This window comes from Scomber japonicus, chromosome 16, assembly GCF_027409825.1.
Source record: "Scomber japonicus isolate fScoJap1 chromosome 16, fScoJap1.pri, whole genome shotgun sequence".
NCBI classification, from domain to species: Eukaryota; Metazoa; Chordata; class Actinopteri; order Scombriformes; family Scombridae; genus Scomber; species Scomber japonicus.
In genome coordinates, this window is record NC_070593.1 from 10,984,304 (window position 1) to 11,051,803 (window position 67,500).

A 67,500-nucleotide genomic window follows, 5' to 3' on the forward strand; every position below is an offset into this window, starting at 1 on the left:
AATGATCCGCTACTATCTGCGCGTCCAATCTCCAAACTTCCTTTGACACAACAGGAGATCCCCCCCCACCCACCTACCTCCCTCCCTCCTTAATGCTACGGAAAGAGCACGCACACGCGCACACACAAACACGCACGCACGCACCAAATACACGCGCGCAAACAGAAATACTTCAATAAACACGCCCTGGTTATCAGACAACACTGCATCTGACGATACAGTCCATATCCTTCCAATGCACTGGAGAGAAGAGGAGACGGTAAACACACGGTAAAGTTTCTAAACAGAGAGGGGAAGAAAACACTGGTTCTGACACCATCTCCTACCTTTTTCTCTGCCCCTCCTCTTTAACAGCTCCTTCAGCTTCGTTTCCAAACTCTGTCACGACGAGGCTCGCCGCAGACTGCGAAATGAAACAGCCGCTTTTCGGTAACCTGGGAACAGCAGAGAGAGTGTGGACGGTTTTGCTCTTACATGCAGCGACTCCCCGTGTGTATGTGTGGGAATATGTGTAGTATGTGTGTGTGTGTGTGTGTGTGTGTGTGTGTGACAGTTCATAGGGAGAATGAGCACAGAGAGGAGAACCGGGGAACTTAGGGGGAGTTCCCGTTAACAAACCGGCTGGGCGGGGGCTCCATTAGAGTGACAGGTCGGCCAGTTTTTTAGGTTCACGGCTTATTACTGTTGTATATATAACAACTAGAGGAGAAAAGTAACAAGTACGTTGACTTTAATGTTGTATTTATACCCGAGGCTTTTTTTTTTGTTATGTCATTATGAGGTAGTCTGACACGACCCAGTATTTCAATTTGTCCAACTTTATACCTCCACTACAGCCCCTAAACACAACATGGACCCCCATCTGATAAGACTTTTGCTTTTAGATGTTTTATTACAGAAAGTGTATAAAGTCCATGTCCAAAATAGTCATTTTTTTTTGTGTGTTACTTGTGGATGGAGTCATAGTGGAAGGAAGGAGGGGCGATTCTAGGATCAGACCTTCAGAGACTAGAGGCTCAGCTCCTAATGAGAATTTGATATGCAATGACCTGCAAGTGTTCAAACCCTTAGAATAAGAAATATTGATACATAGAGTGGTCTACTATAGCGTATGATAATAATGGTTCAGAATAAACAATCACATATTTATACAGATAGGAGCCTAAGATAGTTAATGAACCCTGAGAGAAAGGCAGTATTAATGACAGAGCTATCCAAAGTACATTAAACCTGTTAAAATAAAACCTGTAGCATATGTGTTTGCCCCATCTCTAACAGACAGGCTTGCAAAATAATTAAAGTTGTATAAAATAATATTTAAGGGGAATTAAACAATATTTTGATCTATTTTTAGGGGTGCTGAGATCAAATTTAGGGGTGCTTGAGCACTTCTAAAAAGGGTCTAAAATCACCACTGAGTGGAAGTAATCAAATTCCCTTTTTTGTCAGGGACCCCCCAGAACCTCTCCAAGGACCCCTAGGTGCCCCCAGACCCCACTTTGAGAACCACTGCTCTACATGGTTCTTTCTTGGTTTTGTCTGATGGGTAGCCTATACCACGAGATTTTCGCCTACATACAAAACATGTAAGTTAGTAAAATATGATTTTTACATAATTAAGGATGCAACTCACCATTATATTCATTATTGATTTGAATAATTTCCTGAGTGATTGATTCATAAAAAATATATATAGAGAGAGAATAGCAAAAAAAAAAAAGAAAGAAAATACCTAGGCTGATGTTTTCAAATTGTTTGTTTAGTCTTAGTCTGAACAGTCCAAACCTCAAACATAATCAATTTACTATCAGACTAAGAAAGCCAGTAAACACTCTCATTTGAGATGCTGAAGGAGTTTATTTGTATATTTTGCTTTAAAAAGTACTGTTGCACAATATGTTTTTGTCTTTTTCCTATTTAGGCCAAACTTCTCAGATGTATTCAATGTAAAGCAGCCTTACAGGAACTTGCTTGAATTAAATAAAATTAGAAAAAAATATTGAAATCAGGATATATCAAAGAATCAGTGAACAAGGCACTTAAAATTAGAAGCAGCATCTGATGCCAGTTTTCAGTACAGCATAAGATGTGACTGAAAAGTTGGGGAATTTTTTATTAGGAGGAGCTTGTGCTAAGAATGTTAGCTGTCTGATGACCCATTTTTCTGTCAGTAAGGAGAGATGATATTGCAGTTTACGTTGTGCTGCTCAGGTGAAGGCCAAGCTTCTACAGTAGGCTACACAATCACTGACTGTGACCATAGATGTAGCTGCATTGCCTTACTGTGGGTGAACCAGGGTTGAATCTGTAGCACTACAAATGGCTGTACTATGTGTGGCTACTCTTTACTGCTTCTATTAACATCAGGCATGTTCAGGACCATCTTCAGCTCAGGCAGCACAGCCACTGTCACTCCACTGTGCGCACACAATCCCAACACATAGTTACATCCACTTAAAACATATGTGTCACAGCCTTGGTCATCATTACAATCAATGCCACAGCCGTAGCTACAGCCATAATCACAGCAACAGCAGCAGTGTAATCTGTAACCATCCTGTGGCTATAATCATAATCCCAGTTAGAGCCTGATAGAATCACAGCCATGGCAGCAGCCGCTCATTCACTGAAACAATTAGAGCACTAGTCTCCACAAGTTGTCTTAATATTAGCTACCATGACAAACACTTTCAGCTGAATCAGACACAGCTGAGGGTGCGCCTATGATCACTACAACAGCAGCTGTAACTGATACATATGATATGCGTAATATTGTGTCATAATACAGCATCAGTCTTCCTCTTTGAATCAAAGGGAATTAAAAATGTATTGCGATGTAACATGAAACTTATTGCAAAAGAACTCAAAAGTAGTTCAGAGAAAATTCCCACAGAGACTTTTTGGGGACTCTGTAGGGGATTTCCTCCATGACTTGCATTGTGACACAGCACCTGTATATGATAAGCAAATTATTCATGGTTAAGTAAAGAGATATTTTAATGTCCTTGTGCGCCAAATGTCCCTAAATCCAAATAACACATTTAACAAAGGAAAAGTGAATGGTACATTTCAATGTATTTTTGTCAAATATAGTAGATACCATACGTTTTTCTTATTCATTTAGATTTTTTTAAAATAAGATAAATATATGTTTATGTGGTTATATACAGCACTGAATAATAATGACTAATGACAGCTGTATAGGACAGACTGTACCACTTTTTCTCACAGTGGAGTGGGTTCCAGGGAATTTTATGGGGTCTTTTCGGATATTACTGTGACCTTTATTAAGTAAGCATGACTGTGCGAGTATTTTAGTTTCACTATCTTTAGAAATGAGATATTATATAAGGATGACTTTACTCACAAGCATCAATAGGACTTTCACAGTGTTGTTTCTTAATGTACAATGACAGACTTTTATCATTATTCAAACATCATCTCAGTTTAAAGGCCTGAACTCTAGTGTGTGGCTTTTATGGTCCATGACTTCAGTGATGTTGATAAGCAATGGTTTTTCCTATGGTGCAAATAGTCATCCCTGAAGGTTGTAATAATCTTGAAGGTTGTAATAATCCTGTTACCTCAGTCTGACTGTGTAAAATTTAAGCCTTGAGCCTCTTTCAATAATCGATGAATCATGAATTATAAAATTGTGCAGTACAGTGTTCATATCAGGCAGCAGATAGCACACAACACATTTGGTGAAGTGCAAGACTTCTGTGTTCAAAATGTGTGTTTCTGTGGAGACCGGGTAGTTGATCACAACACATAGGCTACTGCAGATCATGAAACACTTCAAGTTGATGAATGTAGACAACAGGAATTTTTTTTGTTAGACAATTGACTCCACCTGAAATGACTCAACCCACATAATGATTTCAGGTGGAGAACACTACCCACGGCCTCTTTTTTGATGTTATTCTTTCATGTTATTGAAAGTGATAGAAATCTGTTCAGTAGAGACATGATTGCTCCCCTGCTGCAATGCCAAGCTAAATAAAAAAATAGTTTTTAATGATTATCACAGGCAAAAACAGACCTACTTGCAAGCAATGCTAGCTATCGGCAACCAATTTTGACTAGCATAGGTAAACTAACGATAAGCATTTAGTAGGTTCAGATTCTTACTGTTCATGTTGTTCATTTTATTTGTCTCCATGGTGTTGGATTTAGTGGCAAATATCTCAAAACCTGTGTAAATACTGTAAAACCAAAATCTGTGCTAGACACCACTGTGGCTTTTTTTTTTGTCATCTGGGTAAATCAACCTTTGAAGATGTTTTTTCCTCACTAGACACATGTTTCATTGAGAGAAAATGCAAGACTTCTCTGCTCAAAATCTATGTTTCTATGGAGACCTACCTCAACTACAGTACAGCACGGACTGCAGATCATGATACAGTTCGAGTTTATAAATGTAGACAACAGGAATTTTTTAGTGAGACAGGTGGCTGACAGTATCACCCACACAATAGCTTCAGGTGGAGAACACTATCTACAGCCTTTTCTTTTTTTCTTGTTATCTCTCCGTGTTATCGAAAGTGATGGAAATCTGTTCAGTAGAGACACGGTTGCTCCCCTGCTTCACATGTATGGCCTCTGTTATTAGATCCACATGGTTAAAGGGGTTAATGGGACTCCTGTGTCGTCTATCGGTGATACAAGAGCCGGTGTGAGGACACTGGCGCCGTTTAATCGTGGACATGAAACCGTGGTTTTAGCAGATGACCCAGGAGGGGTAAAAACCAGCTAAAAGGGGATATGGTCTGTGGTTGCATCGCTGGTGGTGTGAAGTTACCATGCCGATGAGTGAGAGTAAGACCTGCTGATGGACGATGTGTGGTGGATTCGATTTAAAGCACCCCAGCTCTTTGCACACACACATACACACTCCAAGATACACACACACACACTCACACCTAAAATCCCTCTCAAAATCCTGCTGGAATGTGTCTCCTATAACAACATCAACTATCACAAGGCGCACATCACATGACAAGAAGGGCCTGTTTGTGTGCGTGTGTGTGTGTCTGTGTGTATGTGTCTATATATCTCAGAGAGAGTGAGAGAGAGTGTGTGTGTGTGTGTGTGTGTGTGTGTGTGTGTGTGTGTGTGTGTGTGTGTGTGTGTGTATGCTCATGCAGGACAGTACCTTGGTCTGTCCAGATGGTAAAAATAACGCTCAATTAGGGGAGGAGCCAGTCCAGCGTTATAGGAAGGGGACCTGAGAGCAGAGAGGGAAAACAAGAAGATGCCTAAACACTTAAGACCACTTACATAACGAGTCCCTGATGGCAGCAGAGAGCAAAATACAATTTTATCCTGCATCTAATTTTGTTTGCCATGCCTGGGAACACTGCCGAGATATTTTACCACATGTATTGCCCTTAATATAGAGAACAGCAATAAAAGGTCAGTCCACACAAATTACACAAAAAACACTTTTCATCTTAAAGATATCCATCTTTAAGATGTTGCCACAGCAGTATAATGGATGTTAATTGAAATACAGTTTGTTTGTAGTGCTCAAAGTAGAAGAGAAAAGACAGACCACTGCTAGCGGGCATACTTCCTATTAAAATGGTTGACAGAGAGATCTAAGGGGTGCTAACATCAACTTGGTTCACCACATCTTTTGATGTCAACAGTTAGGCAAATAATTAGCTCACTGAAGTGTTTAGGCAAATTGGGAAATTGTGGAAACTGAATGTCAAACAAAATTAAAAATTGTTTTTACTGGTTATATATTCCAGTTATCACTGACAAAAACAGACATACTTGCAAGTGATGCTGGCTATTGGCTTTTGACTATCATAGGAAAGCAAATAGCAAGCGTTTGGTATATTCAGAGCATGTTGTAAATGTTGCATTGTATTACTTTGTGGCAGGAAGAATCTAAGAGACAGATATCTCAAAAGTTGTGTGAATCATGTAAATATCTGTGTGGCTAGATACCACTTGGGCTCGTTGAGATTTTTTAATTTAGGTAAATCAACCTTTTAAGTCCTTTTTTTCTCAACAGACACTGAGAAAGATGTACCCTTTTAACTTAAGTCAATAATCCAAAGACTTAAAAGTTATAAATTAGTTCCATAAAATGAATAGTTAGCACTGCTCATTGAAACATCACGTAGCTAGAAGCTAGCTTTTGTGTCCTAATGAGTACTGCTACTGCTGCTTCTGCTGACAAAGCCTTTGTGAGGGAAACCTGAGGAGAAGAGTAGCGGCTTCATCCCAGAAAGAAGCAAGCACCTATACTAAAATTCAAAGAAGGCCACGCCAGCCTGAACTGGTGGGAGTTGCAGCACGGAGATGAAAAAAGAGATGGAGGAGAGAGCTGGAGGGATAAAGAGAAGAAGAGATGAGGGTGCTGACACATACTGACAAAATGGAACAGGGAGTGTCACTCAGCACCTCATACACTAACACGCATAGGCTGCACACATGCACGTATTACATGAGAGCTGCTTGCCTTAAGGACAGGACACCTGGATCTGGGCTTCTGCTAAAAGCAACAGATGCCAGACATATAGAGCCAAGGACAACAAGGTCACATAATCACACACATACACAGACAGTCCAACGATCCAGGACTGATTCAGGTAGACAGCGGTGAGCTTATTATAAAGTCAAAGTTAATAAAACCCCTGGCTGTATATACATTTTTATAAGGCCTGCAGATGTGTGTGCTGCCTCTCTGTAGACTTTCCAAATGGTGTATCTGTATTTGTGTGTGCCTTTGTGACTTTTGGTTTTGTCTCCACAGGGAAATGTTGGTAAGAGGGGAAGAGTTTTATTAGAGCGTTACATGGTACCAGCTGTCTAAACTGGCTCCCTTCTCTAGACCAAGATGCTCTCTTTTCCTGTCCTCTAGCCTGGCTTTTCAGCGGGTGTGCAGACATTGCTTCTGTCTTGTTGACAACATCTCAAGGTCCTCCTTCTCTTCAGTTTCACTACAAAAGTCCACATCCTTGCATCAATGAGATACTACAAATTTGCTAAAAGAAAACCCACAAGCCACAACCACACACGCATCACTCACATATTTATTATGTGAATGTGCATTCTGGAGGTGACCCTCACCATATGTCTGGGTATCTGCCTATTTATCTATGTATCTTCTCTGGTCGCTGCCTACTGCATCACTCACACCCTCTAGCCACCGCAACAGCTGCCTCTCGTCAACGTTGCTGTGCAGCAGCTGAGGACGAGGGGAGGAGTGCGAAACCGCGTTTAACAGCCTCAATCCTGGCCGAAGGCAACGCTGGGCGGGGGGTGGGGGTCTGGTTAACAGAACATCAGGATCCCATTTAAACCAGAGAGAGATAGGCTCATGGGAGTGGGAATGGGGCGTCGGCTGAGTATGCCGGAGAGGAAGTGGAAGGTCATGTGTGTGAGTGTGCGCATGTTCATCTGCATGTTTTCTAATGCATGTTTAATCATAGCTTCTATGTTAATCCTTGCTGCCTTATTGTGCTCTGTTCTGTATTGTCTTTAATGTGGCTGTTTGTTTGCCTCTGTTTCTTTTGAAGAGTTATTGCTGAAGTTGTGTGTGTGAGTATGTCAATGTGGTAAAAAGGCCGCATTCCTCCTTGGTAGAACAGTGCAGTATTGTCCGCATGTACCCCCAGGTTAAAAGGTCAGGGCTGAGGCATGCGGCTGTCCACATCAGTCCCTATCTGACACTTGACCTTTGACCTCTATCTCTGCCCAGGCTGGCTGCCAGGCTGCTGTTTTTTTCCAAATTGTGGGATGCACAAACTTAGGAAACTGATGTGCTGCCTGCTACATTGGCTACAGTCAATGGACTGTACCACCCTTCCTCTGAAGTCCAGGATCCCCTGGAGACAAGTGGAAAACTTGAGTCTGACAGTAACTAGATACGAGCTGGCTCTGAGTTTGGTGGGGGAAAGATCTGGTGCAGAGGGGAGGAATTTGAAATTGTGAAACTGATGATGAAGAGCATATGAAACCTTTTCTCACCTCCTCAATTTAATGAATTTGTTCTTATGTCTTTCTGGCAGTGAACAAATCCATTTTGAATAGAATATATTAGGTTGTTGTAGTTTTATATCTCCTTTACTCATTTACAGTAAGGCAATACTTTAATTCATTCCTGATGATACCATTACTCAGAGCTGGATTTTGCTCCTGGCTATTTTGTGTGGGCATTTAAAATGAAATGAGATAAATGAGATCCGGAAAGTCTCCCTAACATAATGTTGTTAGCTGACTGCTGCATTATGACTCAGGCTAAATATTAGACAACTTTATTTCTACATGTATGTTTTATAATGTATGACACAAAAGTAAAAAAAACTAAGTAAAATGTACAGCATGTGTTCTGGATAAGAAAAACCTTCCTGTAATAAATATAGTTAGAAAAGCACAGATAGTGTTATCATCCACCGGAGTTTATCTTAGCATCTTCTTATTAGAAAATATCCTTGTTCTCATTTGCTATACCCATAATAAAATACAAATTACACACATGTTCATGGTTGTCTATAGCACAGAGGATGAAATCCGCAAATTAAATGTTTGGTTTCATCATTATCAGTTCTGCTTTTTTTCTAAATTCCCACTTCCTTGCATGGAGAACAAAGCCTCTTCTTGTGTTGGAGCCAGTTCAATTCAACTGTTAATTTATAAGTAATATGCACGTCACAGAACAATCAATATGTCAGTTCAAAGACGCTCTCTGTTCTTTTTTATGTTGCTTGCAACCAAATCCTCACTGAGCCATTAGACAAGTTAAGATAATGTAAATAATCTTTTCATAAATATTTAAACCATGCTGAAATATATTAACAACATCCCACCATAATGCTGTCTTTAGCTGGTTTCTTGGAGTACAGAAGATAAAGCCAAGTGTTGTCTAAGACCAGGAAGGGAAAAAAAAGAAGCTGCGTTAGATAAGAAGAATTAAAATTGAAAGGATTCCACCCCACTAAGATGATGACTGTTTCTTCAACAGCAGAGCATTGCTTTCAGCCAATTAAGAACACTGTGTACTTGAACGCCTCGCACCAACAACAGCATGCCATTCAGCACAAAACTGTGCCTGCTTCTGTTCCTGTTCTTTCAGATGTGACACCTTGCTTTCAGAGGGCAGAATAACAACAGGTTGTTGTCTGTCATTTCAGAAATAGAGTCTGTGTTGCAGCTGAAGCATACCAACTGGCCTGCTGTCCATGACATTCCTGAATACCACAATACATTATTGTCACTGTGTGTAAAAGTGTGTTTGTGTCTAGTCACACAATGCATGTGTCCTTATGTGAAGTGGATTAAAACAATCATTTTGAAAAATGAGCAAATGTATTATTTAATTCATCACACAGATTCTTCCCTCTATCATGACTCAACAGATATTTTGGCTTTCCACTGCACAGAAAATTGCAGCTATGTACTCATTCAAGCAGGATGAGCCTTTTGAATGGTAGCTTTCTATAAAAGAGTAGCAGAAATACCACCTTTCAACCACTTTTCTAAATTCTATAATCATAACATAGTCAAGAATGAGATGTGCCTGGTTCTTAAACTTTGAATCACTGTCAGGATTTGCCATTTTCAGTGATAAAAAAAAGCAAACCAAATTCATATAATCAGGCTATAGATTATGTTCTGTTGTCGTCACCAAAGCCACTTCATATTAACTGAGAATCAAACACTTCCTCAGTTGTAGACTCCCCCTTAAATATATCCTTTTTCATTATCAAAGACTGACTTTCTAAAGACTTGATGTGGTTTGTAGTTTCCTCCTTTAACAGAAAGAGCAGGTGAGGTTAGCTTAAATACATGTCAGTTAGAGTTTGAAATATCACTTTTATTACTCAACTGAAAAAGTCACTACAAATCTTAACACTGGTGGCAGAATACCTAAATTCAGAGTTTCACTTGCAGAGACAAGTACAATGTATCCTGCTTGCATACATTTTGATTTGTAATATAGAGGAAAGCACAGGTGTTACTTGTAACGATGACTCTGTTGTATTCAAGCATCTCAGTGAACCATGACGGTGTGACGATGAGCCAGCATTCCCAAACTGAAGCAGCTAAATGGAATTCAGCTATTATTTATTTAATCATTTCCATCTGGACTTTCCTGCTGTGACATGTTAAAATGTCTTCCATGAAATAGGCCTATAAGTTCAAGAGTAGCTCAGAATTCAACATGAAAAGAAGTCTAATTAGACAGACTAATTGAAAACACATGTGTGGGTCTGCTGGACCTTTTTAGAAGGGTAATACTTTAACACAATCAATCAAAATTGAACTTGAAACATTTTACCTGGGTCCAGTTGGGATAATGATAGGGTCTTTGTTTCTCCCTGATGTACACTGACAGAGACACAGGCCTGAGCCAACATATGCACTGGCATGCATTCATCCCTCCCTCAGCAGGCATAGTCATCCAGACCCCCCATCTGTGTCTCTCCTTCTCAGAGATATACAGGGACAAACATTCCTGATTTTACATGCACATTAGCCACATCAAGATAATGTAAATTGTCTGCGCAGAAATTATTTAGTGTCTGTTCAAATTAATGGAGCTAACAGTGCTTGTGACTGACCCAAATGACAAAAATAGATTGTCAGTGCTGTCACATAGCTAATCATTTTTCATTTCTGGTTTGTAAATGCAACAGGTTGATGCAAAACATCTTTTGTGTATTTTCAGCCTCGCCCTGTTTAGATCCTGTAAGTGCAGGACCTTGAAAATCAGAATACCAGATGCAGAGCAGTTAGTTCAAGGCAAAGTGGATGGGTAAAAATATCTTACAAACTGATCCTCAAACACATGACATAAAACACTGTGTCGAGAAAGAGGCTGAACTCCGAGACAGGGACTGCCTGAAACTGAAAACCTACATTTCTGCCTCATGCGTTTAGTCATGTTAAATAGCTATAAGTGTAATTCCAGTCAGCAACACAAGAGAGGCCCTCTCTCTGCCCTCCATACCACAGACTGGAGGGAGACGCAAGACCAACACACAGGAGGAGGAGGGGGAGGCCTAGAAAGAAGGGATTTTAATGCACACTCTTTACACCACACGCACACACATACACAGACGAAAGCACATATATCATATTAACGTTTACATGTCAGGCATTCTGCTGACGCTCACATTTAGAGGGATTTTTGGAGAGTGAGCAAGTATGGCATCTGACTGGTGTCTGGCTTAAAGTGATCTTTTGGGTGTGAAACACTTACACCCTGTTGGATTTAGGTTTTTAAGATGACTGCAAAAGGGTTATAGTTACATGCGTCATGTGGAACAGCAGCTGTGACCAAACTTAAGTGTGCTGGTTGTAATGGTGGAAAGTATTACAGCAGGAAATTAATCAAAACTTCTCACTTATGCAGCATAATCCAACTTCTGTAGCCTTTTGGCTAGTATTGCATTTTGTTAAATATGCTAAAGCCACTGTGATTATACTGAACCCTGGTGTTCTCAACATATTGGCTTTAATTTACTCGGTTGTTTGGGGTCCCACACACCCCACTACTGTATGTGTAGAAATATGATAATAATTGCAGAATCAACCTTTTTTTTCTTGTCTTCTGAATGAATTAATATCCAGTGGGTATTAACCATTCCCTTTGTGACAATTGAGCTTGAAAATAAGGAAATATTTCAGATTTTATATGATATGGGTTCTTTAGAGGGGGGGGGGGGGAGTCAATTCACAAACAAAGCAGCATATTATTTTAAATAGTGACATTTGGGGTCAATTAGCACCTCTTATAAAGAAACTATTGCAAAACTCCAATTTTATGTGTGATTTGTGAGGGGTAGTACTACATAAAAGTACAGTCAGGACCAGCCACAGACAAGGGACATATGATGATATCTCTCTCTTTTGTATTTTGCTATGTTTTAAAGGCATCATAGAACTGAAGTAATGTGCCATTTTCTGTAGCATACCGCACACATTATCAGTTCAAAATCATATTTATAATAAATCCTCTCAAAATCTGGAAAGGACATGAAGGTATCCCTGTAATAAAGAATGTTTCTAAGCTGTTGAAGAGGATGAGTGTTCAAACATCAGGGTTAAGCTCTGCTGAGGATTACGAGACAAGAATGTAGAATGAAAATGCCAGAAAAAGATCAAACACAGCAGACAAAATGACAGTTTAAAGTCTTGACATCCATCTAGAGTTTGTGTGGGATATCACCATCAACAACACAAACAACTCACACAGTGACATTTACCGTCAGAATTGCTTTAATTTTTGGTATGTTTCTGACTCAAATATTACTTACCCTGTTTTATTTCTAATAGACATCATCATCATAAGACCTTTTTCATCCCCCATTGCCATGTCTTCTCCTGCCTAAGAAGCTAATCTGACATGGTCTGGTGGACTAGCTGCTGTGTTTTGGAAAACCATGGCCAGTTCAGGGGTCAGATCCTCATCAGCCCTGATGTTTGTTTACATTCTTACACAGAGCCACCAGGGACAGACAGTCCATTTAAAAGTTAAACCATGGGAAAAAAACAGGCAATAAATAGCATGGGGAGAGCGATATAGTGCCTCTCCCTACCCTGTCTACACAGTCTGTTATAGCACTGTTGAATGTCTTGTGCCTTTTTTTTGACTGTGACACAGATTCAGGCACGTCTTGAGAATCAGTCATCAAGCCAAATCATATTGAACACAGACGATTTTATCTGGATACTTGGGCCTCAAAAGAAAAGACTTATCTTTTATCTAAAAAGAGATGGCAAGACACAAAAGTGAAGAAAGTAGAGGAATCAATAACCTGTGAACAGTGATGAGTCTGATCTCTTGCCAGAAACCTGCACCACTGATGCATTCCAGTGAGACTTTAGTCCAGTGTTGATGTCTGCACATGAAAAGGCATCAATAGTGACTGAAAAAAAGCATTTTTGATTTGACCAGATGCACAGGGCTGTGACTTCTCTCCAGATCTTTTCCCTTCTTGCTCAAAGCTTTGGACCAAATATAGCTACATGTGTTAAATACTTTTTTTTTTCTTTTATTGCTTTGTTGTAAATCAGCCTTTACAACATTAACAGAAATGACTGACTTTTACCATTCAGGTTTAACAACTGAATTGATAAGTTATTAACCACTTAACGCACGCTGTTCCGTCTACGGGACGGGACGGATGTTAGGAGGTAGCCACAAGTTCTTCTGAATGTTTTAAACACCAACCCTTAAACATATATATTCATGCCGTACATTGTTAGAAAGCTTAGATTGTCCTGATTCATTCAAGACCACTCACGACTTATATGGTTGCTCACAGCCGTAATAGTATTAGCGATTAGCTCGGCTAGCCCCTGAGCTAAGTAAGAAAAGCTATAATGCTACATACCTTCAAAGTCTTCCCTTTATCCACAACGTTCATCTTATGACTCAGCACTTTCTGTACAGCTTGCCAAGTATCCATTCTTGTGAAATATGAAATCCGTTTCCATAAAACCGGAATACTTTCCTCAATATGTCCATGTATTTAGTCCAACACGTAACGTAATAACACAAATAACAAACCATATACGGTCCGTTTACGTCATTTCCTGACCTGCGCGTCCATCTCAGACTACACGTGACTAGATGTTTACGACCGTGAGCCTCTTCTGCTTCTGACGACACCACACACAAGCCAATCGGTGTTTAGGATTAGGCAGTACATGTCTCCAAAGCCAGTGAGGACATGTGACCGACGACAATGACGACATGGCTTTGATTGACAGCTGTTCCAGCCTCTGGAAATATTCGGTGAAATGTAGTTGCTAACCTTTTAGCCAATAGTCTGAGGTTTCCGGCGCGCCCCCTGTGCTTAAAAGAGTTGAACCATATATCATCACGCACTCAGCATTTTGGTACACGGTTGGTTTATGGTTGGTTCTTCTTCGACTCATAGCAAAAATAAACAGATAGATAGATAGATAGATAGATAGATAGATAGATAGATAGATGGACAGTTAGTTAGTTAGATAGTCAGATAGTTAGTCAATCAATCAGTCAGGTAGATAGATAGATAGATGGATGGATAGATGGATGGATAAATAGATGAATAGATAAATAGATAGATAGATATGGCTAAACAAAAATATGGTTATATATAATAATATAATATATAATAATAATAATAATAATAATAATAATATGGCGTCAGCTTTCATTAGAGACCAAGATTTTGATTGTAGGCAAAGGGGATGTGAAGTTATAGGTGTTTGATTGTGGTTATACAGCTTTGGTAACCAAGTGTCCATTTGGAGTCTCCAAAAAGGACCTGAGGAAAACGCATGGACATACCTGTTGAAAAATAATTCTGAAAAATTCATCTTTTGGTCTTTTGACTCCAAATTTGGACTGCATGAAGCCAAGACCTGTGGCTGTGGCCTCATTGTGTCTATATCCCGCTGAGAGGTCCCTGAATGTCTGTACACATGTCATTGTAAAGGCAAACCTATGGGCGAGTAAACAACCCCCAGAATCACACAAACACTTTTACAAGAATCCTGAGAGTGTTTCCTTTCCAATGATACACACAGAGACACATCTCTGAGTCTCAAACTATGTGGGATCTGTGCTCCTCACAACTTGAGCATGTCGTTTAGGCTAACAACATAAAAAATAGGGGCGTGTTTTAAGAGGTTAACCCAGAACCCTCTATGTGCAAAAATATATATGAGCTGCACAAATATATATTATCTGGGTCACTTTTTTCAATGTGGTTTTTACTGCTCTGACCTGAACATTAAGTAAGGGTTAAGTTATTAGGTAAGTTTCATAATATCCAAGTTACCATGACTTATGTTCAGCAGACTGACTTTAATATCACAATTATTCTCTGCCCTGCACTTTGACAAGTTATGCATTTAGAAGGCTGACAGCATTTCCTTTGATTCCTTCACCAGACTTGCTCTCATCAAGGGAATATGTACATCAAGCTCTGGCTGGAGGTGTAATCAAAGTTTAATTACATTTGATAATAGTTTGAGGAGATCTAATTTTTTTCCACAGTAGGCATTTTACATTGTGATAGCAGAAAACACACAGTTGTTATTAACAGTGTCTCCAACCTGAGCAGCTGAATGAATTTCAACCACCATTCATTTTCCACCTTACAGCTGCGCTTGTGCTACAAAATGATATTACATCACATAAGATAAACTGATGCAGGCCTATATGTTTCATGAAAGATTAAATCATAAAAAAGCAAGTAAAACTACATTTAACTGTCTTTCCTCTCCTATTAATCGTCTCCCTTCAGATTTATCTGCTGACCCTTTGGAGGGCCCGACCCCTAGGTTGGGAACCACTGGATTAAACTAGCTAAATGTTTAAAAAGTAGTTCAAACTAGCTCCACCTCCAGCAGCTACAACAGTAACAAGCTGCTTTAACACTGATGCTTCAGGACTGAAAATCTAATGATGTCATATATAATAACATATTAGAGGGACCAAACCACTACTTTTACTCCGTACGTACATCTAGCTCATAATACTACTACTACTAATAATAACAATAATAATAATAATAATAATGATACTTATGTACTGACACTTCAGTAAGGTTTTTCATTCAGGAGTTTTACATGCAATGGTGTATTTTTACATTGCTGTGTTGGTACTTTTACTTCAGTAAAGGATCTGAATACTTCTTCCACTATAGAAAATAATACATGTATAGAACAAAGATTTCATGCTTGGAGTTCTGCCTGTAGTCTGCAGCTCTATTGCGCCTCTCCGTGGTCACATATATGTAATACAACTTTGTGCTAAACTACAGTTGTCACAAAAAACTCAATTTCCCAGATGTCCATTGGTTCACTTTCTACATCCGACATTTTTCCTTCAAAACAAAAGTGTGTTTCTAAAGAAGAACAATTTAAATGTTGGGATGAGCAAGAGGGAGGTAAAAATCTATCTTTAAAACAGATTAAATAACAGTAGACAGTAGCGTACCAACAGCATTTCAAATAATTATAAAATAATTAAAAGGGGACACTTTTAATCAGTAGGTGTATCCAACTATTTTTCAAATTAAAAGTGTCAGTTAACCTACGTTTTGACAATAATAATAATGATAATAACTTTATATATATAGCACTCCAAACAAAGTTATAAAGAGTTTAACAGTAACAACAAGAAGACATCAGCCACAGCAGAAAACAGTAAGGGGTAGATGTGCTGAAAACATGAGACAGCAGCACAAATCAGAATGAAACACTGAAAACTAAATAAAAACAATAGTATAATTTAAGAAAAGGCTTTTTAATAAAAGTGAGTTTTAAGAAACATCAAAACATGTTTTCCCTCTTAAAAGTAACCTAAATTAAGTTTGTCCAAAATGTACAATGTTGTGGTCGCAATTAATCAAATTTTAACCATAACCGACTACCCACTACACACAGATCCCAGAGGTTTACTTTCTGTCATAAAATAATAATAATAATCATCATCATCATCATCATCATCATCATCATCTTTTTTTTTCTTTCCAGATGACATCGATTAGCTTATTGACTAATAATGTTTTGAGAAGAAATAAGTTAACATTTTGCTATATGATGGTTGTTTCTTACAGTAGTTTATTCTTGGGGTCCCCAGAGACCCCAGTTCTATGTTAAATATGTTGGAAAGATGAGGTTAAAATCAAACAATTGAATAATCAAATAATTAACTTTTCCATATGACAGGTTTTATTCTGGAGATTTTTGAACGGAAGTTATTAATGCTTATCGGTCGAATAAAGTAATTTTCTAGTGTGCTAACTCTGGAGCCTGTTTGGCCCTCCCAGTCCCACTCAGTGACAAATCAGAGTGTCATTGCTGCAGTTTCTGGAACCTCGACTGTCTGTCTGTCAGCTGATCTGTCAGAGACTCAGAAGCTGTCAGAGACAAGATGAGGCTACTGCCGGTTGTCGTTACAGTGTCACTAACAGTGGCCATTGCGTATTATGTTTACATCCCGCTGCCCGATGGCATCCAGGAGCCGTGGAAGTTGATGCTGCTGGATGCTGGATTCCGTACAACGCTGCACCTGGTAAGACCTGGTTTCAGTGGGGGGGTTCAGTGCGGTGCGTGATTTCCTAAAGCACAGACAGATGTGCGTGGGATGCTTTGCAGCAGGTGTGCAGCTGCAGCTGCAGCTGTGTTGATCCATGCTGCTTAAATCTTTTTATGCATCTGTTCATTATTTGATCTTTGATATTATTTATGGCCGTTATGTTTTCTCAGATACAATAGCTTTTTTTTTGCAATCATTGTGTGTTTAAATACCTGCTGATAGTGGCATTGATAGCAGTCACACCTCTGAACATACACATTAACACACCCAGTGCACATTTGGACTTTGACCCTACCTACATAAGCCATGTGTTGAATTGTGTAAACCCTAAAATGCCCAAATTGTACATTCCTGCGCCTTAATCGATTTTGCCCAGTAGGGTAGTTATTGCATCATCAATCTTACAATGTGTATTTATTTGTAGATTCAATTTAGATCAGATTATATGACCTGCTTATCTGAAGTACCTCATGTCTGGAAATACCTTAACATCATGCACAGATATGGATTTAAGTGATATGTAGTTCACAGTGCTTCTCTTTACATGATACAACGATGTCTTTTCATTCTTGATTAGGACTCATTAGTGATGGCAGGATGAAATGTACAAATGTTGTGAAAGAGCTTCTGTCATGATCTGGAAATGGTCACACTGTGACTGCAGAAGTCATGGAGTGCTTTTTATTCTGGGCCTGTGTGAGGAGAACAAACTTCACCTTCACCTTTGTTCTACATTTTGAACATGGCACTGTGGGGCAAACACAACAGCAGTGGTTTCAGTTACTTATTAATTGTGTAATGGTGTCATGGTGATAGCAGTGGGAATGGTGTCTTCACGGGTCTTTGCAAAACATCTTAGGTCTTAGCAAATGGGTCTTAGCAAATAGTAATAGTGCCTTCACAGGTCTTAGCAAAAAATCAATCAGACAGCTGCAGCTAATCCAGAATGCTGCTGCCAGAGTCCTCACTAACACCAAGAGAATAGAGCACATTACCCTTAAATTACTGCCCTGGCTTCCTGTGTGTCAAAGGATAGATTTTAAAATTCTATTACTTGTCTACAGAGCACTAAATGGTCTCAGGCTCAAATACTTTTCTGATTTACTTATGTACATTATGAAGCATCCAGAACCCTCGGGTCATCTGGGACAGGTTTACTAAGTGCTTCATGGATCAAAACCAAACCATGGGAAGCTGCTCTTAGTTTCTATGCTCCCTGCATGTGGAACAAGCTTCCTGAATACCTGATGTTATACCTGAGGGTAATCAGTGCTTAAAATATAATGGTTTACTGCAGCTTTCCAACAAATTAAATATGCAACTTCTTAACTACTTGTTTTTGCCTTTTGTTTTTATTGTGTTGTAGAAACAATATCTATACCGTGTCTAGCTCATGCCGAAGATGACAATTCACAGCCTTGAGACTTATGGAAAAGGATTTGTTTATTCTGAACAGAAGAAAAAAAGACTGACTCTCACACACCCAAGTGAATATTATATCTTAAGATAAGCAGAGCTACATAAGTCACAACACACAGCAGTGTCTCCTGTTATTTTCCACAACCCCAGCTTGCTCGTCACATCATTCTCCCTTATCATACATACTCTGCTCCCAAAACTTGTCATTGATCTCCTGCATTCTCACACCACATTCCTGCTCTTTAGTTCAATCTCTGCACATACACTCTGCCTTTAACTCGTTCACAGAAAATGACCTTTGCTAATTGACATCTGCAATACCATATTTACTTTTAATGTCTTTTAAATGCAATCTCAATGTCTTCTAAATGTCTTAGTTTCATATGTTTCTATCTCATTGCAAAGCACTTTGAATATAGTGTTATATAAATAAACTTGCCTTATTGCTACACTGGTGTAGGGAGGTTTCTGATTAATGTGTTACTTATGTAGGGGAGTATAATACTGTCACTCTGTTAATGTATCTTAGTTTAACAAAAGACCATTTCAATTGTTTATAAAGGTGGTGATTCAGTCTGCCACCATTCTTTAGATATTTTATTTAACTGCATTCATAACATTTAAAAGTGTTCATATCATTAGTGTGATGTAAAGGAAGATGCTTAAAGGTTTTCAATTGCACTGAAATGCTTTTTGCAGCTGACATTATGTGCGAGAAGTATATTTTTGAGTCCAACTTCATTCTCCACCAGAGTGTAAAATTGTCTTTTGTTCACGAAAAGGAAGCACAGGTGTAGGAAATAGAAATAGATAGAATAGAAAAAGAATAAATAGAATAGAAAAAGTTGGATCGACTTAAGGAAATAAAACTATTTTAAAGAGCTTTTGTTTTAAAGGCCATTGTGTCTTGGTTTAGTATCTGGCTGTTTTTTTAACCCTGCCGTGCCAAGCAGCTGTGTCCTCTGACCTTAGCTTAACCTTAGTGTTGGGACAGTCTGAAATGTTTCTGGGGAGAAGGGCAGACACACTCAGCAAGATATGGTGTAGGAGGACAGAGGTAACTGGGTGAGACTGTGCTTCTGTGTCATAAGTCCCTGCCAATACATAAATGTGTTCTCTCTTTCACTCTTTGCCTAAATAAGTCCTGTGTCTTATTCACCTCTGTCCTCAGGCTACTCTGAAAGATTGGCTGGGCTGTGACCATTATATCACGTCAATCAGACAATCCACAGAGGGCTTCGAGGGTGTCATGAAGGGGTTTTTCAGCTCTGAGTCTAGCGGAGGGGTTATGCCCGGAGTGAAAGTAAGCGACATAACTTTTGCTGGCGTCCCAGTGCGTGTTTACGAGCCTCCGGCTGGAGGAGAGGGCCATCTGAGAAGAGGGGTGATGTTCTTCCATGGAGGGGGCTGGGCCCTCGGCAGTACCAGTGAGTACAGGTGTCATAGCAGATTTAAGAAGATACACTAGATGTCAGAAAAAAGTGAAGTAAATGATCAATTTGCTGTTATTTTTGCCTTTACACTTGTTTTCAGTTGGCAAAAGCTCGGTTCTGTGAGCTTTTGTCTCTTAAAAGTACAAAAATACAACATTAACATATAAGACTTCTACAATCTTTATATTTTGGTAATTTAACTTTTTCACTCTCCTTTATTTTTCACTCTCTCTCTTCCTCAGAGAAAGGGACATATGATACCATCAACCGGATGGTGTCAGACGAGCTCAACACAGTTGTCGTCTCTGTTGAGTAAGTGGGTCACAGCTTGCAACAGTCTCTCTCTGTCTCAACAAGTTAACAAGAGATTATGTCAAACACTCCAAAGATTTCTAAACATCAGTTGCGACCCGTAGGTACCGTCTGTATCCTGAGGTGCACTTTCCAGAGCCGTATTTAGACTGCCTCGCTGCTGCCAAGCACTTCCTATCACCAGAGGTTCTGGCCAGGTATGCCATCGACCCAGAGCGCGTGGCCGTGTCAGGTGACAGCGCAGGAGGAAACCTGGCTGCAGCAGTTGCTCAGGAGGTACACACATAAGCCAGGGATGTAACAATGTGAATATATTAAATGTACTGCAAAGCAAGAGATAAAGATAAAAAGACTTCATGTGTGTCTTTGCTTTCCCAGATTTCCATCGATGAAAGTATGAGTGTGAAATTCAGCGTCCAGGCTTTGATCTATCCAGTGCTCCAGGCTCTGGACTTCAACACGCCTTCCTATTTGCAGAACCAAAACATACCCATCCTCCACCGGCCCCTCATGGTCCAGTTTTGGCTGCAATACCTTGCTGCTGACCTCTCCCTGCAGTCCCAGTTTCTGGTGAACAACCACAGCTCCTTACACCAGTCGGCCATCACCCCAGAGCTGAGGGCACGGTTAGATTGGTCTGTCCTCCTGCTCCCGAAATACAAGAAGAACAACAACAAGCCTCTCATCGTGGAAAAGGGGTCACGGGGGTTCGTGAAGGAGGTGCCGGGGCTGCTGGATGTGCGGGCGGCGCCACTGCTGGCAGAGTCAGAGGTTTTGGCTAAAGGCCCGCGGGCGTACATCCTGACGTGCGAGTATGACGTATTGAGGGATGATGGTCTGATGTATGCACGACGCTTACAGGACGCAGGTGTGACAGTCACCAGCGATCACTATGAGAACGGGTTCCACGGGTGTTTCAGCTTTATACAGTGGCCACTGGAATTTGACGTGGGGAAGCGGGCACTCAGGAGTTACATCAACTGGCTGCAGAACAACTTGTAGGAATGTCTGTGTGTGTGTGTGTGTGTGTGTTTGTGTGTGTGTGTGTGTGTGAATGTGTGTGTGTGTGTGTGTGCCTCTGATACAAATGCACTATCTCTTGCTTTGTGAATCATCGACTTGCTAAGGGCTTGTACATCTGCTCTGTACATAAACATATAAGATCTAAGCTCAGGGCTCTCATGTTCCTGTAGATACATCAATTCCTAATGGAAACGTGTGAAGTTTACATGATTATTAGAAGTATCTCTACATTTTATTAGCAGTTATATTTCTGCTGGCAGTGGAGGGAGAAGGGCAAATACTGTATGTTAACATTAACATAGCTATCACTGTGATCCGCTTACAAAAATACTTGACGCAAGTTTAACATTGCTTGCTTTGGGAGGCATCACATCTACCGATTCCTCTCCACACCACAAACACACAAGTATACTGTATGTCACAAGGATTGTAATTGGTTTTATACGTAACTTTTAGAATAAAAGTATTCTAAGTTATAAACTTATGAACTCATTAAATAGTTTGCAGCACAATTATTTATAGACTCAACTAGTCATGTTTTTTCCAGAACACCCCACAAATAAACAACGCCTTACCAGTGTCAAAGTATTTAATTTACTTAACTTAAAACTTAAGTAAATCAAATTAAGTAAAATTAGTTGCGATGCAGTGGAGGCAATTTCAGCAGTTTTAAGAATGTAAAATATTTCATTACTCTTGTAAGGAAGAACAGTGTTTGTGCTACTTTTTTCTTTTGGGTACTCAGGCTAGATGTGTGCTTGTGTGTTTGTAATAAATGATGTAATGGATGCCATAGATTTAATCTGAGGAGCGCCAATCAAGCAATCAAAGCTATTTTTTGTGTAAAAAAACAGTCAAAATATTAAATATTATAAATATTATACCAAAAAAAGAAGAAATCACGGCATACTGCTACGTTGAGATACAAACAAACTGATTCCTGTTCTTGTAGACAGTATTTAACTTTTTTTGTGTTTCACGAGTCATTCAGTTGTAGTGAAACATGTTTTCCGTCACAAATGATGCTGCCACCTGACAATTAGTAACAAAGTACAATATTTCCTTAAGGTTCGTTCCATTTATTATTCCCATTGTTGGTACATTTAATATAAATGATTATGCCCTTTTTTCAGATGTCTACATATATATAGAAAGTGTAATTAATCATCTGCAGAGGATCAAATGATTTCGCCTTCAGTTCTTTTTGAACTGTGTCTCTGTGCTGCCACATGTTGTGATTTATAAAGGAACAAATGAAGGATGTGAATAAAAGAAAACATGATGTCAAACTCTTAAAGCACAGTTTGTTTTTATTAGCTGCTAAATAAAAAGGAGGTCCACCCACAGATACTTTTAGGGTTGTACATCATCAGCCTATTCAAGAGATTCAAGAGCTCACATGCAGAGCAACACAGTGGGTGGCAACATTGCAGGCAGTGAAATTTGTCCTCTGTGTGCTCAGGTTCAAATAAGAGTATATAATAAAATGAGAACATTTTTTTCTTTTTCTTTTTTTGTTAACAGGATAAGAGAAAGATAAGAGAGAGAGTATACAGATACTCCAGATACATAAAGTATACAGATATGTGGTCTATGGTCTTTGTCATGCACTAAATCTCATTTTGTAATTTTTAAAATTGATTTCAGTTTCCAGCAGCAATGTGAATCATTAGTGAGCTTCCTGCTGATGCCTTGCGACAACTGTCATAATAAAAGTGTGAAACTGGAGATTTTGTGACTGAAATGACACTCATTTCATATTGTATGTCCAATATTCTTAATCACATTTATGAAAAAATATATATGAATGTATCAGAAAGACATGAATAACAGAGAGGTTTGCAGCTGCTGTGTAAATCATTTATGCTACGTTGCTACTACTATAAAATGTATAGACCCCCTGAAGGCTCTCATGTGACCTGCACCAGCTTTAAGTAATTTTCAAGATCAAACATGCTTTTGTGAGAGATAGAATTCATTTCTGGGTCAAGAAACTCCAGTACTACCAGTTATCAATGCAACACTCCCCTCTAGTGGTATAAAATAAGCACTCAACTTCTTTAATCTCAATCTAACACACGCTTGCAAATCATGTAATGCAATATTTGTAAAGACCATGTGTTCTTTCTTAATACCTAAAGCTGATTTTAAACTCAAGTCTTAACCCCATGACTGTATGCCTAACCGTGATCCTGACCACATCTTAATTCTAACCCTAATTTCACTTTAAAGTGGAATTAAGATGAGTTCACAAATGGAAAAAAGGCCAAAATGCTAGAAAGAAATGATGGTTTGTCAGATAAAGGTTAACATGTGTATATTGCATCATACTATTTCAGTGCTCCCGCATTCAGATACAGTAGTTTCCTATCAGGGAAACACCCTTCCACTGACACTCAGGCTTAAGTCATTGGCAACTGTCTGCATGCATTGTACTGCCGTAGCACCAGTCTTTGTTTTATAAGTGGGACAATGAGCAGCTGTAGTGCTCAGCCGGGAATTTAGGGAGATTCCATGACTTTACCAGGAGGAACGTTGGGAGGAGAAGCCTCAGGGGAGTGGAGAAGGGGGGAGTGCATGGAGCGGGATCTGTCCTTTAAATCCATTACATGTCTTCTGGGTATCATTCAAGCTCTGTGCTTCAGGGGAAACGTCTTTCATTTCCAGAGAAGCAGCAGCTCTCTTTGCTTTCCTGTTTCCAATTGTTTTTCTAACTGATTTCAGGTTTGGGGTTTGGAAAATACTTTGTCTTGAGTCACTGTGTCTAATAGTTTCACAAGTCTTTCTTACAAAGAGACAAAAGTTTTCAATGATCTCTGTGTTAAACAAAGGATTCAAAGGGATGTTGTGACGTTTAGGGAAATGTGATTATTGGATTTCTTGCTGAGAGTTAGAAGATGAATAGCTCTGTTACTTCCATATGAACCCAGAGCCATCAACCAGTTAGCTTAGCTTAGCATAAAGACTGGAGACAGGGGGAAACAGCTAGCTTGGCTCTATCCAAATGTTTTAAAAAAAAATCCACTTACCACTAGGTTGTGGAGCAGAATTTGAACTAACCCTAATTCTAACCCTAAAAATCACAAATAGTTTTTTGGGGTTTTTTACAATTATTTATTTTGTACAAATATTCTAAAATTATTTGGTCAACTTGTCAAGTAACAGCGCACAGGCTCATAGCTTAGTGAGGTCTGTCTCCATCTCTCTCCTCTGCTCCACTGTCTGTCTTCGTGTCATGGATGTACAAATAGCTGCAGGTCTGAGCGTTTGGCAGAGCTGAGCTTTGGCTGAGTGATTGGCACAGTAATCCATGGCCTGGGAAATCAGGGTTTGAGAGCCAATATGGGAAACCTACCTTTCAAAATGGTTTATTGAAGAAGACTTATTTTAACACTATAATATCCAAAAATTAGAAGTGTAATAAAAAAACAAGAAGTGGATTGTTACGTTTTTTTCCACTTTTTCTACTACAACTTGCAGTTTCTCCCTGTTTTCAGTCTTATTCATTCTTATATGTTATCAATCTATCCATCGTTTTTTACATCCCGTTAACTGTAATTTCACTACCTGGTTTATTCTGTACACACAACATCTGTTGCCCATCTGCCAGTCCTGGAGGATGCAGATCCTCTTCCTGAGGAATCTTCACATTTTTCTCTATTAAGGGTTTTTTTCCCCCAGAATTTTTCAACTGAATTGAGGGTTTAAGGACATAAGTCAGAAACCACTTTACTGTCGATGTATGCAATACAATGACATTTTGTGTGGCAACCCTCAGAAAAGAGCAGACGAATAGAGCATATTCTATTGTTGTACAATAGCTCTCAAGGGCAAATTGGTGATTTGTAATATTGGGCTACAGAAATAAAAATGTACTTGACTTTAAACAACAAAGCTTAGAAGTGTATTTCCTATCTATTCAGGCAAGCTTTGAAGCACCAGATGATTTGCTGCATGTGGACTGCCCAGCAGAGGTCAAAGGTCACCGGTGTGAGTGGAAAGAGGCAGAAAAAAATGTTCAAGCATTCTTTTAGATTAGCTGTCACTGCATTTCCACACACACACACACACACACACACACACACGCACACACACATTTCCACAAACACTCTCTGTTTGCCATGGGACTGTAGACAGGCATGTCTCTCAGGGTGTTATCTTCCCTGCCCGAGGCCAGACAGTCTTCAGATATCACTCACCTTCTCCCCTCCTTCTTCTCTGACAAGCCTGGGAATTGACTCACTCAAGGTAACACAGGAACTAACCACTTATCACTTTCTCTTCCGCATGTTTGAATTTTAATCAGTGAAGGAAACAAATAAAATACAAATTTTCCTTTGCTATTGTGCAAAACATTTACACTCCCAACTTCATTTTCAGATTTATTCAGCTCTACTTCCGTACTGTGAAATGTAAACTGCATGGGCATAACTGTGTGAACATTATCGCTACATGTGTGCCAGTGTGAATGTGTTATACATGAAGGTCCTGAGCTGTGAACGCCTTCAGCTCCCCTCTCTCTTCCTCACGCTGACAATGGAGCGATGGTTAGAGGTGAAGGAATGAAAGCACAGGAACAACTCAAGGTTAAGTTCTGCAGATTTAATAACTCCCCTGTGACAATACTACTCAGGGCTACACCGAAGCCCTAACAATGGCAGGTCATTTTGGCACTAATCGACTAGCTTTCACTCAGATCACCGCACAATAGCAGGAAAGAGAAGGAAAAAGAGACCCTTTCTTCATATTACTTTCAAGTGCTGATAATCTGTTATCATCATTGCGCTGATATCCAAACTGTCATGCAATGATGCTGCCTTCATGTGCTCCACTCAATTAGATTTTGACAACTCATCGCACATTCAAATTCTTTTGGTCTTAACCTCTTGGGAGGTACTTTGATCTGCAATCTAAGAATCAAGAGGAGAAAATGCACTTCAGGTGTTTGACTTACAGTAAAGTATTAGACAGTGTAGTTAATTAAATGAATCTGCAGCTGCTATCCATTAAGCACCAAGAGAAGAATTTTTAACTCTGTACAACAATTTTCAACAGAATTAAGTAACAGATAAAACACCAAATATGTTAACGAACAGCATATCCCTTTGCCACTGATTGTTTCCAGCCAGTGCCTCCATGTTCTCTCTAAAAACCTTCATCTAACAAGCAAATAAAGTGGAAGTCGTTAAAAACAATTTGTAATGCATTGAAGTGCTTTTGGCCAGACATAAAAACTAAATGAACCCTGTAAGAAATTATGGCTTATGTTTGAACACTGATGACTCAAGTGCCATGAAGCAACGGTGAGCTACAACAGGGAGTAAACAATTTCAAATAAAAGGATTTTTGCATCTACATCTGCTGTACATAATAACACCACCCTACTTAAAAAGAAGTTATAAAACAAATGTTGTGCTTCTGATGCAAAGACTCTGCTTGCTCAAAACACACTAATGACTGTTTCAGTGTTCTTTTTGTTTTTCTTTGAGTTTTGTATATTTATATTCCATATTTCCATTTAAACTCTGTTATGTCCATTGGACCATTTTGGTAATTAGTGTTTTCACTTGGGATAACGTATGACTACCATAGCTTATCATGTCCTTATTAAAGTTTCACAAAATGCATCACATCTTAGTGATATCTAATATCATCTAATGTCATATCTCTGCAGCCTAAGTGCTCAACACAACTTCTTTATTAATATTGGTCACTTGCTTTGGACGCTCAACTCGTAGTTTCCACATTTCCGACCGCATTTGAAGGCGGCCTAAAGTTGCATGTGCAGCAAAGAGTGACATCTTGAGGCTGTTGTAACCCTCCATACTGTGCTCCACCTACCTGCAAACTGTTGCTCTCTCTCTCTCTCTCTCTCTCTCTCTCTCTCTCTCTCTCTCTTCTACTCCTCAGCAGAAATGCAGCAGAGCTTGATCTGACTTGTCCCGCCTGCAGCTGGAAGTGCCTTCTTGCTCTCCGGGATTTTGTTTTTGGGTGCTTTTTCACACACTGCGATATGGCCATTTCTATTTCTCTCCAGGGTTTGGGGCTCATCATACTCGCAGCAGTCCTCCTCCAGACTATCGCGGTTGCCGTCAGTTTTATGTACTTCAACAAAGTCCTGAATACGGTGAGATAAATGTTTGTTTTGCCTTTAATCTAACAGATCTTACAGATAGTGGGTGCATCAAATGAACTGGGGAAAGAGGAACTTTGACTCATATTGTCATATTAACTTTACTTATAGTTACAGCACAGAGCTTTAATAATGATCCACCATTAATTTTTAGAGGGATACCACACCAGTGACACAATTTTAAGAGCCTCAATATGATTATAGGCATGGGACATCAGATAGTACTGTCCTGAACTGACAATTTACAACCATAGATAATATGAAGGCCTATTAATAATCAAACCTTCTGGCACAATTCACACAAAAGCATGTGTCTATTGCATGCAACTATGGGAACAGTGAAGATGGATCTAGTAAAGCCACATATCAGTTAAAATATGTAATGAAAAAGACAAACTTGAACTGCTATATAATCTATATTTCTACTGATTATCATTTCTGGAGAAATATTCTTTTAAATGCTAAATATATATCATGAGATGTGATGTGAAAGTCCCACTTCACCATGCAGGAATTTTCTCCCCCTCACTGGACAATGAGAGAGGTGAAAGTTGGCAAAGTAGATAACAGAAAACAATCGGAGGAAATGAGACTAGTTAGGAGACATGGAGTTGTGACACCCAAAAGCAACATATTTCAGACTTGAGCAGCTATTATGACAAGCAGGGAAAGTTGCTAAAACTCCTTAATAATGTTGACAGAGCTGGTCCTGACATCTGATTGGCTGATAGTCTCAATTGAATGTCCAGCTACACACCTGTGACCACCATCCACCTCTACTATTGTATTTTAGCTTGCAATAATCAAGAGACTATATTTTTTCAATGAGGAATGTTTGATTTGGTTTTCATTAAAATGATGTTACACACATTACAATATGCTTTACATTGAGTATTGCACACTGCTGCTCCACTGCTGTACTAATATCATTCAAGAGCTTGGCCTACTGTTTCATACGGAGTGTATGTGTTGATTGATCCATCGCTTACTCGAGAAAATAGTTATCAGATTAAATAAATAATGAAAATAATTGTTAGTTTCAGTCGTTTTTTAACTTCTTTGATATTGACAGATGCAGGAGAGCTTCTCTAGGAGCAGCGTGTCCTGTCTGATGAACGCAAATATGCGCTTTGGGTATGAAGATTCATCAGCTGAGGACAAGAAGAGCGACCCCTGCTGGCAAGTCGCTCAGCAGCTGCACTACCACATTGAGAAGGTTTTTGATTTATTTTGTTTTTTAATCTAACATCAGTTTGTGTTTCCTAATAGGCTTTTTTTCACAACATAATAGGAAAACCACAGGTGTAGTAAGTCATGTGACAGTGAGTCAGTGTTCACATTAACAGGACCCTGAAATTGAAGCAGCTAAATAGAATTCAGCCATCATTCATTTTATTATTTACTCCTGTAACATGCCAAAATATCTTCTGTATTATAAGGCCTATTGCAAAATGCTATGTTAGAGAAAATCAAACTGGTCTGATATTTTTGGGGGAGGGGTTTGTTTATAAGCCGCTGCCAATTTTTTACAGCACTAGTCATTTTTTCCTACAGTGTTGCTGCATTTTTTCCAGAAAAATGCACTTATACCTTTTATTTATTTTTACATTACATACAGTCACTCAGAAGCCACCAGGGAAAAACTGTGCATCTTGGCCCATTATTCTCCATCAGCTCTAAATAACACTGACTCACGCAAAGGGGAATAGTGCAATTACAGGTCAACGGATGACATATTGATAGTCCCAGAGTGAGGATAAGATGATTCCCCAGTGACCTATAAATGTTGTTAATTTAGATTTAAAGATGTTATAACTCCCTAAAAGGCACAAAAAATGAAGTGGAGAGGATACATTATCTCTTTTCTGTCTCTCTCTCTCTCTCTCTCTGGCTGTTTTTCTTTCAGGCCATGGCAGACAGATTCCAGAAGGAGATATCCACTGCTATGAGAAGTAAGAACAAAGCCCACATTGACTATCAATTACTACTAATTGGTATAAGTATGACTTTTCCCACTAAAAATGTCTTATTTGTGTTTCTTATCCATCTGCCTACATTGCCGCAGATAAGCTGACAGGAGTGTTGCCTATCCTGAACCCTGGGGTCCGAGGGGTCCCTCTTCCCAAAGTTGCAGCCCATGTGACCGGTGTCATCTCCTCCACAGATCCTCCAACAGCGGAGGGTGAGGGTGATATTTTTATGTGGTGCAGAAGTAAATGTGGATGCCAGATACACAGCAAGGTGTTTTTCTAAGCATAATTGAGAGCCGTGAAAAAATGTTACTCTCCTGACACCTAACCACAACACTCATCGACCCTGTAAGCAGCCACCTTTCCAGGGCCAGAGGTGAGGAATGTGCTTCGAGGCTTCCCAGGCTGCTCTTAGATTCAGTAATGTCTTCATACCTACCTGTCTGTCAGGACCTGCAGATGTGCAGCTGCTTTACTCTTCTCACTACCTGGAGTGTCCCACAGTTATCTTTTTGTGCCTGTCAATGTCTCAATTATTCTTGTACAGCAAATAAGCAGATACAGGAGTATGGCAGTCCATACATAGTATAGTGCTCATGAATTATTTTTTAAAGATTGTATTAATAGAATAGTTATTTGACAGTTGAGAGTATAGAGAAGCAGGAGAAAAGGGGGAAGAGACGGGCATTGTAAGTGGAAGACATCCCAGCTATAATGTATTCATGATAGACAATACATCAATCAGGACACTCCAAGGTCTAGTTTTCATCTATTTTACTTCAAAATCTGTTCCATCACCACATTTAGGGACATATACATCTGTAATAGGTAGGAAAAGGCATCTCAATACATTAAGAATACAAGTATCAAGCAAGTTTGCTCAATCATTATATGTCATTAATTTTTGATGTGTTCATTTTGCCATATAAAAGTTTCCAACCGGCCAATTCAAGCTGTTTTGTTTTGAATTTCTAATTTTGGTGAGGCAGCTGGTAGGCAGCTGGCAGCTGGTTTTTGTCACTAAATTCTTCAAATAAGTTTTTTGTTTGTAGAAAAATGAGATTAAAGTTTGTACCGTCTACTGTATGTTGATGAATGGGCTAAACTATTTATCCCAGTATCCTTGGGTTGGCTTTGTGAGGAATTGTGGGGTCACTGTGTCTTTTTTGATACTAACACTGGGGGCGCCAAAGTCAATAAAATTCTCACTCCACACACATACTGTAATAACTTTAAGGATTTTGGTGTCCACAAGGAATGTATTTCAAAATATCATAAATCTGGAAGGTTGATCCCGTGTTTCCACACACATAGACACCCCTCTGAATGGCTGGATCTCATCTACTGGTGCTTTTTAACATGTGGTTGTTTTCACTCAACTTAAAAAAACATGGTAGAAATTAAAAATACAGATTTTTTCTCAGCACCAGCACATATTGGAAAGGAACTTGTTGTTCTGTGAGCACATCTGTAAGCATTATTTACAGACCGTACATTTCTTTAACATTTGTTTCTTATTTGACAAGCAGTTTAAACACATTTCAAGTGATTTATATTACATCACAGTGAACAGGCTCCACTGTCTGTGTTTGTGCTTGTCCATGTGCATACATGTGTGCCTGTGTGCCGTTTCAGGCTCTCGGAGCAGCAGGGGCTACCTGGGGGAGCGCATCAGAGCGTGGGAAGGCCAGAGAGGTCTGTCCTTCTTACAAAATATGGAGCTAAAGGGAGGAGAGCTGCTGGTTCCCAGAGCAGGCCTCTACTACATCTATGCACAGACCTACTTCAGACTATCTTCCACTGGGGAGACAGAGGTGGAGGCAAAAGGGGAAGCGGGGGACCCAAAGGAGGAAGAAGGAGCACAGCTTCTCCAGTATATCTACAAAAAGGTTAGTCTTTGTGTATCCTATTAAAGGACAATACAGAAGTATAATGTGCATGAGAGAAACAATCCATCACAGTGAACATTTGTGTATTTGGTTATGGTTTTATGCTTATCACAAGTTCACACACAGTTGTGTATAAATTTAATAGTGCACACAACTACATACTATTAACTACTGTTAATTTAATAGTAGTTCCTGCAGTATATGCACAAGTAAAAGAAAGGATACAAGAGGAAACAACTTGTGTTATTTGTTTGAATGTTTTGTAGCTGTAAGCTCCTCCATTCCACTTGTGCATTGCATTGTGGAACAATAGTGTCCATCAAAGGCACACTCATTTGTCAAGTATATTTAGTATGCAAACATTTTTAAGTATACTTAACTTTGTCACTTTTCCAGTGTCAACTGTTCCAGCTTGTTAATGGAAACAAACACTCAAATCTCATGTCCTTGAGTGTACCAATACGAAATGAAGATATTCATTTCAGATTGTATCAGATAAATATAATCTTAAAAGCATAATGTTATATGCTAATATAATGTGCACAGGGCTAAATAAACCCTTTATTTCTCCAGAGTGAAAATGTAGTTGTGTGGACCTACTGACCCTCCTGTCTTCACAGCTGTTGTGCATTGTGTACATCTGACATAGTAATTCTAAAGTCAGTGGTGACTTTATTAAGCACAGATTTATATAGTAATATGCCCCATGTAAGTGTTTATGAACTAAAATTATGAAGGCATTGCAACTAGATTTTAAGTCAGGGCTCCTGCAAGATGATTATTATAACATGCACTCCAGTTTTGGTAATGCAGGATAAATCTTCTGTTCATGCAAGTTTTGATGTTGTTTTTGTGGTGTGGTCCACAGATGAGTTCGTACACAGTTCCCATCCTGCTGATGAAATCGTCCCGGAGCGCCTGCTGGCCTCGAGGTCAGGAGCCCGGCCTCTTCTCTCTGCATCAAGCTGGTACTGCGTTTCTACAACCTGCCGACCGCCTCTTCATCACTGTTAGCAATGCCAGTACCATGGAGATGGACGGGAGAGCCAGCTACTTCGGGGCCTTCCTGGTGGGCTAAAGGGTAGAGAACCTTGCATAGAGATGTCCTGGACTGGGCTGATTTTTGAAAAAGACATCAACAGAGGAAAACCCAAATGTCAGGGGTTTGCTTGATGATATGAGCGTCTGTCTGAGGGTACAGGACAGCAGAAGAATGGACTGTGAGGAGTGCAAAGGAACTTCTTCAGGGCCATGATGCTGCGGGCTTATGATCAAACTGAGCCGCAGTGGCAGACTCTCAGTCACCCAAAATGGCATGGGGGAAAGAGCCATTTGGTGTGCGTTTACTCCAGCAGTGACAAAAATAATTGGTCACAGTTAAACCTGACACAGGATATTAATTCTGTTTTTAAAGCTGGCAAACAGAATTCAGAGTAAGATGAAGAAAACATGGATCAAGCGGTGCATTCAGTGCAGTACAGTACAATAGATACAGATTAAATGTTGTGCTCTCGTGTGAATGACTTCTATTGAGCGCCAGAGTTGTTTTGCCTGCAGGTCAAACAGTCAACAGTTGATTTGCCATTCTCAGGAAATGACAGTGCTGTTGGACACATGACACTTGACTGCTCCTTTATGAAAAAAATATGTATTAAAAATACCACAAGACAAGATTGAAGTTGTAATTATGGATGAAGCTTCTTGTATGTTTACAGTACGTGTGGTTAAACTTCGTGATACAGATCTTTGGTGTCCTGTAGCCTAAAAGAGATGCAGTGATCTAGTATAAATGTGAGTTTTCTGTTTTCTGAATCATTTATACTGATATTTATGACATTAAATTAGTTAATACAGGGCACATTTCTTACAATTTCCAGGCCCTGTTTTTGAACCAATTTTGGTTGGACTTCAGTATAATGCACATTTATTATTATTAGTCACATTTTTCAGGGCTAAACAATATTTGCACCTTAAATTTTAAAAGTTTGCTCTCATCGATCTGCAAGGCAGTGGTTCTCATTTCACCACAAGTACTTCTCAGTGGCAGTTCTGGAGATTTCAATCATTTCACCATGATCCTCCTCAGCAGTTGGAGTGAACCCAGTTGCCCAGTGGTGAGATTGTTTTAGTCAACTGCTGTTTCCAAGGTCAAAAATGAACTTTCAAACTCAAATTTTAAGCCAATGTGGTTGAAAACGCTCATAAAATATATATTTCTGTGCCAACTCCATCTGAAGTGGAAGTTTTTGCGATATGATTGAAAGCTCCAGAAGTACTGAGTTGACTTTGTGGTGAGGTTCTACTATTTGTACCATTTTCCAGATATTTCCTAGCCTGAACAGAGGAGGGAAGGGGGGTGGGGGTGTAAATTACAACTACAAATCTCCATCCATTGCTTTGTGAAGTATCTGTGTGCACATTTGTGGTAAATGCCAAATAAATTAAAACATTGATATTTTAATGCAAACTTGAGTCAGGTTCCCCTTCTACACAAAAAAAAGACACAAAACTGAAAAAGTAAAAAACTATCATTTAATTCATGTATTACATGTTTCCATATTATGGCAGTGAATGTTTCAGCAATAATAAGAGTCACTCCTCAAAACAAGAGTTTTTACACTTAAAAAAACAATACCAAAAACTAATCAGGGTTCAAGTAATGCCCAAAAGAAATACATTTTGAAACACACGCAGGAAGATAGATCATACTTGCTGATCATAAGTAATCCACCTGCTACTTCCTGGCCTGTGAGTGGAGAACCAAGGTGTTTGGTCAGCCTGAGTCCTCTCGCTCTCTCTTCTTCTTTTTTTTTTTTTTGGTCACCATGACTGGACTGACAAATATGTTGTAGTTACAGCTGAGACAGTAAACACAAAACACAGACAAATACACAGCCTCTTGAGTTATAGGAGGGCTTCAAGGTGCTTTAACCAAAACACAAATGTAAAAAAAACAAAAAGCAAACAAAAAGAAACAGACAGTGGTACCAAATCTGAATACTTGGTATCAAAAATAGTCTCTGAGTTGGTCTCTAATCAGTCGGGACACTGCAACTTGAGAGGGGGGGGGAAATGCACACTGACAACCTATGGCTTCAGTTTATCTACACACACACAGAGTCATGTACAACCCCATAATCAAAACGTAACGGTGTAATATTTGAGAAGACAAGTCAGTTATAGTCTATAAATGGCAATACTGTAAACAACAGCGTGTGTGCACGAGAGCTGGGAGGCTCCTTGTTGGTTGCTCCTATTGCTATGGTAACCGAGAATGGTTTCAGTTGTAATTTGGCCAATCAATCAAACTTAAGTGCTTACAACCCACCCATCCGCCTCCCCGCTGACACTACAACAAATCTCAGCGAGCGGGCACGCACACACACATACACACACTCCCTCACTCACACACAACACTTACATTGAAACCGTGGATCCAGCCAAGTGCTTTGACATTATGTTTGCTGCCTGTACAATGCCTGCATCAGTCAAGTTCATTAAGACAAATTCATTTAAACAGCCGACAGTACTTCGATTGAGCGAGTCGAGATTAGAAAAAGGCATACAGTCTTGTGTGAGACGGGAACTTCTCCACAGATTATTAGTCACGAGATTCATTCACAATTAAAGGTGTGAGAACATACAGGGGTTAAGGATTAGTAAGGGTCGTCCTGATACCAATTATGCATTTCTAAAAAAACATATATGGAGTAATACTCAAAATATGGAAAATGCTCTAACAAGTGACTGCGATATGTTTTTTGTCATTATGCACCAAATATAGTCCAGAAATCACACATACATACATACATACATACATACATACATACACTTGAATCTATAATTGTGTGCACACACTATTAAACACAAAAACCTGGTATGGGTTCCTATTGCCTCTTACAGTATGACTGTGGTCTATGAACAAAAAGCACCTCTGATATACAGAACAGCCTTGGAACCGAGTATAAGTGTTTTAACTACAGACAGGCAACGACACACACTGGCACACAGGCACAATACAGGAGGCTTTGGCACACCCATGCTAGTCTTACTACTCAGCATTTTCCAACATAGAAGAAGAGCAGATTACAGGACAGGACAGACCCATAGCTGCCTTTTTGAATGCCTCCCCCCCTCTACTCTGGAGGGAAGGTGTAGGTTTGTCTGACAGACACAATGATCGGCCGTCACATTCAATCAGCACCGAGCTGTCTTGTTTTTAGGAGTTGCAGCCTCTCATCCGATCAGAAGCTCCTCGTAGTTGGGCTCTTGCGGAGGGCTGGGCGACAGGAAGGCTGTGGTAACAGGGGTTCCCGTCGCTGTGGCGACGTTAAGGAGAGTGTTCGTGCGGATGCTGGTGGTCGCCGGGTTGCGGAGCGCAGCGGCCGCCGTGATGCTGGTGAGGTTGATGCCGAGTGTGAGCCGCGTCTGCTCCAAGGCTTTCTCTGGCACGGCAAAGGCCTCTAGCTTCTTCTCACCGTTGGCCATGTAGGAGTTCTGGCAACCTCGGCAGATACAATCCAAGCACGCCTGAAAAAGATGGCACAGAACGGACGAGGAACATGAGTGTATTAGTCATATAAAGCCTGTAAAATTACCTCTGATTGCACAAGAAGTAACTTAATGTTTGTGAAGATGCTTGTTCTTAAAAATAGGGTAGGGGGATTACATGAGAACTTGTAAATACTGTGACACAGACAGTTTCTAGACACCATGAAAGCCATAAAAGCAGGAATTTTTGTTTATGGATTCAGGTGGTCTATCACTGCCTCTTCAAGATTTACTAATTCCATTGCTTACCTCTCAAACTGTTAAATGCTAAATGTACGACTGCAACGCTTAGATGATCTACAGAAAATTAATTGCCAACTATTTGGATAATCGATTAATCTTAAAACTTTTAAAAACTTTAAAAAATTGAATTAACACTGATTCCAGCCTCTCAAATGTGAATATTTTGATGGTAAACTGAATATCTTTGGATTGTGGATGCTGGTGGGGACAAAAGAAGACATTAGAGGACATCACCTTGGGCTTTGGGAAACAGTGATGGACACTGTTTACAATTTTTTAACCAAACTACCGGTAATCAATAATCATCAGATTATTTGATAATGAAAATCAGTAGTTGCAGCCCGAGTTAAAACAACCGTGACAATACAGAAATCATAACAGAGAGCCATTACACCTCTTTGGCACTGATGAAACAAACTTTTACATGCTGTTAGAAACATGTGAAGATTATCTCATAGTCAGTACTTTTCTGCATTTATGATTATGGGGAAAATAAAAGCTGAATCCAAAAATATAATTTGTGCAACGGTCATGCTCTCACCTTGCGGTTTGAGTAACAGGGACATCGTTGCCCCCTACAGGTCAGCACTGAGGGATTCTGGGTGGCCCTGCCACACTTGCAGCCTTTCTTCTCCACCGGCTTCTTATATGGAGGTCTGACAGGCGCCGGGGGCACCAGGCAGCCTGTCATCAACCGCTGGTCTTTGCTCCGGTCTTTGTTCTTGGAGCCTCCACTGCTGCGGGCCTTGGCGTGAGGCTTCTTAGGGCCCGGATCGGCGTGCTTCCTGGCACCTTTACTGTGGTTCGGTGCAGGGCGACTGGGCTTGGGAGGTGCCCCGTTGGGAAGGGATGAGTATGTGTGTGCTGGTACAGTTAAGGAGGGTGCGGGCGGTTGAGTGTGCAGTTTGTTAGAGGGGTTTGGAGTGTGTAAATGAGAGGAGGAGGAGCCCTGCAGGATGGAGGCAATAGGAAGAGGTTTCACCTTCTCCCTGTCACTCTCTGAACGAGATCGCTTGCGATTAAGGCGGACTGGCACGGGCTTGGAGGCTGGAGGAGGATCCAACGAAGAAGTGTGTATGTGAGCATTGAGGCCAGCCACTGTGTTAGTTCTGTCTGTTTGCATCTGTGTGTAGTTGTGAGTCGTGTCCAGCTGTATGTACATTTGAGTGTGTCCTCTGTCTGTGGTGATGTGTGTGTGAGTGTGCGTCCTTTCTGGGTGTGTATGAGGAGAATCTCTGGTGGGCTGAAGGGGATTCAAAGTGTGGAATACATCATCCATACTAAGGAGCAACACCTCCCCCTCCTCCAGCTCCCTGCTGCTAGATTCCCCGTCCCTGAGTGAGCACACAGTGCCTGGAGTTGGGGCTAAAGGTCCAGTGGTCAGACTCAGCTCCAAACCACCACAACCAGTATCGGACACAGAGAGGCCTGCCTGTGGCTGCTCCTCTACCAGCTCACATACTTCCAGCTCTGGAGAAGAGGGATCAAGGTCCTCCAGCACATCGCCGTTGCATTCCTGCGGTCCATTGGAACAGGGAGGATCAGAGGAGGAGCTCTGTGGTACAGCTGAGAGCTCTGCAGGAACAGGTGGTGCCTCTGTGGGGGTCAGGGACTCTGGGTCAGAGGGATTCACATCTTCTTGTGCTAGACCTGGATCCTCTGTCTCTATCTCCTCTTCATGTGACATAAGCACCTCCTCTAGCAATGCCATAACCTCTGGAGACCCTCCTACACGGCTGCTGATTGACTGCAGCAAAGGTGAATGAGTGACATATAGACAGAGTTTCCTGTAGCACTGCACCAGCAAGGAGAGCTGCCTGTTCTCCTGGAAGCATGAATAGTCCTTACATCTGCGGCACGATGTCCTTATCTGCATCCTCTGGCCTTTACAACCCAGGCAGACGTAATGCTGACACTCTGGATGTGTTGGGGAGATGGGATTCTGGAGAAGTTTACCTGCAATAAAAACAAGACGCAGCTGTTAATCCACTTTGCAACCAGAAGCAACGGGTAGGACTCATTAACATCTTCCAGCTTGTGCAAGGCTGTAATTACCATCAATGCTGCAGCTAACAATCATTTTCATTATGGATTAATCTGAGGATTATTAAAAACTACAATTAAAAACTGCCAATCACAATTTCCCAGAACCCAGGCTCTTGTTGTATCTGGTTCACGATGATATAAAAGAGAAAACCAGTAAATCCTCCTTTTGGAAAACTTGAGTGACACGTTTTTTTCTTCATTATTAATGAATCGCTTATTAAAACAGTCGCTGATTAATTCTGCATCAATCATCTAATTATTTAAACTCTATATACCAACTAATGCATTTCAAGCACAGCTGAGAAAATCAATATATTTTACATCCACATCACAATTTGTGACAGTGACATCATCTAAGACTAATGGAAATACATCATACAATATATTAACCTTTCTGTTGTCCTCAAGTCAAATTTGACTAGTTTTAAAAATGTTTTTATATCATAAATATGGATTTATTTTGAAAAAAATAAATGGATGTTTTCATACTACATTCATTGAATTGGGTGATAATTTGTACTTTATGCTATATTATAAACAGTCAAACCAGACTGGGGTCAATTTTAACCCAGGAGGACAACAGGTGTGATTCAGTGCTGCCATTCAAATATTTGAAATGGTTTGCAAAGCAGTGTCCCGGCTAAACTTTGTTACACAAGTGTGTGATAATCCATCAACATATTTTCCTCCAATCTTAAATTTAGATCAAATATTCATAATTTTTAACTTTTTTAAAACTCAAAAGTGAGGTATAGTTTCATTTAAATGAGACAATTTCAAAAAATAAGTTGAAATTAAGTTGGCTAAAAAGGTCTAACAGAGTGATGATTTATACTTATTAACAATCCAAATTAACCCAGGAGGACAAAAGCTGCTGGCGTGAAGACAACAGGCAGGTTAAATCATGTTCACATGACTGATTTTCCTGCCTTACATCACCCAATCCACAGCTCTCATTAATTAATCACAGCATGAAGGCGCAAATACCCACAACAAAAAAACCCCAAACATAACTGCGTGATAGGCTGAAGTCAGACTTATTGCGATATATCAATCGGTGAATTGTGCCCAGCTCTGAATGCAAGCTGTGCCAGTGTTGATAGTCCTCTGGCTGAGCTGAGTGAGTAAATAAACCATGAATAGGAAACACATGGCTCATGGCAGCAGGCAAAACAACAGAGGAGTCATCTGTCTTAACAAGAGGACAGATGACTGGGGCTCAGCCTCGGTTGCTAAGGGAGACCACGGCGGAGAGCACGACAAACCGCACACCCACACACACTTCACTCAGCATGAATAGTTAAGGTTATGAAACACTCAAAGTTAAATCCATACCGAAACCGATGAGGTGGCACAAGACAATCAAGACAATAAGGGATGAGTGTAAAAGTATTAAAAAACGGGTTTCGTGATGCTTACCACAGACGAGGCATGCAAGCGACTGCCGAAAGAAAGGTAGTAGTGTGTACATGTCTGCGAAGGTGTGGGGCTGCCGCGGATCACACTGCAGCACAGCCCGGCTGGCAGACACGTACAAGGTGGTTGCATTAACAGGGTTCATAGCGGTGTGTGCTCCGCAGCCTGCAGCCTCGGGAAGCACGGCCCGGGAGGGGGGAAGAAAAAAAATCCAAACTCCCGCTGTGACGGAGCTACAGCTAGCCAAATCTCAGGGTGGATTGAAGAAATATAAACTGCCCCCGGTGGGGAAAACAATCAGTCACCAAGACTGTGTCAGTGCAGACATATGAATTAGTAATAATCACAATAATAGACAGCCACCATGGTGAAGCGGTTATCACTAAACGCGCACAACGCTAGCTCGACAGGTGGCTAGCTAAAGTTAGCATCAGGGGTTTGTAGTAGTTCCTATTCAACAAACAGATATTTCGGGTTACGATTTAAGTTTATGTTAATACGGGTCACTTCGAGTGTTATTTATAATTACCCACATTATCACTAACGCTGCCCCAACCGCTAACATTGCAGTCAAATGATCACACGATCCATAATCAAAAGGTTAGCATTGTGTAGCTAGCGTTAGTTTCCAGACATCAGCCAAAGGCTCTACACGAGAGATGGTCGGTGTTGGCCATAGGACCCACTCAGTATCCAACGCCGTCTTGCTCGTCGATGCCCCAGCTGAGTGATGGAGCAGATAGTAAGATCATAAATCTGTTTAGTTAGCAATAAGCTAACTAAACTCAGGCGCGCACTTGATGTAAACAAAGCTAACCAGCTAGCTTTAGCATTAGCTAGCCAAAATTAGCTATCGAAAATTCAACCGTAACCCCTCCGTTATACCGCACACGAAGTAGGGAAACGCAAACCGTAAATTGAAATCCTGCAATTTTGATGCGATTCACTATAATACTTGGCGAGCGACGACCGAAACATAGCTAACTAGTCTTTTTTTTTTTTTTTTTTTTTTTACAAATGCATCAATCAGTCGATTTTCCACTTTTCCTCGCATCAACCCCTCTCGACCAGTCAGGATAATCACGCGAGACTTCACCTAGTTACCCTGGTTACCGTAGTGTACCACAGGCGCCTTCATTGTGTCCTCAGATCCTTTAAAAAAGTACCAACAAAATAATGTAAAGAAAAATCATTACAAGTAAAAGCATACTGCAATAAAACTACGTAGGCCTAAGTATTAGCAGCAAAATATACTTGGAAGTTTAGAGTAAAAGTAATGGTTTGGCAGTGTTGGGGAGTAATTAGTTACATGTAATGCATTGCGTAATTACAAATTAAATATGACTGTATTGAGAAAAAAATGTAGTTGAATTATAGTTACTTATGATAATGTTGATGATAACAAAGGTCAAACCTTTAAGATTTGCCTCAGAAGAAGATTATTTTCTCTTTTTTAAAATATTTAACACGTTACATTTATTGCTGTTTTTAATTATTTCAAAACAATATATTTTCATATTTTGTATAAAATCGTGACGTAGGCTTATTTGTAACACACTGGTCTTAATTGTTGTCACAGTACCAATTAAGCCCATGCCAGACTTTTGACTCTTTTCATAAAATATGTTTATTTTTTTATTCCAATATCTACATCATCTAATGAATACATTTTCAAATGAGAGCTAAATCTTGCTTAAGTGTATTAGGGTTAGGGTGTCATGCATTCTTTCATCCTTTTCAGTTTCTACAAATCAAGGCTTCCTTCCTACTACTAAAAACTAAAACTAAGACTAAAATTAAATAAAAACTGAACTGAAACTAGTAAATTCCTCAAAATAAAAATAAAACTACTCAATCACTTGTTAAAAAAAACTTTAATAATCCTGAATTGAGCCCCTCATCTGTGATGAAAATCTACCTGACAGGCCAAACTCAGGGTTTAAATATCTGGTAGTGGTATCATAGACTGTATATGACATTCAGATTATAACACCACAGGAAAACCGGAAAACCTGACCCCTGTAGGCCCCGCCCATCCGCCTTTATCCACGAATCCCTTAATTCTTATTGGCTGTGAGAGCTCGCCCCCCGTTCACTATTGGCTGAAATCTCTGCCTCTCACTCCCCGCCTGCTGCTGTCACCCGAGCACTAGCGCAACCATGATGGCGGCCTTCGGTGTGGCTCGCAGCAGCTGCGGACTGTTAAATGGGTTGAGGATATCTTTCAGGAGTGTAGCACAGGTGAAACATGGCGCAGTCACGCCGCAGACGAACCACCGACAAGCCTGGCGCTGGTACTCGGTCAGCCACCTGTCCGTGAGGGAGAGAATCGAGGAGAAACGGAATGCGGCGCTAGTCGGGGGAGGTCAGCAGAGAATTGATGCTCAACATAAAAGGGTAAAGTCAGCTAACTTTGACTTTCTTTCACTCTTATGTTAACATGCATTTAGCTGAGCATGTGTGCACCTTTTCAGTCTTATCTACTTCATTTAAACTGGCAGCAGGGGTGGTTGAAGGGTGAAATGCCTGGCTCAAGGGCTCCAAGTCACACCATGCCTGATTTCATGCACAGAGCAGTTTAAAATGCATATAATACTTAATTCAATGCATTGTACACATTTCCTCCTAGTCAGCTTTTCATGCTTGTGGTTTCAGCTGGAGGGGATAGTGTTTATACCTACACATGCACCTGATAACAGTTTCTTTTCTTGATAAACTTCCATCTTGTGCCCTAGAGCAAGGCACTCACTCTCTGCCAAATTCAGGTAGAAGTTCTAGTTCAAGTTTAAACAAGAAGGTTGAATAACAAAGCCTTAAAACATTCCCCAAGTTGTTTGTGAAGCACATGTGGGTGCAATTTGGATATGACAACCACAGTGTCCAATGTGACAGCCCATATGTGACATGTGATTTACCTACACTGATACTAAGATATATTTACATGTACCATGCAGAAAAGTTTTAGACATTAAAAGTATACTTTCAAAAATATTACCATGAATCTTGTTTATTCATCAATTAACTTCATACAAAGTTCAGTAAACAGAAGAAACTAAATGAAATTGCTCGGCAGGCTGATAGTATAAAGCGTCTGTGAATTTAGGTGTTTTAGATGCTTCATGTAATTCCAGACTGATGAGTTGAGATCAGATTCAGGACTATGTGGGTGCCTGCTCTGGCTGTATGTTTGGGGTTGTTGTCATGGTGTTGAATAAATTTGAGTCCAATCAGACGCTTCCTTCATGTATTGCATAATAGAAAATAATCTTAGCACTCAATATCAAAACACTTTTCACAGTCCTGTAGATATCTGGGAGAATAAAGTCACTGTCAGAGATGGAATGAGTAATGTCATAAGTAAAGCAATAAATACGTCAGACCAGAATATTGGTCAGTGATTACTTTTTGCAGATATATCTGTATGAATAAATGTGTAACAAGACTTTTCTGTACAGACATACCAAAGATATTTTTGAGGTCATGTAAAGACAGTGTCATCCTTGCATGGTTTTCATCAGAGAGTACTTCTTTTCAGTTTGGGGGGTTAATTAATGTAACCATTGGACATAGCTCCAATTTGCTCAAATGTATCAATATACATTAAGTCCTTTTACCTGCATGCTACCAGGTCAATTAGTGATGTATTCTTTCAGGTTAATGTGTAGTTACGTGGTGTTATGTGTTACAGGGTAAGCTGACAGCCAGGGAGCGAGTGGAGCTTTTGCTGGACCCTGAATCCTTTGTGGAGTCGGACATGTTTGTGGAGCATCGCTGCTCCGACTTCGGCATGGAGCAGGACAGAAACAAGGTGACTGTCACAAGAGTATCCTGCTTTCCTCCCCTCCTCTTGGGTTTTCCTGTCCTCATATCTTTTCCTCTCTCTGTCTTAGTTCCCAGGGGACAGCGTCGTGACAGGCCGGGGCAGGATCAATGGCCGCCTGGTTTATGTGTTCAGTCAGGTACAATGTGTGGTTATATTATAGTGATCCTTATATTCTGGTAGCTGTTTAACTTGTGTAATATTCTCTGTATTTTTGTTTTGTCTTCTGCTGTTTCCCTCAGGACTTCACAGTATTCGGTGGCAGTCTGTCTGGAGCTCATGCACAGAAGATCTGTAAGGTAAATAAAACTAAAAAGAGGGATAATGTACAAAAAATGCCTCAATGTTGGCATTACATATTCAGTAATTGTTCCCTGTCAATTATGAGAATATTAATTAGAATGCTGCATGTGTTTTTGCATCTTATCAATGGTTCCTGCTCATTCAAACACTATTTCGGATGTGTAACCCTTAAATGTTTCTGTGCTCAGATTATGGACCAGGCCATGATGGTCGGAGCCCCAGTCATCGGGTTGAACGACTCCGGTGGAGCTCGGATCCAGGAGGGAGTGGAGTCTCTGGCTGGATATGCAGATATTTTCCTGGTACATGACTGCTCACTGAATGACATCATAAATCCCCCAAAATCATATGTTGTTGCTGTTAATTGTAGGATTACTTTCTGAGAGGAAGCGCTTATGTTTTGGTGGATTTAACATTTTAAATAGCCAGAGTTAGTTATTGTTACATGTATCACAATGTGTTTTCAAAGTCACACTACAACCAAACGTTCTCCTTCTCCAGAGGAATGTGACGGCTTCAGGAGTCATCCCTCAGATCTCTCTCATCATGGGTCCCTGTGCAGGAGGAGCCGTCTACTCTCCCGCCCTGACAGATTTCACCTTCATGGTTAAGGTATAAAACTGCACAAATACAATTAAAATACAAATCTACACACTGATTATAATTAGCATTAAAGAAGGAGGGAAGAATAAATACAATAAACTGTTTTCTTTTCATTTAATACTCAATTTAATTTGATTTCAGCTTTAACAAACAAACAAACATTATTCTATTCCAGACAGTCTTGTTTCAAGGAATATATACTTTTTCACAATACCCTGACAAGCTTGTGTGTGTGCGTGTGTGCGTGTGTGCGTGTGTGCGTGCGTGTGTGCGTGTGTGTGTGTGTGTGTGCGTGTGTAGGACACATCGTACCTGTTCATCACAGGACCAGATGTTGTGAAGTCTGTCACCAATGAAGATGTGACTCAAGAGGAGCTGGGCGGAGCCAAGACGCACACCACCGTGTCTGGTTAGCTTTTTCACATAGCGTAGAAAACATGATTACGGTCGGGTATCAAAATGACCCAGTACCAATTAATATTGAAACAGTGAAGTGATGCCTGCATTTGATCCTTTTTTGTACTTTTTTTGTTTTGGTTTTGCTTGCATCCAATCACTGCAATTGTTCTTTAGTTTAATGCAACATGTGATAATTTGGCCCACTACTGCAGCAGCTACCATACACCCATACAGTCTGTGTGGATGAAGTCCAGCACAGTGTATTTAAAGGAGTTGGTTGTTCAGTGTGCTTGGATGCCACAAAAATAAATATTATAATCATTTTCAAAAATAAAAGTACATTATTGGTATTGGTAGGGTTAGGGGTTACTGTACTGGTATTGGTACTGGTATCATTTTTTAAACAATATCCAGCCCTAAACATGACCCTTTTTAAAATCTTTCATCTTTATTTCCAAAATCAGTCTCATGGTGCTGTTATTATGTGGTTTTTAAATAGGAATCTCGTTCTTTGCTGTCTCAGTTCTAGTCCATTGGCTATTTTTATATAACAGTGGAGTCTATGGAAACTGATGCAGGATTACTTGTCATATTGATATGCCAACTTTGCGGTAACTCATTCATTCTGACACTTGAGAAGAAATACAGTCTTCACAGTCTAATAACCATCCGTCTCTCATTTCTTCTTCTCAGGTGTGGCTCACCGTGCATTTGAAAATGACATTGACGCCCTGCTCAACATGCGAGAGTTCTTCAACTTCCTTCCACTCAGCAATCAGGACCAGCCCCCCATGAGAGAGTGCCACGACCCCAGGTAATCAATCACATCGCCCCTTCACTTTTCTGATCAGTTTTCATTTCAACATGTGTCTGATCAGTTGTTCCTTTTTTGCTTCAGCGACCGTCCTGTTCTTTCATTGGATACCATCGTCCCCTTCGAGTCAACTAAAGCCTATGACATGTTGGACATCATTCATGCAGTATGTCACACAAACACACACACACACACACACACACACACACACACACACACACACACACACACACGTACCTGCAGCCACATTTCATCTAATTTCAGCCACTTTTAAACATTTCCACTCTTCACACATCTGTCCAGATCGTAGATGAGAAGGACTTTTTTGAGATCATGCCCAACTACGCCAAAAACATTGTGGTGGGATTTGCCCGCATGAATGGACGCACCGTAGGAATTGTGGGTAACCAGCCTAAAGTGGCTTCTGGTGAGTAAAGAAACAAACATACAAAAGGAATAAGTTACTTGTATATGAATCGGGTAATTTTAATTATCTGCACGTTTTTATTCTTTTTTCTATTTTTACTCTTTTTAATTGTACGTGCAAACAAGCTAAGTCTCAAAAAGAGCACAACTGGAGAAAATTATCAACAATTTAAAACACCTGTTTCCTGATTATGTTCTCATCTTTTTATTTATTCCATAATTTCTCTGCCTTGATCTTCAGGTTGTTTGGACATCAACTCCTCTGTGAAGGGAGCCCGTTTTGTACGCTTCTGTGATGCTTTTAACATTCCCATCATCACCTTTGTGGATGTGCCAGGCTTCCTGCCAGGTATTCCTTTAATAAATCTCAGTGTATAATATATAACAGCTGAGGGTTAAAAGCACAGAGTAATCCAGCTGTTGACCAAACTCCAGTTAAAACAGCAGAATGTTTTTGGATTGTGGTGTGTGTCCAAAAAGTAGTGTGGGGTTCACTTGTTGGTTCAGAGAATGAAGCGGTAAATCTGATTTTCCTGCTTCTGTGAACATCAGGATTTATGGAGGAGGTTTGCAAAGGTGGCAAAAAGCTAATGGAGCAAGATGTTTCTAAATCTTAGATGATTTATAAATCTGGTTCTCAACAGGTACCGCTCAGGAGTATGGAGGCATTATCAGACATGGAGCCAAACTGCTGTATGCCTTTGCAGAGGCCACCGTCCCAAAAATAACCGTCATCACCAGAAAGGTATGTGTATGTGTGTGTGTGTGTGTGTGTGAGAGAGACAGATAAGGAAAATCCTATAAAGTGAAAAGATTGTAGGATCCAGGTTAGACTTACAATAAGATTTAAAGCTTTAAAGGTTTGGGTTAAAATGAAGATACAATTCTTCCTGGCTCAGTGTAGGGCTTAAGGTGGAATGAAAGTGTGATGTAGGGGTATCTGTTTGGTGCTACTTATTTTGATTATATGTTGGAGGTTTGCCCAAACTACTACTACTTTGCCCTAACCTCCTGTAGCTGGGCTGCCATACCAATGTAAAACTATTGGGAGACATTCATTGATAAGGGTTTACTTGTGTTTAGAAAATAATGTCAAGTCATTTCAGGTCAGGAAGATGTTAGTGCGAGTATCTACTACATAATCATTTTGTGTGTGTGTGTGTGTGTCCTAGGCTTATGGAGGAGCCTATGACGTGATGAGCTCCAAACACCTTAGAGGAGACGTGAATTACGCCTGGCCCACGGCTGAGGTTGCTGTTATGGGTGCCAAGGTACAAACACCCTCATTCTTTATGTTTCTTGCTGTCTCTCAATCTTTCTTTTTTTGAGTTGACAGAGTGTATGAACTGTTTCTTTTTCCGTCTCAGGGTGCTGTTCAGATTATCTTCAGAGGGAAGGAGAACCAGGCGGAGGCAGAGGCCGAATACGTGGACAAGTTCGCCAACCCGTTCCCAGCTGCTGTCAGAGGTAAATAAGTAAAAACTGTTTCCCCCTCCAAACTCTCGTCTTTGTGTATAAATGCATCTAATACGCCTCTCTCTGAACAACCATTTGTTTTAAGGTTTCGTGGACGACATCATCGAGCCGTCGACCACTCGCAAGAAGATCTGCGACGATCTGGAGGTGCTGGCCAGCAAGAAGCAGGTCAACCCCTGGAAGAAACACGCCAACATTCCTCTGTGAAACACGCATCCCCGGTTTCCACAGGAACACTATCTAAAGGCACTGTGGGATTCTCCTCATAGTGACTGTAAAATCAAATGATCTGCAGTGGTATGATGACTTTGGGAGCAGTTTGTCATATCTCATTGGTATTTCTCCTTGCTGTTGGTTTAAAACTGTCATTTACCACTATACTGAATGCAGCACGTAAAGATACAATTCCTGATTTTGTTAGCGCCCAATCTCAGCTGCATAATTCCTTAATCTCCAGCCAGCTCACTGCTTATAATTCAAACTGTCAACTATGCTAAAGCACCCTGAGCTGTGAGGAAATCTGGGAGAAATATTATTACCCTTAAACCAAAATCTTGAGATCTGTCTTTACCACTGATATGCAACATGTTATTGGGAAAATCCTGACATACTGTACCTGGATGGAATAATACATTAATAACACACATTTTAAGTAGTGGCCATATTGGTCATTATTTTTGCAATCCTACAAGTTTGTATCTGAAAGGAGATATCATGTACCGCCAAAATAAAACACAGGTGACTGCTAGTGGGGTTGTTATAGCAGAACATGCAAACCTTACTGTAGTTTGTTTTGTTTCCTAGTGGTTTATGTACTGTATTTAGTTATTTGAGGTGTCTCGTGTGTACAGTAGTTTGCACTTCCTGTTGCACTTGTGTTTTTAAAATCCTCCGTCTAGGTCAAGAAACATGTCACTCTCACAACCTGGAATAGTGCCTTTTCTCTCCGGCAGACTCATCTGCTGTTTGTAAAATAAATCATGGATTTAACACCATGACGTGTGTTTTATTTACCAGCTTATCACTTTCCATCACTAAGTTACAGTGTCATGAGTTGATTTGATGAATAATAATGATGTAATCCTTAAAGTACTGGTTTCAAAAACAATGCTTTATCCAATATTTAGTGTGTGTCTGTAGATACAAAGGTACTAAATTTCGAAAGAGTTGAAATATTCTAATTATAAGTGAAAAATGATAAAGTCAAGTTAATACTTTCATTGTAAAAGTTAATGAGGTGTCTGCATGTGTAATAAAATTTTATTTCCTTCAATTCCTTCATATCAAAACAGAAACAACGGTACAGATCAGAACCAGTGTACACAGTTTCAGTAAGAAAAAACAATCAAAAACTCAAGGTTGAATATTCACTTATTTGAGCTTTCAACCGAATCACACGATAGAATTTGCAGATTGAGTTTGTTCAGCTGCCTTTTGAACACTTCAAGGAAACGAGAAGTCTAGAGGTGCTCAAGAATAATGAAACATCAACAGCTCCATGGCAACTAAGCAAATGTCATTCATTTGAAAGCTCCAAAACAAGCAAGTAAGTGAGGCCTTGAGTTGAGATTGTTTCAAGGCTATAAATGAGCAGTCAAGCTTTACAGTTATAGTCTACTATGAAAACAGTACAAAAAGTTGCAAAAACAAAGGCACACACAAACATCGGTCCATAAATTGATTACAGATTTTATTTTATTAAAAAGAATTTAGGTTCACAGAAAAAAAAAAAAAAACAGGCTTTTAGAGCATTTTAGGGCAACTGATGTCTACTGCACTGCAGAAAAGATCCAATTGTCTCTGATATTTACATGAGGACTGCCGAGCCAGCCAATGGGGGGGGGGGGGGGGGGAGTTGTAAAATGATTGATTAACCAACAGCGGGTGAATAAAAAGATATGGCTGGACACATAACCACATTCAAACAAATCTGTCAGACATAAAAGATCCATCACTGCACTGGATATGAAGGGTGAGAACAACAAATCTTTAAACTCCTTGGATCAGTTTAACACTGTTTGCACGTGTAAAAACTTCAATTTCAGCAGAAAAAATGAACAAACCCAACAAAGAATCTGCTGTAATACTGAACTATGAAAAAAAACGATTACAATCAGACCATACAGCGCTTAAAAGCTTGTATCCCACGGCAACAATCTGAGTTTAGTAACCATTAGATATGAGATACAGGTTTGGGGGATAAGGGGTGGGGGGGAGGGTGGGGGGGTCTGGAATATAAGTATGTAGGCCACAATTTGGCAACGAACAAGATACATATTCAAGAAAAACCTGTACAAACATCAGACAAAAACAAAAACACACTTGATTTAAAACTTTAGTACTAAAGCTACAGAATTCAAAATATGTTTATTGTCTTTTTTTAAAACTTTTTTTTACTTCAAAAAGCTGTTATCTGGGTGTGTGTGTGTGTGTGTGTATGTGTGTGTGTGTGTGTGTGTGTGTGTAGAATGTTTCCAAGATCTGAGGGGTGGAGTTTTCGTCCGAGGTCGGTGGGGTGCGGCTTCATTGTTAAATGACAACACTCGCGCACACACACACACACATACACACACACACACACACACACATAAGACAGTTACATCATTTCTTCTGAGTCAGCCTACGTATTGTCGACCTCTTGTGTGCACGTGTGACCACTGAACCATCATCACCAACACTTTACACACACACACACACACACACACACATCACGCACCAGCAGCACCACCACATACAAGGACTCAGATGGCAAACAGAGAGAGGAGAGAAAAGAGGAGGGGGTGAGGGGGGGGTGGTAATAAGAGCAAAGATATAGAACATTTAGTGTTGAGATCCACTTTATGTCGGATTTAACCAGACGGATCGAAGTGCGACAACAAAGGAAGGGTGTGTGTGTGTGTGTGTGTGTGGGGAGGGGTGGGGGTGTGGGGGGGGTTGGAAGGGGCTGTACAGAGTGTTACGCTGCTCTGTGCTGCTGATAAGGAGCGAAACCAAACAACTGTACATCTGTGTAACAGGGAACCATAAAAACTGCAGGTACTCGTCGGCCTGGGGCTGCAGGATCACTTGGCAAGAGCGCCATCAGAGCTAAACCGACAGGAGGCGGAGGAGGAGGAGGAGGAGGAGGAAGAAGAAGAGGAGCGGGGTGAAGCTCCTGAATAATCTGTACTAGATTCTGGATCCTCTGGCCCAACCTGAAAGAAACAGAGCGGATCCTCAACTCCACGCTTCCAACCGACGCGGGATCCATCAGCAGATCCCGCTTGACAAATATCCTTCCATCGTGTCTTACAGAAAGAGAAAAGTACTTCGACAATGTTTTTTTTCTTCTTCTTAAGAGTGTGATTGGCAGGTGATCTGGGTTAGACGGCCCAAAACCTCTCTTTTGTTTAGTCCTGATTTGGATCCTGATCTTAGGATCTTTTTGCCTCTTCCCCAGATCAGAACATGGGCATGCTGAATCCCTGGAACGGCAGAGAGAGGAAGACACTGTTAAGAAAATCTCACAAAAATGACCTCAGTGGCTGCAGAATGCAACAGCCTTTTTTTTTCTTTTTTTAAATCAAACCACTTGGGGGGATGGGGGGATGGGGGGAAGGAAAGTTGTCCAAATTCCCCTCATAGTGGCTTTAAATGTTTAGTGATATATTGTATATAATTTCAGATTAATCATTTACATGCAGAGCTGCAACTAATGTTTTAATACTAATTTTCACTAATTCCCCCCTGTAAGTTTATATTTTAAATTAATCAACTGTTCACAAATAATTCTAAAGGTAAAACTGTAAAAAAGAAGAAACAAAATACAAAAACTGAAGTTAATTTTTTAAAATAGGTTCCTAATAGTATATTGATTTAGTTTAAAACCTGAAAATATTTAATATTACTATCACAGAAGGCTGAAAATAAGCAGCACATATCAGGATTTTAGAGTCTGGAAGCAGTGAAATGACAAAACTAGTAATCAGCTTTCAAAAAAATTGCAAATAATGTTTGTGGTAATGCATTTTCATACGCCTACTAATTGAAATGTTTTACTTACCGACTCGTCCTCAATCATCGCTGCAGAGTCAAAGAAGTCCGGTCTTAATTCTGCCCTTTCACGTCTGTTCCTTGATGGCGGCTAGAACGTCCAAAAAAAGTAAAGAAAGACATTTAATAAAGAAGAAGAAGAAGAAAATTAGACAAAATAAAACAGGTCTGGAATTTCACAACTAAAGTTGAGCTACAGAAAGCGATGTTACTGACCAGGTCGATCACCATAGTGTCTTCGAATTCCTCGTTCATGTCCTCCAGCTGACCTCGCGATGACATCATCACGTCCTCGAAGATCGGCTCTGCGTCATCCTCCATCAGCCCGCGCCTGGGGCAGAGACAGATTTGATGTAATGGCTTTGTTTAACCCTTACATATTGCACAGGGTGTAATATATGACCCATTTTTGCATTTTAAAGAAAAAAATAAACAGCCCAAGAACATGATGACTTATCTTAATGTGACATTTTAACTTTGTGACAAATATTTTATGTACCACTGCTACAAATTTTGATTGAACGTACAGCTCCATACCTTCATAAAAAAAGTGTCAGGTGCACGTTTGTAGTGAGGATCAAAACAAACCAAACACCAAAACTAAAAACACACACTTACACAGTCTGCCGGACACCCTGATTGCTGCGTGACTTGATGTAGTTCAAGGCCGTCCGGTCCTTCCTGCTCACCTCATCCATCTTCTGCTGGCCGAGCCACGACATCTGCATCTGAGGACTGAAGACCAACGACACACTTTTAATATCTCATTCTGTGTATTTCTGCTTATATAAAAAGCTGAATTCCTGTAGAGTACTGTACAGTATGCGCATGCACTGACTTGTGTACAAAGTCGTTCTCTGATCCGGGTTCTGAGTCGGGGTCTGGCAAGTGTTCAGCTGGTCTGTTCTCTCGGAGGACTGTCGAGGTGAGCTGAGGAGTCTGCAGCGCCCCCGGTGTTTGTAAGGTGTCATTACGCATCAGCCACGAGCCCTCCACACTACTCTCCTCTGAAAATGAAAACAAAAAGAACGTTTAGAGTCTTTTTTTGGCTGTAACAGACCCACACCGTCATCTCTGTACGTGTGTGCTGAGCTGCTCACCCTCGATGCGTTTCTTGTGTATTGGCGGTCGTCCCTTCTTGCTGCGGACTGAGCCGGTCTTGCTGCTGGAGCCCGACGTGACAGACATGTGGTCCTCGTCTCCTCCCGTCAGCAGGCTGTTCCTGTAGGAGATCAGCGGCAGCCACACGTCCTCCCGACGCTCCGACATCGACTCCGACATGAACTTCTCCAGATACGAGTGGCTGTGGAGACGTGCGGCATTTTAGCATTTAGTTAGAATTCATCAAGCTTGAAATTAAAAGATAAAAAGTTTGAAGTGACAGATTGAGTTTTTTCCTGAGGGAAAAAAAAGATAGAAGGGAGAACTTACACTGTCTTTTTATCTTGGCGGATTAGTTTGGAGGAGAATTCACTCAAGACCTCCAGGAAAGCCAGGTTGATCGGAGGAAACTCTGGACCCCGAGGATTCTGGTACTTAAATGCAAACTCTATTCCATCCCTGACACGAGAGAAAGAGCACAGGATAGAGAAAGAGGGGAAACAGATAGTGAGAAAAAATGCATGTTTGGATATCAAGTTGGCTTTCTGACATTCTGAATGTTTTAGTGTTTTAAAGACAGCTTTTCTTGGTCTGGGCTTTTCAAGGAACTCTTCAATGAAATAAAATAGTAAAATGTTTAAGTTTTGTTTTACAATTTTAAGGAAGCATTACCAAGATGTTTGCTCATTGTTTCACATTTATCTAAAAACTTTCTAATTCCACTTAAACTTTAACATCAGTTCAAGCTTTGTTGATTTCCTCTTGGTCTGATTACAGCTGTAAACCTGATCTACTGTGCTCATGATCGTACTTGTGCAGTGTGGCGACGGCCTCTCTGGTTTTGATCTGATCCAGGCCGAAGGTGAGGGCGAAGCGTCGGGCCAGCTCCTTGATGCCACTCACATGAGATGATGTTCGGTCCAGGTTGGGACCCTGATCCTGCAGCAGCTCGTTGAACAGCTGCAAGGCACACACACAGACAGAGGAGTCCATTGATAAAGAGTTTGTGTTCATAAAGAATTACAAGCTGGACTGTGTGTGTATCTTGTGTTCAGTGTTTGTTAGCGGCTCACCTGCTGCAGACTGAGGATGAGAGTCTTGGCACAGAGAATCTTGTCCGTTTGTCTGGTTTTACTCAGAGTCTCCTTGATGATGTCACCGTAATCATTATAGTACTGAAAGATGAAACAAAACAGTAAGTTTAATTTGGTTATTAATGTTCAACCTCTGAGATTTTCAGTTGACAATTTCACAGAAAACCTTAATTGATAATAACTTGAAATTTGGACTTGGGTTGTCACAATTTTTTTTTTTTTTAACAAAATGTACTTTTTTTTTTCTTAAATCTCCTTGTTTATTTTACCTGTACATCATTGTTTTATAATGAATATGATAGCAAGATAAATAAGTTTCACTCCATAGTATACAGTGTCATTTTTTAGGATATCACAAATATTGTTAAGGATATGAAAACTACTGTAAATGTCTGTTCTGTCCTCTAGTACAGTCGAGATTAAAGATGACTCGGTTTTTGCTTTCAGCTACATTAAGCCACGTTTTCTCTGTTCTTCATTTTATCCTTTTTAATCACTGTTTTTTCTCATGTTCTTGTTTTGACCCCATTCCCATACTACTGTGCTCTCCTGTTTTTGTGTGTCCTTTTCATATTGCCATGTTATTTTATGTTGATCATGTCAAGTACAGATGAACAGTCACCTTCATGTAGTGTTTGAAGATGTCGGCAGCAGCGGGCATGTCTACGATGTCATAGATGATGAGTTTACAGAAAGCAGCTAGCAGGTTTCTCCTCTTGTGGAGAGCCTCGATCTTGTTGGCCTCATCCTCCTCGTCTCCTTCTACGAATGGAAAAGCAGAGGAAAGAGTTGAATAAGATGGGGCATTTTGTTGATTTATTTGTTCATTTTTTTGGATCTTTTTCTTTCCTTTATCTTTTTATCTTTTCCTTATGACCTGCATTCTAATAAGAGAGTTTGGGAGCTTATGAAAGATCTCTCTCTCTCTTACCCATGCTCTGGCTCTCATCATCCTGGTCGATGAAGACGTGGTCCAGGACGAAGTTGAGCAGCTCGTTCTGCAGAGTGCTGTCTGGGTTGAAGACCAGTGGCTGGAGGCCCTCCCTACCGCCAGAGACCAGCTGGTGACTGAAGATCATCAACAGGTCGCAGAGAAGCATGAACGCCTGAGCAGAGGGCACAAAGGAAGAGTCAGGGTTTGATGGAAAATGTTAACAAAAATGTGCTTGTTTGGTTAAAGTAACCAAAGGACTTTTTTGTGGGCAAAGAAGACAAATCCACTCATGTTCATCCATTGTCTTATGAGTAATCAAAGTAAAAGGATCTGTATGAGAAAATAAGGCTTAAAAATGTGTTACCCAAATGTTCTCATTACTTTGATCTATCTTACATTACAATAGAATTTGTTGATTTAAGTTTGCTTCCATGTGTGAAGCACATTGTGACCCAAGTATAGAAAAGTGTTCCATAAACAAAGATAAATATGTGAAACACAAGATTTACTCTCAGTTAGTGTTTAGAAAGTTCTCTTGTGCTTCCAGAAGTTGGCTGATGTTAAATATGAAGGATCTTGATTGCCTGAGCCGCATTCATCAACATTCAAGTTCCTTCTTCTAAACAACAAATATCGCAACACGGAACAACAGAAAACAGAAACGAAAACGACAGAAAACACTTTCTGAACAATAAAAAGTCCTGAAAATGTTCTTTTCAATTCAATTTCTACACTCTATTTTATCTATAACATACATAACTGAACAAATCAATCTGTCATCATCAGTATTCAGTAGCAGACATTGTGATGGTTATGACCAGTTTGTAGATGACAAATTACACTGTTTCCAGTTAGAAACAAGGTTTTTATTCACCATCAACTACTGTTTCTGACAGTTCTGTCCACAGAGAATTCAGAAGAAGACGGGTGTTATGTTTTCTTACTTGTTCTTTGACTGGTGTGTTGACGTTGGACAGGCACTGCTGGCACACAGCCAGGAAAGACTTCACTACTCTCCTGAGAGCCACCAGGTCATCCTGCACACACAGACACACACACACACACACACACACACACACACACACACACACACACACACACACACACACACACACACACACACACACACACACACACACACACACACACACACACACACACACACCATTAGCCATGTGTCACAGATAATGAGCCCATGAACAGGAATCAATAATAAACAGCAGTATCATTCAAAGCTAAATGTCTCACTCCAGATAATTGCACCAATGAGGTCATCACACTTTAATGAATTGTATCTATCGTCAACAGATGTCACTGATGCAGAAGAATCAATATGCTTATGTTCCTGCGGGTTGAGTCTGTCAAAGGGCTCAGAGAGTACAGCGGGACATGGCTGATTGATTAATGATGATAAAGTTTTATTTATTTTTTCATTCTTGACACATTATCTGTCCAAACCACAGGACATGACTACTACTATAAGTTATACTGTGCCATTATTTATTAGTGGTTGTGTACTCTACCACTATGTGCACCCTTACTATGCTGTATTTTGTATTTGTAGCATGAGTTTTTCATTTTATGGTCCATTTTTAACATTTGTTCAGACACAACATATGAAAAGCAAACACAGACTAATTTACAATCAATAAGTGTGGTCCATGTCAAATAAACAGGTTTAAAAACAAAAAGATCTGGTACATAATGTACATGTTGCAAAAGAAAGGAGCAGAACCCGATTCATATCAAGTTTAAATTAAGTTGTGAATATCCACTGTCCCTAAAAATGGCATCAAATTATGTACACACATTTCAATTTGATTTCATGTGTGCTAAAGTTATTAACTGTATTTAAAATTTTGAGTGCTTGTTTCAAATGTGTGATTGTCACTCACTCTGTAGGACTATAAATTAAAGTTTAAAAAGCTGATCTGTGTTAATGGTGAAGAATAAGAGAACGTCACATTTTATAAAACAAAGTGACAGAGGTTCAGACTTCAGTCCACCACAAACATCAGCCTTGGGACCTGCTGCCTGTGTGGTGTTTAGGTGTTAAATGAGATGGATGGAGGGTAAGCCCCTGGATCAGGGATCAGCATCCAGTCCAGTAGTGAGATAGATTTTTTACACCTAAGCTGCTCCACTGCAGAAATACAGATAAGCTCCTGTCCCCGTGGGCCACAGAGGCTCAGAAGTAACTCTGAGCCCCTGACTGAGTATAAATCTGGTATCTGAGTGAGGTGTTAAATCTCTGTCAGTGAGAGGTGTGCTCAGCACCTTGCTGGGAGCCCCTTCTGTGATCTTGACCAGCTGCCAGAGGATAGAGTAGTGGGAGCACTGCAGGGCCTGGACGGCTATCTGCTCTGGCATGGAGCCCTGCTCGATACCGGCCTTCAGCAGCCGGTAGCAGTTCCCGAACAAATCCCACCGCGTCAAGTCATGGGCGCTGAGGAAGGAAACAAGAGGGAAACATTTGGTTTCACAGTTGTGCTTTCATTCAACTTTACAGTACCTCATAAACTGACTGGTGCTGCAGAGTTTGTTATTGTTTGATTTATAATAGCATCCTGTTATTAAGTTCGAGGAATAGATAAAAGGTCAGAAGTAAAGAAAGTGTCTTACTTGTGGAAGGCTGTGAGTCTCTTGAGAGTAGATAAAACGTTGTAGATATCGTCATCATCAGCCTCCTCAGCCTGCAACACAACAAACATCTGTTAGTACAAAAGGACTAGACTTTATATCCGCCTACCTGAATTCAGAAAAAAAACTTAACAAAAAACAGAGACCAGACACTGACATTTAAACCTTTGAAGTGTTTACTCTGTAAAAATAAAAGTTTTGACAATCTTTACACTGCAGCTGAAGAAGAAAACCTTGTCCATTGATACTCTGTTCTTTTGAACAGAAAGACTAACTGTGGAAAACATCCACATTAGTTGACTAACTTAGGCAGCTGAAGTCTCATATTATCATAAGATAAACCTTTTTTAAATGTTTTTCTCAGTGTTTTCTCATCACTTACAGTGTAAGTGCATTATGAAGTGATCTTCTAATGTACAGTATGAACAGGACAGGAGGAACGATTACAGCAAGCACAACCTGTTTCAATGCTCATTTGGGCTCCTGATTGTTGTTCTGAGACAAAAATGAAAATTGTGAATCTGTCCTTTAAACTCAAAGGTAGAGCAAAATTATTCTAAAGACACACACTTTCACACTCCACGACATCATGGTGTTGCACTTAGTTGTTCACAAATTCAGTGTCAGTCGTATTTGTGTGATGAAGGAAAAAAAAGAGCTTAAACAGAAGTTCACACCTTGCCTACATCTATTCGTCTGCACACATTCAGCCTTCCTCTTTTTTCCCTTCCAAACCCACAACCAGCCACCCTGTCCGTCATACCTCCTGCAGCAGCTCTTCCACAGAGTGTGTAAAGCGATCGCTCATCTCGTCGATGAGCTGCGAGCGGGCGATGTCCACGCGGTTCATGATGGTGTATTCTTCAGAGCAGAGGATGCTGTAGGTCTTACTGCACGCTTCGAGCACGTCCATCTCGATGTGTTTCTCCACCACGAGCCGGATCTGCTTCAGTAAGGCGTCCAGGTGCTTCTCCATACGCCCAGCGCTGTACACGTCCAGGTCGAAGAATTGGGGGATCTGGAGCAGGTTGGCTACCTTCTCTGAGTCTACCTGGTACTGTAGCAGCGAGGAGATGGAGAGACAGGAGTTAGATAAAGAAGTCAGGACGTGTAGGACGTCACAAGCTGAAAACAAATGAACAGAGCAAGAAAACAACCCAACAAATCGGCCCATCAATCTGCACCTGACACTTTGTTTCTGCTCCTCAAATGGTCAATAACATTTGAAGTATTTAGCCAGCACACTTGTCAAGAGTGACACGCATTCAATAACACATCCCATAAATACATAAGTAACACTTCGATCAATTATTTCGACTAACAGATCAATCACCCAGCCCACTTGTTAATCAGTGCCATTAGTCTCTCTGTTGCTGGCCCTGTGCAGGCTGCAGCTTCTTACCTTGGATAACAGCATGGGCAGAGCCATGATGAAATGCTCAGTCAGTTTATTCTTATCGTCGATCTGGGTCTTCCTCTCCTTTGCTGTCAGCACCTGGACGAACACAGACAAAACTTAAGGCCAAGGGCTTTAGGGGTGTAAAAATAGGCAGGAAATGTGTTAGAAGTTAAACAAAATGGAAAATTCTAAACTCTTAACATGACCAGAAAGGGTTTATTGATGATATGATGAGTTATCCATGTGGAAAATTCTGCTGTTCCTTCTCTGCCCCCTGAGCAGACACTGATACAAAAGACCTTAAAACGCATGAAAATGGAAACAGGTTTTCAAGTCTTGCTCGAGGTCTTTGCAGGTATTTTCACGTGGCCTCTCATCTCAGCTGGCTCACCTTCTACTAACCTCTTACAACTCAAACTGAGTACTGACAGAATGGCTGAGGTGTGTTGTATTTGACCTACCCGTTTGCCGGTCCCTCTCCCAACAGGCGGGTGTGCCTCTGCTGCCTGCCGGATGGTGCAAACCATCAGTTCTATCAGTGCACTCTCCTGTCTGTCAGACAACACTGCATACAGATGAGGAGGAGCAAAGAAAACAGACAAAAAGAGAGAACAAAGAAAAACAAGGACACAAAAGGGAGAGTTAGATTGTCAGTGAAGGTCAAAAAGAGAATAACTGACTAAAAGAGACCAAGAGGGAGTTTCAAGGAATGAAATAGTATTGCATCATCTCTTCTTCATTTCATAGACTTAAAGAGAGGCCAAGAATGGTGCACGTGTGTGTGTGTGTGTGTGTGTGTGTGTGCGTGTGTGTGTGTGTGTGCGTGTGTGTGCGTGTGTGTGTGTGTGTGTGCGTGTGTGTGTGTGTGTGTGTGTGTGTCTTACACTCCTCTCCCTGCACAGGCTCCTCCAGCAGAAGTTCAGCCATGCATTCCCAGTCTTTCAGCAGCTCTTGAGAACTTTCCCACAACGAGTCCACCAGATAGGCTGCATGCTCATGGAGCTACACACAAACACACAGAAACCAAACTTAGTACATGTGTGCAGGTTTCGGGGACACTGTGTAAAAAAAATAGCTGAATAGAGAGCCTCTCCAATGATGTAAATGTGCCAGTTTCAGAGTTTTACTGCACTCCACCACACCAAAAGAACACAAATAACTATATATTATTTAAAAACATTAAACAATCCTTCTTCATTTAAGTATCTTTACAATATGTGTTGGTTACAGTGAGCGGGTGTGCACAAAACTGTGTCTAAGTGTTACCTCACTCTCCAGAAAGAAGAGCACTAGCATGCGGATGAGATTTCCGTTGGGACTGCTTCTCCCTCTGCGCTTTGCCAACGCTTCTTCTGCCTGGGGATCGTGACGACTGAACAATCTGACAGACAGAGAGAGAGGGAGGGAGGGAGGGAGGGAGGGAGAGAGAGAAATCAGGAGGAAAATTTAGAAAAGAGGAATAGATATACACCATGATTAAATGGCAAACAAGATATAACTTTCTTTCAGTTCAAAATAATAGTAATTTAGATCATTCAGAGGCCTCGGGATGGACTCACTTCCTGTGCAGGAACTCTCCAGCAGCGACAGCCACTGGCCGGTGGGCAGAGTAAACCAGGTGGTACACATTCTCACAGTCCTCATTGGACAAAGCGTCTTCACTGCCCCTGCAACAAACAGTCAAAATAGGTTACGCTCAGCACATCTATTTCAAAGTCATCCTCAGTAAAAATTAAAAAGGAGTAAGAGAATACAAATAACAGTGTAGCCATGTACAATAGACTTAAACTGTGAGGAAACTGTGACTAGGGATTGAAACTGTTGCTTTGTAATGGTGACACCAAATCAAATCAAATATGGATATATGTATTCAGCTGAAAAACTTAAATTAGTACTAAATGTATTAAGCGTGAAGGCATTCCCCTGAAACAGTGATTTATGTGTTCAATTTCACAAAGAACTGCAGTAAGGATCCAGGATATTTATGGGCCTAGTCTCCTCCAAATTTTAACAAGAAAACCAAAAACATGTGTGCTTTTGATAACTTGACATTTCTGTGATAATAAACAAAATGAACCAAGATCAAAATGCTGTATTAGTCCTGCCTGTCATGAACAGTATAAAAGTTACGCACTGCAGAATGAGTGTGACCAGTCTGATGGCCTCCACAGCCACATCATACTCCTTATCCAGTGTCATTGATACTATACGGTCCTGTTGAAACAGATGAGGGAAAGAACTGGGATCAATAAGCAAATTCTCTTTAGTGATCAGACATTTTTTTATTTTAAGTGAGTCATGATTCTGTTTTTCGTTCTTGCTGGCGTTACCTTGAAGCGGTTGGTGAAAAGTTCTAGCTTAGGGAACAATTCCCGGTTTGTGTACAGATTCTGCAGAGCCTTCAGACACTTCAGACGCACCTCTCCTTGCTGGTAAAAAGAGGAGAGACAGTTCAAGCTGAGCAAACATCACACAGAAAAGCAGATCCTGGTGGGCTGAAGGTTTAACATTCAGTCTTTGTGTAAATACCATCAGATTCTTTAAATTCATTCAGTAGCGGTGCACTAACATATCTATAAAACTTCTATCTAGTCTCAAGGACATATGAGGAACACCTAAAACAAGACTGTCTGTGTGACTCACCCTATCATGTAGTGTCCAACCAACATATTTCAGGTAACTATCATTAAGGAAAGCATCGCTGTACATCTTCATCCATACTCCTATCTCCTCAATACAGATGGCTCTGATCTCAGCAATTGCGTCTCTGTGAAACAAGAGGACAATCATCACTTTCATTTTTCAACATTTGACTTTTACAACATTATTCATATTTTACTGTCACTATTATCATTACAACTGACAGTGGGCCGCTGTTAAGCATCACTAAAACCACCTGCAACATCATCTTTCAACACATTTTAAATAGTGACGACCCAGTAGGAATTGTACCTGTAGCGATGCACAAAGATGCCTTTGAAGATGGAGTTCATCATATTCTCAATCTCATCTTGGTTTTCTTGAAGCTGTACAGATAAAAAAATCACACAGAAATACAGAAAGGATATCATTTTAAAAACACACTTGACAAACATTCTGTAATAAAGTGCTAAAGATTAACAGTGATCACAGCTGTTATTCCTAATTATTAACATTTTTTAATTCATTCCTGTGAACTTTTGGCATTGTTATTAGATCAGTATTTCTTAGTGTAATCCCTGAGATTCTGCATTGTGCTTACAAATACTCTGGATTACACAATTCTAGCTGAAAAGTCACATTGACGCTAACGAACCTCCTTCCTTTTCTGAAGCAGCAGTTCCAGCTTCTCGTTGGCTCGTTTGCCGGCTATCTTGTTCCTCTCAGCCTCGTACTGTCTCTGGGTGTTGTCCTGGTGGATGCTCAGGTTCAGCGCCACGTTCACCAGCGCCGTCATGAGCTTCATCGCTACGCGGAGGCAAACACATACGCGGCTCAGTGATAAATACACACTCAAAAAGCCTCAGACTGCGGCTCATAAGAAATAAGAAATAAGATTGTGTGTGACATTTTCTATCTCGTCTAGATTAAATAGTGTAATATCAAAAGTATACCAAAAATGAATTACAGAGAACTTGCAGCACACTAAATAGTCAGAGTCTAATCTTTCAAAAGCATGAAGATGTGAAAGTGAAGCAGTTGAGTCACACGTTTCATTAAATTTCAAGTGACAGGTGGAAGTTCTACTGTTAATCTCGCTGGATTTTAATCGTTTTACTGTCATCGCAGACTGTGAGCCTCTTTGAACAAGGCTGAACTATGCTATGATTATGACAGCTGTGTTATTACTCACTGCCAGCTGGTGTGGAGGTGTGTGTAATTTACTTACTGTAATTAATGTTCAGCAAAGTGCTGCACAAATAAATGTCTTTTTGAAGTCGCCACAAAATAGACTCATCAAATTGGTGCCGTTACCTGCTAATGTGGATGTGTGTCTGAAGGCTCGGACTTGGGAGTCGGACAGTCCGGTGAGGAGGGAGATCACTGTGTCCATCATGTACTCGTCGTAGATGATGCTGTACTGACACTGGCGGATCAAAACGCTGATGAACTCGCAGAAGTTGTAGCGGAACTTTTTCCACATTGGCCCGGGCATGGTGAGAGGATAATCACCACTGTCCTGTTGAAAAAAAAAAACACATGGAAGAAGTGATCAGAGAGAGATGGACCTTCAAAGCTCACTTCAGTGTCACAGTTAATTTAAAGAAATACTGGTCTTCAGATCGATTGTTCATATTATAATGTACAAGTGGCCAAAACAGTTCTTTTTCTTCACATTGTTGTATCACACTCTGGGGTGTTATTTTTATTGACATGGACACTTTTGATCATTCTGGCTGCTTGCCATGATTTTCTGGTCGTGTTTATTAAAAATGAAAGAGGCCAGAAGTCCTTTCATCTGCTCAACCACTGCTATTTGTTTGTAATTCTCGTCTCTGCTTGTTTTACTATGCGATTTCAAAAATGTGTCATGTGGTTGGAAGTTGGTTAGAGAAAGTAAAATAAATGAAAACTCATGTGAAATGTGTGATTTACACTGACAGTTTAAATATGATACATTAAATATTTCTGTTCAGACTTGGAAAAAACATCCAACTTACATTAGATATGAAAATAAACTAATCTGCAATCTAGCTTTAATTATCCAGTGGAGCATAATTTCGGCTATAATCAAAACCTGAGAAGAGCACACACACTGAGCACACAGCTTCAACTGAAAGGCCATAAATTAGCATTTCTAATAAATACTGCTGAACATGAAGTTCTCTCTGTTACCTCATCAAACTCCTCAGTCATCTTGCGGATGATCTCGGCGTTCTGCATGTTCCTGAACATCTCAATCCTCACAGTGCCTGGTGAGGATTTCAATTAGAGTCAGATTATTATTCCAGATGTCTGATACCAGCACACAGAACATGATATTTTTGTAAAAGGGCCATTACACTAAGTTGCAATAGTCTTACCTTTGCAACCTGAGCACTGGATGAAAAAGTTGATGAGGTCCAGCAGAGCCAAGTCTCTGTCCTGTTTATACGACTCGATCCATTCATCAACCACAGACTATACAAACACAAGTACAAAAGTGAAGTTTTAAAATATGTCCAACACATGTGTGAACTTGAAAAACTCGATTCAAATGACATGAGGCTTGCCCAAATGTTTCATTAGAACAGAATGCTGTACAGATTTATCTTAAAGATCTTTTCATTTAGGTTTCAGGTTTGCATTTTGAGCATGGACATATTCTTTTAAGCCCACCTGCATGGCACTCTTGCCCTGTTTGACCACTTCGAACAGGGTGACGGGGTCTCCACCGTCTCCATTATGTTGAGCCACACCGTTGGCTTTCCCTCGCCCTCTTGGTACGCCAACAGCTTTGTCTGTCGGCGACTTCCGGGGCTTCTTATTGGCCGCCTGGAGGGAGGGAGAAGTTGATTACAACTCTGAGAAAAAGTAACTCTTACTCATTTAGACAAACAGGTAACAATTAACCAGGGCCTGAATTTCAGCGCGGGATTGTGGGTATTGCGCACAATTTAATTGATTCCCGCAAATCCAACACTTATAATGCGGGAAATTCCCGCACACATTTACAGTGATGTATATTAATGTTCAACCAACGTCTGCAGCAGTGCTTACTGCAGGACGACTGGTCGGAACCGCTGTGTCCGACTGTCTGACTGCGACCCTGAACACACCTGTAGCTCTCTGTACCTCCCTCTAGCATAACACAGACAAGCTAACAGTGATATTAAGTTTAAGGAAACAAACACAGAGAAGCTAACAGTGATATTAAGTTTAAGGAAACAAACACAGAGAAGCTAACAGTGATATTAAGTTTAAGGAAACAAACACAGAGAAGCTAACAGTGATATTAAGTTTAAGGAAACAAACACAGACAAGCTAACAGTGATATTAAGTTTAAGGAAACAAACACAGACCGCTGGTTAAACTACATCATCTGAGGCAGAACCTGATGTCACCATTAACAACGTTAATCCTCAGACAGGTAACTGTGACGTTACTATAGTAACAAAATTCAGGCTAACCGGCTCAGAGTAAATGAACGGCTCCAAATAAACGTGTAAAATGTTGCGGTGGTGCGCGTTTTATCAGCTGATGTTACAAAACATCAATTTTAAGTCACTCAGATGTTACTCATTCAACAGACCTGAAGAGAGAGAGAGTGAGGCATATTCAACAAAAACATGACGCTACTGAAGCTGAATATAACTGTATAATACTATATAACTTGTAATTACCATAAAATATAGCTCAGAGAATAAGTTAACTATATAAAATAGATTCAATGATTTAACCTGTGCAATCTAATTTGATCCAATACAGCAGCTCTGCTATGAATTCTACATTTATGAAGCTTAAATACATTTTTTGACAAGAAGGTGAAAATTCTGCTTTATGTTCATTATTGAGTGATTGTGGTGTATTAGGGTGAATTATATTGACAGGTGTTCCTAATATTTTGTCCACTCCATTAACATACATGAGGAGGTACACCACCACCACTTAGTACAACCTCAGTAATAAACAAAGTAGAAAACTTAACTAAAAAAAAAAAAAGCAGAATTTATATCAGAGCTGTTGTATTGGATTGAATTATATTGCACATGTGTTCCTAAGAAGTTGCAGGTGACTGTAGTTCAGAGAATAAAACTACTAAAGCGTTTACTTAATAACTAATTACTATTTAATATAGTTCCTTAAATTGAAGGAAAGTGCCAAAATACAATCTGCGGTAAGAATAGGACAAGGTGCGACCTATAGTCCCCCCCCAACAAAGTAAAATCCCCCCTATATGAAGCATTTAAGGGGGGAATTCCCCCCTATTTTAAAAAATGAATTTCAGGCCCTGATTAACACATACAATCACACATGCAAACCAAGACAGTCACGCAGAAGTTACATCACTAATTTCCTCTTTCTGAACTTGCACACAACACACACTGAGCCTCATACCGGGGTTTGTTTTCCAGGCCTCCCTCTCTTCTTCTTTCCTTTCACCTCTGGATCTTCTATCTCACCGATGCTCATACTTAAGCCCACTGCATCTGTTGCCCCAGACTCATTGGATGAGTCCCTGAGGAAGCAAAACACTTTATTCAGCAACAGAGCCGATGACATTTTAAATAAAAAAGAGACAGATTATTCTAAAATGTATTAATTGGCAGTGAAGTTACTGTCTTCTCTTATGAAATATAAACATTGACATAGTTGTGTTTAGAAATCTTGTGCAAGGATTATGTTTTATAGTTCTGGTTACACACTGCAAATGTGAGTCACTCAAAAACTGAAGCAAAGGTTCAGGAGAATGTTTCAAAAAGGGCCACAGTAACATTATAATGTTAATAATGGCCATCTAATGCACAAAAGCATGAACATGTTTGCAATAAGCGGTGTTCAATTTTGCTACAATTCATGTTTTAGATTTTCTTTTTCTGTGCCTCGGTTAGTGTTTCACTCACTGTAGGACGGGGAGCTCTGAGGTGATCATCCTGGTAAGTTGGGGGTGGCGGTGAGGTGTCTAAAAGCGTATATATGTGTCTTCAGGACTGAGTGCGTTTTAGGTCCAAAGGCAAAAGGTACAAGACAGCAGCTCGGATGGGGGAAAGGTCTGGAGGGGCAGGGAAGAAAGGCTCCAGGACTGACTGCACTCTGGCACTTAACTCTCTTCAGCTCCTGAAAAAATACAGAAAAAAAGAGAAAATGATGTTAAAGCATAAATAAAAGCAAGTAACAACCATGATACTAATGATGTGGGTGCTTTATTGGAGCTATGCTGAAGTATGTGCAATAGCTAAGCATGTGCACATACAGACAAATCTCATTTAGACACTTTAGAGAAGCTGTAAAGTTACTGTTATGGATGTTTTGTTTTTAATTGAAGTGTGATACTCTAAAAAGTTTCAACACTGTTATACATCTGACAGTTTATATAACATCTAAAGCTTCAGTCTCAAAAGTGTCACAACTGTAAAATGTCCCTGAAAGCAGGGAGACAGAGAGAGAGAGAGAGAGAGAGAGAGAGAGAGAGAGAGAGAGAGAGAGATGGGCCAATCTTTCATTCTGGTGGAACAAGGTGTGGAGGTGGAAATGGGGAGAGGAGGACACCAACTGGTCGCTTTGAGAACTACGTCGGCAAAATATTGTGGGGAGTGTGGGGAGGATCGGCTCACAGTAGTGATGCTGTCAAACAATTGCAGTGACATCTCTGAGACTTGAAACAGTTTTCTTCACAAATCATCACAGTCCATAAATTTAGAAAAATATTATTGAATTTAAAGCAAGACCAGCTCAAAATATCAAGCTGCGACATCATTTTAAACTTTGTGAAAGTAAAACGCTAAAAAAAAAAAAGTAATTTAAAAGCAGAGACATGTGTTTTCCTCTGATTAAAAAAAGAAGAATGAAACAGTCAAGAGTCTTTGTTTGACAAAGGGTGGAGATAAATTTGATACCCAGCTATTTATGGCCTGCATTGTTAAGATTCCCAGGTGCCACACATGATGCAAACACTATGAAACAATCCCACAATGCCTTGCAGATAAAGCTGACAGCAGATGCAAATATTCACCCAGTAGACTTGCAACTACCTTAATTAAAACATATGTTGTCTACTTGTTTATATGCTAATGGGGAGCAAAGAGCAGAGGTGGTGCAATACCACACCTAACCACCGGAGGCAGTATGATCCACAAAGTCCTCTGTCTCAAAGTCCATCTCCAAACTGTCTAATTGGGTTTAACTGGGAGAAAGTGGACTAAGAAAAATCACCAAACACTCATCTAACTCATAACTCAGCTCCAGTTCATTTCTGCTCACTTTTAAACTATTTTAATAGAGTATTTTTCCCCAGAGTGTGTGTGAGTGTATGCGTGTGTGTTATAAAGTAGGTCTGGGCAAC

General features: G+C 40.3%; 5 protein-coding genes across 5 annotated transcripts in view; 3 read left to right on the forward strand and 2 right to left on the reverse strand.

Moving 5' to 3' along the window:
* Positions 1-16,806: 16,806 nt before the first annotated feature.
* On the forward strand, positions 16,807-22,510 carry nceh1a (neutral cholesterol ester hydrolase 1a). Its single transcript, XM_053335061.1, has 5 exons — positions 16,807-17,038; positions 19,653-19,908; positions 20,157-20,226; positions 20,331-20,502; positions 20,605-22,510. Exons 1-5 carry the CDS (start codon positions 16,898-16,900, stop codon positions 21,226-21,228), a joined length of 1,263 nt encoding a protein of 420 aa, XP_053191036.1. The 5' UTR covers positions 16,807-16,897; the 3' UTR covers positions 21,229-22,510.
* Positions 22,511-27,136: 4,626 nt separating this feature from the next.
* Positions 27,137-32,795, forward strand: LOC128374842 (tumor necrosis factor ligand superfamily member 10-like). The gene is made up of 6 exons (XM_053335063.1): positions 27,137-27,376; positions 28,455-28,598; positions 29,289-29,334; positions 29,448-29,564; positions 30,988-31,241; positions 32,110-32,795. The coding sequence occupies exons 1-6, from the start codon at positions 27,263-27,265 to the stop codon at positions 32,317-32,319; spliced, it is 885 nt and encodes a 294-aa protein (XP_053191038.1). The 5' UTR covers positions 27,137-27,262; the 3' UTR covers positions 32,320-32,795.
* A 1,025-nt stretch (positions 32,796-33,820) lies between these two features.
* msl2a (MSL complex subunit 2a) lies at positions 33,821-40,492 on the reverse strand. Its single transcript, XM_053335057.1, has 3 exons — positions 39,501-40,492; positions 36,577-37,991; positions 33,821-35,771 (listed from the first exon to the last, which is right to left on the reverse strand). The coding sequence occupies exons 1-3, from the start codon at positions 39,640-39,642 to the stop codon at positions 35,478-35,480; spliced, it is 1,851 nt and encodes a 616-aa protein (XP_053191032.1). The 5' UTR covers positions 39,643-40,492; the 3' UTR covers positions 33,821-35,477.
* Positions 40,493-41,652: 1,160 nt separating this feature from the next.
* On the forward strand, positions 41,653-48,365 carry pccb (propionyl-CoA carboxylase subunit beta). Its single transcript, XM_053335058.1, has 15 exons — positions 41,653-41,894; positions 43,186-43,305; positions 43,388-43,456; positions 43,560-43,616; positions 43,809-43,922; positions 44,122-44,232; positions 44,524-44,632; positions 45,316-45,436; positions 45,521-45,602; positions 45,740-45,863; positions 46,104-46,211; positions 46,507-46,607; positions 47,035-47,133; positions 47,230-47,329; positions 47,424-48,365. The coding sequence occupies exons 1-15, from the start codon at positions 41,658-41,660 to the stop codon at positions 47,543-47,545; spliced, it is 1,674 nt and encodes a 557-aa protein (XP_053191033.1). The 5' UTR covers positions 41,653-41,657; the 3' UTR covers positions 47,546-48,365.
* Positions 48,366-50,089: 1,724 nt separating this feature from the next.
* The window catches only part of stag1a (stromal antigen 1a), a 47,029-nt gene continuing 29,618 nt past the window's right edge, over positions 50,090-67,500 (reverse strand). The window contains exons 2-32 of the mRNA XM_053335067.1: positions 66,062-66,275; positions 65,556-65,676; positions 63,837-63,992; positions 63,542-63,638; positions 63,354-63,430; positions 62,493-62,697; positions 61,834-61,985; positions 61,491-61,564; positions 61,182-61,305; positions 60,869-60,967; positions 60,673-60,752; positions 60,098-60,205; positions 59,805-59,919; positions 59,423-59,540; positions 59,000-59,103; positions 58,542-58,634; positions 57,903-58,196; positions 57,122-57,192; positions 56,777-56,945; positions 55,444-55,536; positions 54,497-54,671; positions 54,188-54,327; positions 53,545-53,646; positions 53,283-53,431; positions 52,802-52,930; positions 52,471-52,673; positions 52,209-52,377; positions 51,989-52,105; positions 51,587-51,701; positions 51,381-51,461; positions 50,090-50,802 (exon numbers count right to left, since the gene is read on the reverse strand). Coding sequence (XP_053191042.1) covers positions 50,779-50,802; positions 51,381-51,461; positions 51,587-51,701; positions 51,989-52,105; positions 52,209-52,377; positions 52,471-52,673; positions 52,802-52,930; positions 53,283-53,431; positions 53,545-53,646; positions 54,188-54,327; positions 54,497-54,671; positions 55,444-55,536; positions 56,777-56,945; positions 57,122-57,192; positions 57,903-58,196; positions 58,542-58,634; positions 59,000-59,103; positions 59,423-59,540; positions 59,805-59,919; positions 60,098-60,205; positions 60,673-60,752; positions 60,869-60,967; positions 61,182-61,305; positions 61,491-61,564; positions 61,834-61,985; positions 62,493-62,697; positions 63,354-63,430; positions 63,542-63,638; positions 63,837-63,992; positions 65,556-65,676; positions 66,062-66,090 — 3,783 coding nt within the window. The 5' untranslated portion in view covers positions 66,091-66,275 and the 3' untranslated portion in view covers positions 50,090-50,778. The remainder of the gene's footprint in view (positions 50,803-51,380; positions 51,462-51,586; positions 51,702-51,988; positions 52,106-52,208; positions 52,378-52,470; positions 52,674-52,801; positions 52,931-53,282; positions 53,432-53,544; positions 53,647-54,187; positions 54,328-54,496; positions 54,672-55,443; positions 55,537-56,776; positions 56,946-57,121; positions 57,193-57,902; positions 58,197-58,541; positions 58,635-58,999; positions 59,104-59,422; positions 59,541-59,804; positions 59,920-60,097; positions 60,206-60,672; positions 60,753-60,868; positions 60,968-61,181; positions 61,306-61,490; positions 61,565-61,833; positions 61,986-62,492; positions 62,698-63,353; positions 63,431-63,541; positions 63,639-63,836; positions 63,993-65,555; positions 65,677-66,061; positions 66,276-67,500) is intronic.

Excerpts from the sequence above, each read along its gene's own strand:
- nceh1a (XM_053335061.1), top strand. The coding sequence starts at position 16,898 with ATGAGGCTACTGCCGGTTGTCGTTACAGTGTCACTAACAGTGGCCATT. Across the intron at positions 17,039-19,652 it reads TCCGTACAACGCTGCACCTG|GCTACTCTGAAAGATTGGCT; the intron begins GTAAGACCTGGT and ends CTCTGTCCTCAG. Across the intron at positions 19,909-20,156 it reads CTGGGCCCTCGGCAGTACCA|AGAAAGGGACATATGATACC; the intron begins GTGAGTACAGGT and ends TCTCTTCCTCAG.
- LOC128374842 (XM_053335063.1), top strand. The coding sequence starts at position 27,263 with ATGGCCATTTCTATTTCTCTCCAGGGTTTGGGGCTCATCATACTCGCA. Across the intron at positions 29,565-30,987 it reads AGATCCTCCAACAGCGGAGG|GCTCTCGGAGCAGCAGGGGC; the intron begins GTGAGGGTGATA and ends GTGCCGTTTCAG. Across the intron at positions 31,242-32,109 it reads TCCAGTATATCTACAAAAAG|ATGAGTTCGTACACAGTTCC; the intron begins GTTAGTCTTTGT and ends TGTGGTCCACAG.
- msl2a (XM_053335057.1), bottom strand. The coding sequence starts at position 39,642 with ATGAACCCTGTTAATGCAACCACCTTGTACGTGTCTGCCAGCCGGGCT. Across the intron at positions 37,992-39,500 it reads GCTTGCATGCCTCGTCTGTG|GTAAACTTCTCCAGAATCCC; the intron begins GTAAGCATCACG and ends TTTTTATTGCAG. Across the intron at positions 35,772-36,576 it reads CCTGTTACTCAAACCGCAAG|GCGTGCTTGGATTGTATCTG; the intron begins GTGAGAGCATGA and ends CATCTTTTTCAG.
- pccb (XM_053335058.1), top strand. The coding sequence starts at position 41,658 with ATGATGGCGGCCTTCGGTGTGGCTCGCAGCAGCTGCGGACTGTTAAAT. Across the intron at positions 43,617-43,808 it reads ATGCACAGAAGATCTGTAAG|ATTATGGACCAGGCCATGAT; the intron begins GTAAATAAAACT and ends TTCTGTGCTCAG. Across the intron at positions 43,923-44,121 it reads GATATGCAGATATTTTCCTG|AGGAATGTGACGGCTTCAGG; the intron begins GTACATGACTGC and ends CTCCTTCTCCAG.